The sequence below is a fragment of the Olea europaea genome, chromosome 15, assembly GCF_002742605.1.
Source record: "Olea europaea var. sylvestris chromosome 15, O_europaea_v1, whole genome shotgun sequence".
NCBI classification, from domain to species: domain Eukaryota; kingdom Viridiplantae; phylum Streptophyta; class Magnoliopsida; order Lamiales; family Oleaceae; genus Olea; species Olea europaea.
Window position 1 is genome coordinate 771,729 of NC_036251.1, and position 72,089 is coordinate 843,817.

The 72,089-nt window shown below is 34.6% G+C and overlaps 2 protein-coding genes across 5 annotated transcripts; one reads left to right on the forward strand and one right to left on the reverse strand.

Moving 5' to 3' along the window:
* The first annotated feature begins 8,972 nt into the window (after positions 1-8,972).
* On the forward strand, positions 8,973-26,580 carry LOC111409757 (copper-transporting ATPase PAA1, chloroplastic). Its single transcript, XM_023039772.1, has 17 exons — positions 8,973-9,467; positions 9,698-9,751; positions 10,781-10,934; positions 14,712-14,786; positions 15,120-15,397; positions 16,969-17,202; positions 17,474-17,572; positions 17,665-17,814; positions 18,454-18,600; positions 18,867-18,917; positions 19,025-19,197; positions 19,783-19,921; positions 21,078-21,175; positions 24,274-24,514; positions 24,608-24,811; positions 25,394-25,474; positions 25,927-26,580. Exons 1-17 carry the CDS (start codon positions 9,033-9,035, stop codon positions 26,176-26,178), a joined length of 2,865 nt encoding a protein of 954 aa, XP_022895540.1. The 5' UTR covers positions 8,973-9,032; the 3' UTR covers positions 26,179-26,580.
* A 148-nt stretch (positions 26,581-26,728) lies between these two features.
* Positions 26,729-35,382, reverse strand: LOC111409758 (potassium transporter 7-like). Of its 4 annotated transcripts, none has more exons than XM_023039774.1 (10): positions 34,956-35,380; positions 32,775-33,003; positions 32,417-32,665; positions 32,201-32,251; positions 31,173-31,433; positions 30,449-30,501; positions 30,226-30,340; positions 29,664-29,918; positions 28,528-29,050; positions 26,729-27,624 (listed from the first exon to the last, which is right to left on the reverse strand). In XM_023039774.1, the coding sequence occupies exons 1-10, from the start codon at positions 35,199-35,201 to the stop codon at positions 27,105-27,107; spliced, it is 2,502 nt and encodes an 833-aa protein (XP_022895542.1). In that variant the 5' UTR covers positions 35,202-35,380; the 3' UTR covers positions 26,729-27,104. The 4 variants fall into 4 exon arrangements, with proteins under 4 accessions (XP_022895542.1, XP_022895543.1, XP_022895541.1 ...); XM_023039775.1 differs by having other exon boundaries at positions 32,775-32,986; positions 34,956-35,140; XM_023039773.1 differs by having other exon boundaries at positions 30,226-30,501; positions 34,956-35,382.
* Positions 35,383-72,089: the final 36,707 nt, after the last annotated feature.

A 72,089-nucleotide genomic window follows, 5' to 3' on the forward strand; every position in this document is an offset into this window, starting at 1 on the left:
TGTGATCTGGCGCACAACCCCCCCCCCCCCTTAACTTTATTATTTGTAAACAATTAAAGAAAACTAATGACTGTTTTTTTTTTAACTAATATTTTATCAATCACATTAATAAGTGAAAATTACCAAAATAGTCAATTTTTAGCTTTGTATTTACAAAAATGTCACATTTTTTAAATCTTTGTAAGATTGTCAATTTTGGACTTTTTGCCCATCTAGATAATTCAAATACCATGCATGTCCTTTATTAAAAATTAATTTGACTAGAAAGAAAAATAGTACAAAAAGCTTTAAAGCATCACATCAAATGCTCCCACTTCATTATATATATATATTCTCTCTCATTCCCTAAAAAGTAAAAATTTTATCATTCTCTCTTTCATTCCCTAAATTTAAACGGCTCAATTTTCTCGAGCTCAAGGTCGCCGGCGACGTTAAGGTCCTCCATTTTTGTCCAGAATTGAAGCAAAATAATTGTTAATCAGTCCACCGTCGACGAAGATCATCATTAATTTTTTGAGGTTTTATTTTTTTATTTCTTTTTGCATTTGTTGCTCTCTTATCTTCTGATTTTTCAAATTTAGGTATATTTGTTTTTTTATTCTTCACAATTTTGGTCCTGAATTGGTACAATATGTCTCTTTTTTTGTTATCTATTTTTCTAGTATTATAAAAATGTTAACATTTTGGTTTATGTAAGTTATCTATGAATTTATTTCTTATAATTATGTTTTTCATTTTTTCTTTCATGTAAATAATGGCTATTGGTCATTATTGGGCAAATTGAGTTTGAATTAATTTTTGAGTCTGTGAAATGAGTTAAGATTGAATTGGATATATTCTGGTCAACATGCACAAATAAGCTTGGTTAGATGTGTCTTTATATGATTATTCCAAGTGATTTGAATGTTGTTTGAAGTGTTAAAATTATTCTATTTTCATTGTTGAAAATGTCTTTGCATTTATATATAAAACTTATGGCTGAATATATGAAAAATGGTGCTATTAGAAGCTATAAGTATAACACATATCATGTTTGTCATAACTTAGCCTTTCATGTCTTGGAAAACCAATATGAATGTGAAATGTAATGTCCATTATGACAGTAGCAAAATCATCTGTCGGCAGATGAATTGTCATTTTCAACAGTTTGGCTTTCAAAATTTTCGATAGTTGATTGCAGAAGCCAAATTTTCTTAAGCTTCTCTTCTATGTGTGATTCTAGAGGTTGAAATGTATAACATGTCATTTGCGCACCATTATTACTTCATGAATTATAGACATAATAGTTATGAATCCATCTGTAGAGATAATCAGTCACTCTAGATAGAGAAATCACCGACCCAAAATGTGCTTGCCTGGACTACCGGAAGGTCCATCGGCTGGCTAGGTAAATGTGAGGATTGGTATGTATTATCACTTTAATTTAAAAACGCATATGTCCCACTATTTGAAATTTTTATCTTCATGATTTCAAACATGATTGTTTCGTATAAAGATACTGACCTGAAAGTTGGTAGCCCAAACTACCGAAAGGTCCATTGACTAGATGGGTAAAAGAGGGAATTAGTATGTGTTACTACTTTCAGTTTTAAAAAACAAATATTAGAATGTTTTGATTTCTTGACCTTGGCATTTGAAACTTTATTATTTCGTATGAAGGTGTCGAATAGAAAGGTACATAACCGAACAGTCATGAAGTTCCTTATGCTTGTGACAGACGGTAAGTTCCATAGTGGGGTAGTTATACAATGTCAAATTCTTATGTTTTACGTTAAATATGTTTAGTTGAAGATAAACATATCATTTCGATATTATACTTCAAATTTCGATAGAATCTGTTATTTTCTTCCATTATTAAATTTTGGTACTTAATACAACTTAAACCACTTTTGCATAGAAATATACACTGATGTACCATTGACATCAACCATACCCGTTCAAGGTGAGGATGTTGTTAATGCAAATATGCAACGATCGACACGTGTTCGAGTGCCAACTGCATTGACTAAGACTTTTGTTCATGAAATTATTTCTTTCGATTTAAAAGCCACCGCAACTGTATGGTTCGTTAACAAATAGTAAAATGGATTATGAGTCCAAGTATCGATCCCACAAGTATTGAATTAGTTAAAATCAATCTATTATAACCTTAACTGAAACACGAAGGTATGATGTATGTATTGTAATTTAGCCAAGGAAGATGTTAACTGTGATGCAATTATGAGTGAGAAACTTATATTAAATGCAAAATGACCTTGATGCAACCTACGATAATTTATGGAATTAATGAATTATTAACGCACTTGGATCACGAATTCCCAAGCAACACCCGTTCAACTTTTAATCATGCAAATTTGACACACATTCCCACAATTAATAAATCAATATTCCTATCTTAATTTCGCAATCTCTCTCGAGTAATGTCAAATCTATCCCAATACGTGATTCGACTATATGTCTATGACGAATACTAACATACAAGAATGCATTATAATTTCATGAATATTCAACAATTCACACGAGGTATAGATGTATATTTCGATTCTCTATCAGACCCTATGATGATTTATATATGTCGAGCCTATTTTTCTTCTCTCGAATGCATAAAATCGGCCACCAAAATCATATAATTACGTACACAATAATAATATAGAAATAAAAACGTATAAATCATTCAATTCCGGAACATGTACTTAAATATATCAAATCTCCAAATTAAAAATCAAAACTTGTATTGCAAGGTTCATCGATCTCCTAATACATGAATAATCTAGCATAACATGCTAAAAGGAAGAAAATACAAAAATAGTTGAAGAAACGTCATCACCCGAATCAAGTTTCAATCAATTCTTCAATTGGCGCGATCTTTTCCTCTTGTTCTCTCTTCTTTTCTCCTTCAAAATCTCTCTTTTTCTTCTAAAAACGGCGTACCTCTTGTTCTAGTCGAGTTTTCATTTATATTGGATCCTAAAAATCTTGTTTCCATAATAGTTTCGACGAAATAAGGAAACTGCAGATTCGGCCTTCGAATTGCTCTATGCGACCGCATAGAGATGTACTATGCGGTCGCATAGAGTAAAATTTTTTGAATAATTATTCTCGATCTGCCTCTATGCGACAGCATAGAGGGGTCGCATAGTGCTACCAACTATGCAAAAAGTCCATTTTGGTCCTTGAACTTTCATTCTTCTTCATTTTAGTCCCTTTGCAATTCCTTCTTCTTCCAATCATCTTGTATCGTTTTCAAGTTCATACTTAGCATATTTGCATTCTCGGTTTGCCTTTTAGTTCAACTTGAATATTTGCATCATTAGTCCTGAACTATCACTTTGCTCCATTTTAGTCATTTTTCGGGTAATTTCTCTTGAATTCCACCATTTCCATAGAAATACCTACATTGCATGAATTCAACGAGATTAAGTCACAATTTAAATATTTTACTCATAATTAAGTCATGTTTGTGATCTAAATAAGTGTGCAAAAATACACTTGTCAACTTCATTCACAAGGGGGAGCGGAGAAAAAGTCAACTAACGTTAAATCAAGCAACATATCAGATACATTGTGGAGTTAACTAGGGAAATAGTCACATATTCTCAAGGGTAACATAGTAGTTGTTTTAAATAGCTAATAACGTGATAGTATTTTTGGATGTATTTATTTCAAAATAGAAACGTATCATGATAGTACTTTTGTGTAACTTTTTACTTTAAAATGTTTTACAATTTCTATTAGTGATGCGCATAAATATTTTAGTTTGCTGTAACCGTTGCTTAAATGTTGTGTGCTCTTAGGTGAAATTCAATGGTAACATAATTGAATTTGTTAATTTTGCAACTATTGTGCTTATGTGTAGACTATATTTATGGTCTCTAGTTTCTGTTAGAGATTCACGTGATAATGTATGTACATAATTCTGTGTATTCGAATATTTGTTACATTGAAATTTTTAGTGTACTTTACTTAATTACAATGAACTGTCGAAAATTATTCATACAAATTGTCATGACCAAGTGTCGAGGATGATAGAAAAAATTTGTCGGGAATGACAGATGAACTATCGGGCTGTCATGTAATATGTTGTCTATGAATTGATGTTTTACTTGTGAAGTTGAACATATATTTGCTTGTCTGCGAATGATGTGGAATAATAATGACGATGTAAGTTGAAGATGGTAATGTAAGTTGAGAATGTGTTGGGGCATACCGTAAGTTGAAAATACCTTTATGTAAAATATGTACGCTCCAATTAAATCATTAGTTTATAAACATGATAAAAAATAACAAATATAATGAAAACGTTAAATTGTTAATTTTTTTTAAAGTACAAAAAGTACTGCACCTCTAATAATGTAGTAAATAATTCAATCCAATTTTTTAATTGTCTTCCTCATTTTCTCCATAGTAATACGATTTAACATTAGTGCTGTTTATCATTCATGCGTCAATTGAGTCCACTATTTACAACTTACAAATAATGTGTTTTGTGGGGATTAAAATTAGATTTTTTTAGTGGATTGTGATAGCAGTTTTGTAATGATGTGATTGAATTATTTTCAACAGTAGTAAAGTTCGATAATGACAACATAAGGAGCAATAATGGCCGCAAACGATAATGACAACAAAGCTACACAGTAGGGAGAACATTCGACATACAACGTCAACAACGACATTGACCGGTTGTTTAAAAAACTTGTATTACATTGGAGGTTGAACAGATTTTTCCCTATGCGACACGATAAATTTCAATTAATGACTCATACATGAAATGTTTGGATTGCAAATGTGAGAATCTTGCACATTCCATATGTCGACATTTAATACCATCAAATTGGAGTTTTCGAATATTTAGATCCACGTAATAGCAAAAAGAAAAATAAAGGGTTTCAACAGTTTTCAAGTGTCAAAGTCGAGAGTGAAATTGTCTATCCCGACGGTGAGTAAATGTTGAGTTCGATAGTTCAAATATCTAACCGGATGGTTTCGACGACACTATTCGACAGTTAAACTACTATAAATTTCGAGGAAGCTTGAAAACCATGTATTTAGTTATTTGAAAGAAATTATTGAAAACATTAATGGTGATAATTAATTTTTAACTACAACATCACAATATCTTCCCACAAATAAATAATGAATGACTCAATGTTTCATTAAATATGGAATTTTTTCACATTTTTATAGAGGATGTTGGTATTTTTCCCATTTGAAAAATATATCAAAAATAAAACACATTAATGAATAAGAGATTCAAAACATTCAATTAAATATAACTATGTTGTCTTAAACATCTAAAGCAGTAAATTATGAGATGAAAAAAAATATATAATTTCTAGTGCTCACCTTTGAGATTGATCAATAACTTTCACTTGTTGATGATGTAATGAAGATGATGAAAAATGTGGAGTTTGTGTGTGTGTGTTTTTTTAACTTTTCATCTATTTTTTTAACAAAAATTCATATTATACAATATAATAATTATACCTTAAATGTTTAAAATATATAAAACAAATCATCACATCAGATCATTAATTCATTCAAATTAAGCATTTATTGTTCCTAAAAAGGTGTCATAAAGGGTAAAGTGGACATTTTGCATAAAAAGTGACATTTTTGGAAGAAATATGTGCAAATGAGATTTTTTTTATGCATTTCCAATTTTAGTGACATTTATGTAAATTCCCCAATTAATAATATGCCTAGAAAATCTTTTGCATAATTTATGGTTTATTATGAAATGGATTAAATTTAAGCACATAATTCATTAATGGATGCATTAAACAAAATATTATTAATTTTATAGTAATTGTACTATTTAAATTTTGAATCTTTATCAATTGATTATCATTTTGAAAAATTAAAAAGAAAAACTACCTCCTCTTACGAATTTGATCATCAAATACTTTAATTTGATTGAATTATTAGTTTATTAACCACAAATATAAGAGCTCTAACTGCATTCTTCACATTAGCAAATTAATTTTTATTATTTTTTATGTTGAATAAAAGTATAGTCCCTATTGGGTAGAAATTAAATTTAAAATTTTAATATAAGTCAAAGTCAATAATTAATTTTAATCACACATTTTATGAATTCACAACTTTTTAATCACATATTTCATCAATTTTTTCAAAATTTTCTAAAAATCTAATTTTAATCCCTTCACTAATAAAATATGATTCATTGAATATGAAAAATTATATAAGTCAAATTGCTATTTATTTATCTTAATTATTATTCAAGATTTTCACATAAATAACAATTACATACGCCTCAAGCGCAATAAATTCAAAAAAATTTCCTACTCACAAGCTTAATTGACACAACCATGATGATATAGCTGCCGTTTGAGCCCCATTAAATTTATAATAAATTTTTCTTTATCTTCTTTTTAACCATCTATTTTTCAATAAAATAATATTACACATAAAAAAAAACGTTTTCTTCTTTTTTAATTACACATTCTACCAAAAATACTATTCCAAAAATAATGGGGCCAGGAGGAGGCATATTTAGTACCTTAGAATAGTATAAATATTATTAAATAAAATGACAAATTCAAATATGAATTGTACAGCTAGAGCTCTAATATTTGTAGTTAAAAAATAATAGCTCAATTAAATAAAAAATATGATGATCAAATTAGTAACATCAGTTTTTTTTCCCCATAATTATGGCCATTAAATAAAGGTTTAGATTTCAAAAACTAGTAGTTTTCTTTGTAAGACTTCAATTAATCATGACCTCAAATCTGATAGAAACGTTAGTGCCAAGTTTAGTTTTGGGGACCAAAAACACAATATTGGTATATATTAGAGACCAATTGCTCTGAAATTCCTTTCTACAGTCAAATAATAACACACATAAAACATGTTTTCTAAATACCATGACTATAATATTCAAATAGGGTTAATAATTTAAATGGTCATTGAATTTTGAAAAAGTTTTCATCGAGTTACTGAACTTTAAAAATCATCAAAGTTATCACTGAATTTTGCAAAAGGCTTATACAAGTCACTGAACTTAAAAAATCACTCAATTCATTACTAAACTTGTTAAAAGATTTCTACATAGTCACCGAACTTTACAAAAACTTTCCCAGGGGTCACCGCTGGGAAAGTTTTTGTAAAGTTCAGTGATGAATGAGATAATTTTAAACTTCAGTGATCCCATGAAAACTTTTTACAAAGTTCAGCAATGATTTAAGTGATTTATAAAATTCAATGACTCGGTGAAAACTTTTTGAAAAGTTCAATGACCATATGGGTTATTTACTCCAAATAGATCAACAATAATTCATCAAGCTAAGTTTGCATTATAACTCATTTTTCATTCAATGTAGGCGGAAGATATTACTAAGTCCATATTTGAGGGGCATTATTTCCTCATAAAAATAACTTTTTTGATCGTTGGTGCACAGTCTTTCAAGACTTGATGAGACGCAAGTTAAAAATAACGGATGTGTGGGATCCAATAACGATTGAATTTCTTCGAAAAATGAGAAAGTAATGTCCTTCAAACAGGGACTAAGTTTACAGAAGGTTGCAATCAAGTGTTGTAAGGTATTAGTAAGTATACGTTGCAACAATTAGGGATTTTTTGCCTCAAAAAATTGATTTTTTGACCGTTATTTTATTATTCAAGCCGTAATTTTTGACTTCTTCTCTTACATGTGGACCCCACTTTTCTTCTAACGGTCAAAAAATCAATTCTCAAAATTCCTACCAAACGGGCCCTAGATTTTTTTTTTCAAACAATTATTCAATTTCGCAAGGCCTTATTCTTATAATAATGGACTATAATCATTGAAATGGATTAATTATTTTGAAAATGTGATTGAAATTAAAATTTAGCCTCCATTTGATAATCACTATTTCGAAATAATTTTTTAATGCCTTTATTTGAGCCACATTATTTTTATAAAAATACATTTTTAATAGTGTATTGATGGAAGTATGTGGTTAAAAAAAATGAAGAAAGGTTTTGAATTTGCGTATAATATTATTTTATTAAAGATTATGTGGTTAAAATGATATCAAATCACTATTTAAGAATATATTTTTTAAAATAATGTAGGTCAAATAGGGCCTATATAATCATTTATAAATACATATTCACACAATAAAATATTTTATACATAACTCACTTTTTTTTTTAACATTACATTTAAAAAAAAATCAATATTTATAATCCATTTTACTTAAGCCCCTATTTGAACCCCATTCTTTTATATTATTTTTTGAATTAATCTATTTGTAAAATGAATTTGCACAATGAGTTTTACAGTGTGTAAAATGTAAAGATCGTAACCATTGAATTCAAAAACAGTTTTTCAAATCGGTGGACATGATGTCTGTCAATTCACACATTGTCAAATTCATTGTAAAAGTAGCATGATTGTTATTTTTTATGCGGTACTCATTTTTAACAACGCATTTTTTATTAAAATAATATTATATACAAATCAAAATTTTTTCCTTCTTTTCTTCACCCCGTCACTTGAGCCTATCACTATAGCAGCTCTCTTATCATTTTTAGAAAAAATTAGACTGTTGTTGGCCCTACCTAGCACTTTTTTTGTACTGACCACTCACATTTGGGGGAATTGTAGGCTTCCAACAGTAAAAAAAAAAAAAAACTCATTTTTAGGCAGAAAAAATGTGTAAAGAACATGCAATAAATTTAGGAACAATGCCCTACGTACAAGGCACTGTTCTACATGCCCCCTCACTGTAGCTACAGTCAGTCCCATCAACCTGTATTAAAAAAAATAAATTTCTGTTTGTCCTGGTCGATCTCTGTAATTGCCCTCTGTACGTGAAGCACGATCCTTTAGAGGTAACCTAAAATGGAGTAGCATGTAACATGAGTATCAAAAAAGAATAAAATAAAATTTGTAGCATTGGGAAAGGATAGATGCACGTGTTTTACTGAATGAGCAATAAAAAACGTTTTTAATTATCCTCGCTCTCAGCTACATAGAGAGAGACTCAACTATAGAGAGAGAAACTGCAAAGAGGACTCCGTAGCAATGGAGTCGACGTTACTCTCGGTGAGCTCCACAATGTCTATTTTGTCCCTGTCCAAGTCTCTTAATTCCCATTCCACCACTCTCTTTACCAATTTCTACCGCTGCTTCTGCACGACTCGACCTAGTGCACTCGCTCGCCTCAAACTCAGGCGATGTCTACTTGACAGAGACTTCAACCGGCTCGGATCGTGTTCTTTGGTTAGGGGTCTGGATTCGGTGGATCTATGCAGGTCCCGATTGCAGTGCATTGGCAGTTCAGCTGCCTCGTTTGCGTCCGACGGAGGTGGTTTTGGTGGGATTCATGGAAATGGAGGTGGTCGAGGCGGCGGAGGCGATGGAGCGGCTGAGGGTGGAGAGTCAAAGCCGCGTTCCGTGGTGGTTGGAGCTGGGGAGGCTTCTGCTTCTAGCTCTGACGTTATCATTCTTGATGTTGGTGTAAGCCATCTCAGACTATTTTTTCTTTCTTTTTCCCTTGGTTTAAAGGTTCTGTTTAGTGATTTTATTCTAAAAGAGTTGTTTTTTTTAACTGCTAATCCAAAAATTACCCGAGAAATGACATTTTTTTTCCTGAATGTAAGGAATTATACTTTATATATCCTTTGCTGATAATTATTTGTTTTATTTATGAAATCTATCATAGGAATTTTTTTTTTCTAATGTCGCAGGGGATGACATGTGGAGGTTGTGCCGCGAGTGTGAAGAGAATTTTGGAAAGTCAAGTAAGTGATTGAGATTGAGTTGAATTTGCTTTAAATAGCTGTTTAAATTTTGTGGTGCGTCATTTACTGGAATCATCCACGTATGTCCTCTTGATTTATGTTTCGTCATGGTTGAGCTTTGGGAGGACAAAATAACTTTTCATTATCCAATTTTAGTGGCCTTTTAGTGAATTTCTTTTGGACGAAACTTTCTCTTGCAAAGAGATCCTTTTTGCTAGTTTTTCATGGGAAATTGGAGTTTAAGCTTTGTCTGTCTCATCCGCACGTGTTTATCGTTTTATACCATTTGGTTAAAAGATTGGGCAAATATTATTTTGTAGAGCAAAAAGGAAAAGAGATAAAGGGGAGGGATAAAGGGGTTGATGACCAAGGCCAAATAGAGCATGATGTATTGCTTGTGGACCCGGCTCAACATAATTTAGGCGCTATACAAATCAATCTATCTACTTAGCAAAAAGTATTGTAGTTTTTCATAAAAAAAATGTTTCTGAAGATGTTTATGTAATTGTGGTAACTACATTATGGAATTGAATGCTTTCTTGGAGAAAGAAAGCCTTTAAATGGAACATTATTAACCTACCAAAAGGACAATGTGTTATGCTGTCTCGTCCATATGTGTTTGTGGCTTTATACCATTTGGTTAAAAGAATTTGTTGTGCAAAATATTATTTTATAGAGCAAAAAGGAAAATAGGTAACGAATTTTAGTGGGAGGAATAAATGTGTGGATGACCAAAGCCAAATAGAGCATGGTGCATTGCTCTTGGACCCGGCTCAAAATAATACAGTTGCTATGCAAATCAATCTGTCTATTTAGCAAAAAAGTATAGTAGTTTTTCCGTGAAAAATGATTCTAAAGATGTTTACATAATTGTGGTAAATACATCATGGATTTGAGTGCTTTCTCGGAGAAAGAAAGCCTTTAAATGGAACATTGTTAACCTGCCAAAAGGGCAATTTTTATAATATGGACAAACTCTATAGTTTGCAATTTGTGGTTCACTCACGAGAAGGTTAAATTTATGAACAGCCACAGGTTTTTTCTGCTAGCGTGAATCTCACTACTGAAACTGCAATCGTATGGCCGGCATCTGAAGCCAAGGTTACACCCAGCTGGCAGAAGGACTTGGGAGAGGCTCTTGCAAATCATTTGACTAATTGTGGATTCACATCTAATCTTCGAGGTCAGCGCTCATTTGATTTATGATTTTAACAATTTATTTGTTCTGCAATTTGTTTTTCACCTTACATTTCTCAATTCTTGTCCTTGTTGCTTTCATTATCATCATGATATGACCAATGATGAGTTGACGGTTCAATTTATGTACTCTTTACGATGATGTCTTACCATTCTCTGTTTTAGATAATACCATAATGACGTAAAGGAGAGTTATATATAAAACATTACTTATAGGTAAAATGTTATAAGTAAAAAAAAAAAAAGGAAAAATAAAAAGAAAAAGAAAATAACCATACAAGAAAATATAAATTGAAAATTTCACTAAGTGAAGTACACATTTACTCCATATCGTTTATACATACTTTTTTTTTTTTTTTCATACATGGACATATAGGTAAGACTCTTCTAAAATCCACTACTAGAAATCACCCAAAACAGGACCACTAATAAACGTCCAAAACCGTTACTTTAAAAACACCATAACTTTACCCAAGACTCTCAAGTGGACCCTTGGTATAATATAGGTAATAAGGATTAAAATTGTAAGTTAAAACATAATAAACAGATGGTATCCTATGGGGAAAGTATTTGATATTGTCATTTTAGACTGTAAGTGAGACCATTAATCTAATATAGGTGGTAACAATTTAAAATTTTAAAATAAAACAAAATAAACAATCGTATCCTACAGGGAAAATATTTGATAGGGTCATTTTAGATGATAAGGAGCCAAACCAACGTAGTGATTATGATTATCCAGTCTGAGAGAAGATAACATATTCTGATATGTTTTGAACTGTATCAACAGTATTTATGAGGAGGTTCAAACCATCCTTAGCATGGACCTAAATAAGTAAAGGAAGATGTTCCACAACAAATGAAGCCTAATTCCTAATTAACTTGGGTAACAGCATTAGTTCTTTTTTTGCCATTTCATTCTATCCAACATTAACCTCTACTAGAAGACTTCCCAAAAAATTGAATAGTTTTTGTTGTTCCAACTTGTTAGAGAGGTCAGTAATCAGCTCTAATTTCAAGAAGTTTCTTGATATTATGAAGATTAATATAAATTCAAAAATTACTCTCACTTATATATCATTGGCTTTTTTAAATCCATGGAAGAAATAAATCAAGAAATTCTTGTGGTGGTGGGGGGGAGAAGTTGATTTTGATATGGATATAGGCCCACAAGTAATGGGGTCAATAAGCATGAGATTGATGTTGGGTTTATATATTTTACCCGAAAATCTACCATATATATATATATATGTGGATATGAATTGTAAAGTTAAAACGTCCATTCTTAATTCTTTATCACGACTTCATCTTCTTAGCGTCATGAAAGAGAAATGTAAATGGAGAAGGCTCCCTTTGTTTACCAAAAGGAAACATTACTTGGCCTCTATTGTTACTAAGGCCTGTTTGATATGGAAAATGGCATTTCCCCCCCACCTTTTTGTTGTTTGATTGGGAGAATTTTCCATGGAATTCACCCCTCTTCCCCCCCCCCCCCCCCCCCCCCCTCTTCCATGTCACTTCTTTTCCATGAATTGGTGGAAAACCAATTCCCATGGTTTTGGTGGGAATTGGCTTTTCTAGGTTCCCTTTTTTGTTTATTTATTTATTTTTTATTTTTTGGTAATGGAAATAAATTCTATTCACAACTGTAACAAATTTTACCCCGAATACCAAAAGATCCAAAATTTCAACAATTTTCAGGTGGAAAATTATACCAATCAAACACATTTAGGGCTTGTTTGGTAGGAATTTTGAGAATTGATTTTTTGACCGTTATGAGAAAAGTGGGGGCCACCTGTGAGAGAAGTCAAAAATTAAGGCTAGAATAGTAAAATAAAGATAAAAAAAATCAATTTTTTGGAATGAAAAATACTTTCCAAACAGGGCCTTAATTAACAATTCTAAGTAAAACAAGTTTAGACAATTCAATTCCTGCAATTCGTTTTTTCCACCCAAATTTCATTCTTGCAATCAAACGGATCCTAAGTTCACCAAGCTTGTCTAATTTGCAGATTAGGCTAGACACTATAGTACATGTAGTATTTAATTTAACTTATGCATAGTTCATGGGTTGGCAGATCAGGAAGCCTTTGAAGGGGGATAGTCCATCATAGGATGCAACGGATTCTTGTAACAACAACCATTCTCCTTCATGGTATGTCACTGCTATATTGGCATATACGTAGACTAATTCAGAGAGTATCTTTTGTCTCCATTTCACCATTTTTTTACACAAAAAAAAAAAAAAAAAAAAAACCTTGTTAAAATCATAGCTAATGAAACACTTCTCCATAAATAGGTGTCTCCTTGGCCACTAGAGGTGGATTTTGTTGAAGGCAGGTACATCTATCACCAGAAACCCCATGCAATTTAATAGTTTACTTTTATATGGGTTGAGGAAGTTCATTATTAGGAACGAGTTATTGTGGGGTTGCATTCTCTGTAAGGATTAATATATTAGCTGTCGAGAAATGGCAGATGGTATTTCCTCCAGCTGTCTAATTTCAACCTTCTCTAGATGAAACTTCCCATGTCGATTCTTCTATTTTGAAACATAAAGAATATCTGAGGTTCATTAATCTGCCAATCTCTAATTAATTTGTAATGTATGTGATACACAACAAGCTTAGCTAACAATATTTGTTTCTGACGATCTGTTTTAAGATTTTTAAAAACGCGTTGGTTTGTCATGTTGAAAAATTCTCTCTCAAAACTAAAAATAAGAAAACACGCGAGGTTTGAAATTTTGAAAAATTGTTTTATGACATTTTATTTATCTAGTAACAATAGAATAAATTTGTTTTAGTATATTATCAAGTATTATATGTATTTTAATGTTGGCGAATCTTATAATATTTCTTCTTTAAAAAATTTTAAAAAAATAATCAATTAATTTTTTACTATAAAAATTGAAAGTAAAAATTAATGACGTGGATTAATATATTTTTGTCCGTGTTCATTTAAATATTTTTACTAGTTAATTTTTTTATTTTTCTAGAATTTTTTATATATATTTTTTGAATTTTAATTTTAGTTTTTTAGAATTTTATTTTTTTAATATTTTAGATTTTATTTTTTAAGAATTTATCAATTTTATTTTTTGAACTTACTTTCTTGAATTTTAGATTTTTATAATTTTATTTGTTAAAATTTTATTTAAATGTTTTTTTTTTTTGAGTATTTTCAGAATTTTCACAGAAAACACTTAAAACTTCAAAAATGCATTTTATTTTATAAATTATCCTTGTTTTCGAAAATGTATTTTCAAATACCAAACCAAACACGTTTTCAGTGTTTTGCAAAATTGAAAACTGAAAATGGCTTGAAAATAGCAAACCAAACGCACCCTAAGTTTCTGTATTTCCTTCACCAAGATGAAACATTTGATTTACTTCATACCACTCCTCTTTCTAAACCTTGTATCACGTTGGATGTACAGTATGTTGAAATTCTGAATTCATTTATATTTATAAATGGACAATTACACTTGTTCCTGCTACATTCACATTGCAACATAAACAGTGTCTACTTCTGAATTCTCTAGAATATAGTAATCAATACAAGATGTATATTATCTATTCATTGAACTTATCATGATTCATCTGCGTTAATTTTAACAAGGCTGAAAACAAAAATCCACTAGATCAATATGAAGAGATAAACTGCAAAAGATAGCTTTTTTTGAAAGATTTCAAGTAGATTTCAATGCTTACTTGTGTGTCTTATGATCTTAGTAAGCATGACTTATTGTCCTTGTTTGCAGATTCAAGAAGGGTGAACATCTATGAGACGTTTGAGAAGAAGATAAATGAAAAGCATGCTCTGTTAAGAAAGAGTGGTAGACTCCTTTCTTGCCCCTACATTATTGACTATAAAAGTCTATGTTAATGACATTTTTTTTTATAGAAATCCTGACATGTCTTAAATGACAATTGATAGGAATTTGACGATATGGTTGTTTGGAGTTGACTTTATTTCATATTTAAACTACTCAAAAGTATGAAAGAATTATTAGCCTAATTAAGAAAACAGTATTTTTCTGTTAATTTTTCTAGATCTAGTCTGTAAAAGTTCAAATATTTGAGAGTTGCAATATTTGTGATTAGAATTTATTTCTAGTTCGTGCGTTTGAGGCCAATATGCCATGATTGAAAACTTGTCGATTCAACAGGTCGTGGGCTAGCTGTTTCTTGGGCTTTATGTGCTGTATGCATCTTTGGCCATCTCACTTACTTCTTTGGAACCAAGGCACCATGGATCCATGCATTGCATTCCACAGGATTTCATTTGTCTTTGTGTCTATTTACATTGCTTGGCCCTGGTCGCCAACTGCTTGTTGATGGCCTGAGAAGTCTTGTTAGAGGAGCTCCAAACATGAATACATTGGTTGGTCTTGGGGCTTTGTCATCCTTTGCTGTCAGCTCCCTCGCTGCTTTTATACCAAAACTGGTAATTTGTTATTCAATCCTCCTACATAGGTTTCTAAATAGAAATGAATGGATTTTGAAACCCACAACTTCATTCTTATTGTGCTAAATTGATGCCAACAAACCTTATAACTTCATATATATGTCTTTGCTATTTCCTCAGAATAGTGCACCGTGCTTTATAGATGAAGGTAAATAATCCCATCAACCACGCAGTCGAAACATTTTGCAACGATTAAACTGATAGGAACAAGATGGTCTTGCATCTTTGCTTTTTTAATGCATCACGACATCTACTCCAGTTGTCACATTCCATTAAAAGGATATAATGATATGACAGTGTATATACATGATTACAAGCTAATTTATGCGAAAAATAAAACCATTTCCTGTGCTGCAAGTAAATGTCAAAGGAGACAGCCAGACAGGACAAGTCATGCTGAGAGTCTTGTACCTTATATTCATGTTTAAGTCCTGTGCAGTTGCCTGCAGCTTCATTGAAACGAAGATTGACAACATTAACCTTCACCTCCACCTCCCTACCAAAGAATCAAAAATAATAATCCAAAGGGGAAATTATATGTAGTTAAATAGTTGATGCAATTTATTTAAATAAACAATTTCACATATATCCACCATTAACAGGCCTGGCAGCAGAAATTGAAGTATCATTCCAATCTGTGTGGACGAAAATTTTGTTGTCTCATGTTCTTGTATGAGTCTTTGTGCCCTTATCCAGTACTCTACCGGATTCTCTTTTTCCATCTCATTTCATGGACGCTTTTTGATTTTTTCACATCGCATCCTAATCTTTCATTGTGCTATAACTTTTATTTTTTTTGGTTGCAAAAATTACGGATTTGCTATTTGTGTTGCATATAAATATCCTAAATTTTGTTGGGGATTCAATTGAAATTTTTTTACCTTTCAGCCCAATGCTGATCGATTTTTTGCTAGGCTATTATGCTTTATTTTGTTTCATCCTCGATGATGATGTCTTTTAGGAGGTTTCCCTCTAATCTATATCATCTAGGATGCACCGACCCCATCCCAGGACCGGCGAGTTGGTGTCATACACGTGTTGAAAACGCCAAGAGGCTTGTCCAAATATTTTTTATTTTATTTTATACAGTTAGACACATCGTCGACACATTGTCACTGGACATCCACACGGCACCCACATGTTGGATACACCAAGTGGCGTGTTCAAATTATTTTTTCGTTATGTAAGTTGAACAAGTCGCTGACACGCTAGGATATATACCAACACGTCGTCGACGCGTGTTGAACATCCCAGGTGGCATATTTGAATTATTTCTTGATTTTGTATGGTTGGACACGTTGCCAACACGTAGGAGGTACATTGTTGAGACGTTGATTAAGAAAATCAATTTTTTACATTATAAAAAATTAATATTTTAATCTGCATGATGCGACACGTCGTTTCGGTACTTTTCTTAAAAACTAAATGTTATTCACCAGTTTGTGTCATGTTAGACACTCGTGTCCTTGTTTGTGCTTCCTAGCATATCATATATGAGTGGTTGAGTTAGGCACCTGCATTTCTGTTAAATGAAGTTTCTGTTCACACAGGGATGGAAAACTTTCTTTGAGGAACCAGTTATGCTGATAGCATTTGTCTTGCTTGGGAGAAATCTTGAACAGAGAGCCAAGATAAAAGCAACCAGTGATATGACAGGCCTTCTAAGTATGTTGCCTGCTAAAGCTCGTCTCCTGGCTAATGGTGGTGCAGGAGAATCGGACTCAACCGTTGAAGTTCCTTCTAGCAGTCTTTCTGTGGGAGATCAAATCGTTGTACTGCCTGGAGTAAGTATAGCTTTCTTTACATTCATAATTCGTTATAACTTTGACTGATTTCTCATGTATAGCTCATGGAATCATGAATAGGAATTATACTGTCAATATTCTTTAGCTCATCTTACTTTTTATCGTATGGACGTTATCAATTGGTTCTTTGCCCCTAACTGTAGTTCAAATGTTGTTGAGAATGTTATAACATGGCACTTGCCAAACCTTCTGCATTAATTTTTCTAACTTGCTTATTTTTTCTTCTACTCATGCTCTTCTCATCCTTTAGGATCGTATTCCGGCTGATGGGATAGTCAGAGCAGGCAGAAGCACTGTTGATGAGTCAAGTTTCACTGGGGAGCCTCTACCTGTAACTAAATTACCAGGGGTAGTTATATGAACATACTCTTTCTTTGTGATTGGATTTTCCCATCATATACATCCCTTCTTACTATACATTGGATGGCATTTCTTGACCAGGCAGAAGTCGCAGCTGGAAGTATAAACCTAAATGGAAAAATTACTGTTGAGGTTCAAAGACAAGGTGGTGAGACTGCCATTGGGGACATTGTTCGGTTGGTAGAAGAAGCACAGACTAGAGAAGCTCCTGTACAACGGTTGGCTGACAAGGTTCATTGTGTGTAACTTGTGTGTAGTGTCTCAATCTTTCAGCACACACCTAGATGGTGTCAACCTAAAATCATATCGAATGATTTAATTATAAAGGATTTTAGTCTTTTTTGGTTTAGCTTTGGACATAAAGCCTTGAGAGAATAGTGAAGAATCCAATCCATAAAGCTGCTCCCATATAAGTACAAGATAATGTTTATCTGAGTTTAACATGTGCTATAGGGTTTTCTATGATGTAATATGTACGATTTTGCAATTTCATAACTTTTGTTCCTAAACAATTGGGATATTTACTGTCAAAACCACAGATGAACCAGTCCTATTATAAGTTATTAAATACAAATTGTCAAAGGTAGTTAACAGTTACCAACTGTAAATGCACCTGGTAGATAGACTACCTAATTCCTGGATTTAAATCTTTACTTAAGAGAATTACCTATTATTCATTGTCCCTGTTCTCTAATATAATGTTTTTGATAAACTTAATTACTGAATTACTGTTGCTAATTGCTATCATTATACTTTCAAAAATGTGCTATTATTTCTGTACTCTGATTAACGTTGTTCGAGATTCAATTTAAGTGAGTAGTCTGCCTCCTTTATCCCCTACTTCTCAATGTCCGGCATGTTTTTGTTTAGGTTGCTGGACACTTCACTTATGGTGTTATGGCGCTCTCTGCAGCCACATTTATGTTCTGGAATCTTTTTGGTACGCGAATTTTGCCAGCTGCTCTTCATCAAGGGACTTCTCTTTCATTGGCATTGCAACTTTCATGTAGCGTTCTGGTATAATTGCAATTCATAAATCGTCATTTACTTTGGCACCTTCTTTGAAGAGATTCCTGTAACAAATCTAATCCTAAGATTTGACTATAACCTTATTCTTACTAACAAGAAGGCCCCCGTTTCCTCTAGCTATCTAATCTCCTCTTCCCCAGCCCTGGTTGTTTCTTTCTGAATCTGCTATTTGCTAGGTCGTCAATGTGCCTTTTGATGTCTGCTCATCTTCACTTTCAACTTAACAGTAACTGGTCGTTGTTTTTGAGTTTCAGGTTATAGCATGTCCATGTGCACTTGGGCTAGCAACACCAACAGCTGTACTGGTAATTATTTTAAAATGAAATTTAGATTCATCCGAATGCTTAACATGGTTTATATAGAATCTTAATTATAATATCCAACCAAATTACAACAAATTTCTAAATTTTAGGTTGGAACTTCACTTGGTGCTACAAGAGGGCTGCTTTTGCGTGGTGGAAGTATATTGGAAAATTTCTCGATGGTGAACACAGTTGTCTTTGACAAAACAGGAACATTAACCATTGGCAGACCTAGTGTGACCAAAGTAATGACACAGGGTCACCAAGCAGATACAGATCCACAGTTTAGTACATGACTCTCTATTTGGTCATGTTATATTTTTTTAGGTTTTGTGTGTTTTTTCTGATATAAGTTAAATATCTTGAGAAAGTCAATATTATTATACTGGGTTTTGACTGTAATATGGATTCTTGATATTGGGAAATTTGTTTACAAACTTGAGAATGCTATTATAGTTATTATTTAAGGTCTTTCATATTCATATCTTGTTTAAACTCGCGAATCAATCAGAATGGCTGTTCCTATAATTGTACACATTATACCTTGCTTTGTCAAAGAATAAAAGGGTGATTAAATACATATGCATGTTTCTGCTGTCTTTTGCCCATATTCGCTCTCTTTCTATTCTTTTTTGTGGTATTAACTCTTCAGGTTATATGAATACTGGTATTATATGTGTTTGAATTTTTGCTGATATGTTGATCACCAAATGCACCACATGCGGATTATATATAATATCCACGGAAATATGATATCTGAAAATGCATTTCTATGCGCCAGCAGAGCTTCACTTTTAATTATTTCCATTTCCAATTGGTGCAAAAATGTTTTGCATTAAAAAGGATAATAAACAAGGTTTTAATGCAGACCAGATTTAGCTTCAGCTCGTAATTGGTCTGAAGTGGATATTTTGACGTTAGCTGCTGGAGTTGAATCAAATACAATTCATCCAATTGGAAAGGCGATTGTGGAGGCAGCGCAGGCTTTGAACTGTGCAAATGTGAAGGTATTTTTTTCCCTTCATGGATGCCCGCTTGGAAAGATAATTTGTTTGTTAAATAGTGCTATTTAAAATTGCAGTGTTCATATTTGCATTGGGAATTATGTTGCACAGTAGAAATATTTTACTCTTTTCTATTTTGCTTTGCATTTTGGGTAGCTTCTGTTTATTCGGGGGATAACTTACCTCCTTGACAAAAACTCAGCTCCTTTTGTAAATTGCATTATCTTCTAATTGTACAGTGATGATAATTTAACAACCAGTGTGCTTTAGATAGCTTCATGGTTGTGCTTGTACTAAATATGAAGTATCTATTTATGTGAACACTGTTCTAAAAAAGACACCTAGGCGGGAAGTTTGGCTTTACCGCTAGCCACCCTTTAACTTTTTTACGCCTAGGCAAACTTAAGCTCGTCAAAGCTTGAAGCTCAGCGTTGCCGTGTAGCTATGCTTTTCACTTTCTAGAACATTGATTTTGAGAGTTGAGGTTAAGGTTTTTCAGTGGCATGCTCTTGGATAAAATGTGGGTTAAACTTAATTTAACCACTATTTCATGCACAAAATAAGTAAAGGTTCATAAATTAAAATATATTAACAGCACGAACATCTATCATCTTATAGGCTTATCCCCGGGGAAATTTCATATTTGATTTTTTTGGGACTTGTTCCTCAGTTTAGTGTTTAGTTCCTAGTTGCTAGATTTCAATGGCATTGTTTATTACCTTCATTGCTTCCACAGTATGTTGGCATGATGGAACCCTTTCATATAATTGTAGTCTAAAACTATCCACGTCTGGGGTAAAGGGAAAGTTGAAGATTTCATATTTAAATGCTTCAGCCAACGTAACTCAGTTTGATGGGAAAACGATGAAAATGTACCTACTTCCAGACCTTCCATGTTGCCAAGTTCTTGATTGATCTCTTAGATGAAAATGTTTCTCAATATTGCTCGATATTGATGACCGTATATAGTCACCTTTATCTCTCCCTCTCTTAATTGTAAGACATCTCATCATGTGGAATATCAATCACCAGCATAAACTAATTTCAATTCTGTGATCAATTATGAGTATGATGTACTGTTGACAGTTTGGTAGTTTCTCCTTAATCAGTTTTTTACCAAACTAATTTTAAAATTTCTTACAAAAAATTGTGGTTCTAGGCGGCAGAAGGAACATTTACAGAGGAACCTGGGTCTGGTGCGGTGGCAACCATTGATGAGAAAAAGGTGTCAGTCGGTACGCTGGAGTGGGTTGAAAGGTATTTTAAGATGTTGATTCTTGTTTGGAACTTGATGTCTAATTTGATCCTATTTAGGAGATGCACTTCATTTGATTCATAGTCGGTACATTTATTTTAAAATTCTATAACTGTTTGTTTGATTAATTTTTTGAATAAATTTGATGTTGAAGGAAACTCCTCTCAGCCTCCTTTGTCAGTCTCAAGTCTTCTTCATTGAGGCTTATTTTAGATAATAATATCTCAGGATTGACTGCCACAAATTTCTATGCAATTGAACTCTCGTTTTATCAATATCATTTCAAATTATTCATGTTTGAGTGTACCATTTAGACTGCATTAGCTATCTTCTGTGTTCAGTTACTTGCATCTTTGAATGTGAGCCTCCATCAATCATTATTATTAGCATTATATAACCTTCTTAAAAAATGTTATTGCGCTTTCTTTTCTCTTCTGAATTTTCTTTTCAAGTGACCTTAATGTCACAGGCCTAGTTTCGTCACTCCTGAACTACGCTAAAACCATGCCCCTTAATGCTCCACAACTCCCGTCCCACGAGATAGAATTAAGTCAGCTTTAAAACCTACACAATAATTTAACAATGAGATTAAATTATATTAAAACTTTGGTAGAGATGGTAGATAGGAAATTGGGAGGAAAAGAGCGCTCATATTTTTTTGGGGAAAACTTCTTTATATAACTATAAGCGAAAACTATTTACAAACTTTCTTGTATTCTCTCTACAAATATATCACTTTATCTCACTTTACTCCTATTCTATCCACGGGAATTTTCTCTCAACTCTCTATTACTCTCCCCTTTGCTTCATCTCAAAATCAACAATTTGTTGAGAATCCAACATTATAACGACCTACAAATGAGGCTCTGATACCACCTCCATAGTCCACACCACTTGAACCTTGCACGGATGTCACCTCATCTCTGAGATGAAAAATTAGTTCAACCCCATGTGAACCTTTCGCTGATACCACATGCCACGGATCTAGTTTTGTTACTCTCGAACAACTAGAACCGTGTGGCATTAACGTTTAATAATTTTCATCTTTCACGAGAAAACGTTAAGTCAGCCTTTCAACGCTCACAAATAATTTAACCGATAAGGCTAAATTATAACAACTTTGAGTCGAGGATTTGAAGTAAGAAATATATGGAAAAGAAGTAAGTTTTGGAGATTCTCTTTGTATGAAAGGAAAACTTTACAGTCTCTCTTAAGCATTCAACTCATTTCACTCCATATAATTTATAAATGAGGCTATATCTCTATTTATAGGCAAAGTCTTACAAGTTGTCTTGGTATTAACGGACAAGACTAATTTTAATCCAAGGGTTCTCATTGGTTGCAAGTTGCATTAACATCCTTTGATCAAGTGGTAATTCTCAACATTTTCCATCTCATGCTAGTTGACATCAAGTGACAAATCTTTACAATTCACATACAAGTGGACAAGTCATGGTCAAATTAGATTTTGCTTCCTCCTTGGCATTATCTTGCAAGTGGCACAAGTAGTACAAGTGTTACAAGTGAACAAGTACAACTTGGCGAGGTTGCCCACTTGCATCTCCAAAACAATGTAGGCAGTGCACTTCAGCGGGATGGAACTGTCGCAAGCAGATTTAGGCAGTGGACACAGGCAGACTTGGGGACGTAGGCAGCTTTTTTTGGCAGAACACAAGCTAGTGGACATAGGCAGCTTCCCCAGCACAGAAATGAGGTTTCCCTACGTTAAAACCAGCCATTTTGCGGAGGAGAAATACTATGGATTGTAACCGGATGTTTTGGGGGATGCAAGTGGGCTAACTTGTACAACTTGTCTACTTATGCCACTTGTCCTACTTACAAGATAATGTCAAGGAGGAAGTAAAGTCCAATTTGTCCACTATGAAAATGGTTTGTCCACTTGCATGTGAATTGTAGAGATTTGCCACTTAATACTAACTAGCATGGGGTTGGAAAGTGACATGCAATTTGCATTGAAAGTATAGAGAATTACCATTTGATCAAAGTAGGTTAATGCAACTTGCAACCAATGAGGACCCTCGGATCAAAATTAATCTTGGCTATTGATTATAAAGCAACTGGCAAGGTTTTGCCTATAAATAGAGATATAGTCTCATTTGTAAATTTTGCAGTGAAGTGAGTTGAATACTTAAGATAGATCGTAAAGTTTTCCTTTCATTTATATACCAAAAGAATTCTCCTAAACTTGCTTGTTTTCCTTATATTTCCTACTTCCCTCTACTCAAAATTGTTATAATTTACCTCATTGGGTAAATTATTTGTGAGCATTGAAAAGTTGACTTAACGTTTTCTTGTGAGAGACGAGAATTGGTGAATGTGAAGGTTGCATGGTTCTAGTTGTTCGGGTGTAATGAAACTAGGTCTGTGACATTAAGCTTACTTGGCTCAAGGTTAACGGGAAGGGAGGATGAAAAGGAAAATAAGCCATTTTGCCTTTCACTCTATTTTCATCTTTTATCTTTACTCATGCAAACCTCTATACAAGGTTTGGTGACCAGTGCTACTCTGGAATTTTCTCATTCATGATGTTCGTGATTGCACAGAGAAGTGGGCTAATTGACGATTCTCATGGAGCAGGATTTAGAGCATAATACGCTAACGGTGTTTCTAAAACTGCAAAATGAAATGATTGCATGTCATTATCCTCACTATTTATTATTTCCAAAGAATTTTAATCCAACACTGAAACTGAATCCATGAAGCGACATCTGTGAAGCAGTCTAATATCACATTAGGTCAATATGTGTCTTCTGCATGAAGAAAAATATTGTTCAAAGATAATGAAGGATTTCTTTTTGGTTCCTAAGTAGATCAGATTAAATATTTCTCCACTATTAGTTTAACTAGGCAATATATTATTTATCAACCCATTTGCAGGGGCCCATCGTACTTCTTTTGGCAGAAAAGTGAAGTTCAAACTTCTGATGTAATTTAGATTTATAGCATGAAAAAGCTTGCTTTTAGTAAATCAAAGTAAAACTTTTCTTTTAGTAAATCAAAGTAAAACTTTCTTTTTAAATAATTGTTTTTCCTCTTTGTATTTAATGTTCTTGACCTTCAAAGTTTTTGAATAACTCAGGCATGGGGTGAAAAACAATTCATTCCAAGAACTTGAGGAGTTTAAGAATCAATCAGTTGTTTATGTGGGGGTAGATGATATTCTTGCTGGTATAATTTATGTCGAGGATCAGATCAGAGAAGATGCTAGGCATGTTGTTAAATCTTTGACTAATCAAGGAATCAACACTTACTTGCTCTCTGGGGACAAAAAGAATGCTGCTGAATATGTTGCATCTGTTGTTGGTATTCCAAAAGAAAGGGTGAGATGATTTTTATAGTACATGCACATGCTTTCGTCATGTACACTGTCAGAAACACAAACTCGCTTGCTAAAAGAATATGGTCGGTTGCAGGTGTTGTATGGAGTCAAACCAGATCAAAAGAAAATGTTCATTAGCAGACTTCAGGAGGATCAGAACATTGTAGCTATGGTTGGTGATGGAATCAATGATGCAGCAGCTCTCGCTTCATCGCATGTAGGCGTTGCAATTGGTGGAGGTGTTGGAGCTGCTAGTGAGGTGTCATCTATTGTGCTAATGCACAACAAGTTGTCCCAGGTATGCTGGCCTGCAACTTCTTTATCTCATTATATATTAAAATTTATGGTCTCGGAATTTTGTAGTAATCATGTATTGTTAGATCGAGTCATAAAATGAAGGGGTTGTATTGCGACCCCATATTTTCCCCTTCGATTTTAGATTTTGCAATAGATTTAGCCCCATTTGATTCTTATTCTTTGGCCATAAAAATGAAAAATATGACCGTTATCCATCACATCAAGCCATCATATTTAACTTTCTATATTTTGTGTTGGGTCCCGTAACGGCTATATTTTTCATCCTCATTCTTAGAAAAATAGGAATCAAACGGGGCCTTAGTTTATTTATTTTTGTGCTGTTACAATTTTGATAATGAGGACTTTGATAAATAAACTAAAATCAAAGGTGAAAATATTGGGTCGTAATACACCCCCTCTATTTTATGACTCGATCTAACAATAAATGATTACTACAAAAATTTTAAGACCATGATTTGGGCACGGAATCATAACATTGTGGGTTTGGATGTCCATCTTTTCCTCGATGAAAAAAGTCCTCAGGCCTTGTATATCAGATATTAACCTAGAACATTCCATGCAGTTACTTGATGCTCTGGAGCTGAGCAGACTGACCATGAAGACTGTCAAGCAAAATCTCTGGTGGGCTTTCGCATACAACATTGTAAGTTGATTGCATTTGCAATTTATTTTCTTTAACAAAATCATAGTATTTTATTTTCTTTCCTGATTACAAATCATGGTATATAATGATACTGGTACTGATCATTCAATTGGATTGAGATAAAAAACGATAAAATGGATGTCCTTGGTTACTTTTCTGATTCTTTCTATTCCTGTCCGTTGTCTATACAGTATTCAGGCTTGTGCCATCTCTTTGCGTTGGTTATTGAATGCCTTTTTATTCACTCACTCAGCCTAAAATAGCCGTCTTTGATACTAGTTTTTCGCTCCCTTATTTTCTCTTTCATGTTTTCTTTTTAATATATGCATGAATAATTTACTAACAGTACGTCCAAGAAAAATCCTCTTGGGATAACTGTACCCTTCCAATTCAGCAATCTATTTTACTTGCACATATTAGTATTTGAACCTACTTTTCTTCATTCATTGCAGGTAGGAATTCCAATAGCAGCTGGAACGTTGCTACCTGTGACTGGGACCATGCTATCTCCTTCAATTGCGGGTGCCCTTATGGGGTTTAGTTCTATTGGTGTGATGACAAACTCTTTGCTTCTAAGATTCAAGTTTGCAGCAAAACAGAGAGAAATTTTCAAATCATCATTATACATTAAACCACCTAGAGACGATGATGATATCAGGGAAGAAAATAAGAGATTGCAGCACCCATATACAGCTTCCAGATGATGAAACCTGTTTGCGAAATTATGGAACCACTAACTTGCTTCTGAGTGAGGTTTACTGGATACAACTTTTTTATGATGCCACACGGAGGAGGAAATCACCAATTCATCAGAATAAATCGAACCCAAATTCTTTGGAGGGCGTGGGAAGAGACTATTTGGTTATCCCAGTCTTTTAAAGAGCCCCGAGAAGCTCAAATAGAACCCATTATTTTTCTAGCTAATGTTGTTCTCTCTAGTAACGTAAGTTAACTTGGATTTGTTTCGAGTTGGAAAGATGAAAAGTGGGGCACTATTATTTGAACTTGTTTGAATAATTTTAACTAATTCTTTTTACTAGTTTTAGCGAATTTTGTGGATGTATTTGATGGCAAAATGTTGCAAGAATGAGAACTATACTTCACTGGATTAGTAGTCATAAAATTTTCCTTTTCAATTGCAGCATACGTAGGAGTTTCAACGAAAAAATATGAACTCAGATTTTCCTCCCGAGCAGCGCGTAACTGTTAAGATGGAAGAGTCCACTACCAAGCAAAAATAAACATGAAAACTACTTCGAAAAGGAACTACACTATCAAAGAGCCCATTGATATGAAAATGGTAATTACAAAGACTTCAAACCTCTACAAATCATGATAATCCACGAAATAGCACTGGTTAAGAACTACAAAATTTCCCAGATATTAAAAAAGAAACTCCAAATTCAGCTAATGTAAAACCCAAGGAAGATATAAATAAATCTGATCATTGCAACGGTTTGGACATTATCCACAAGTGTGACCGGTATGAATAGCAAAAATACCATTTAGTTCCCTTGATTCTGCTGGAAGCGAAACGCCGCTGTTCAGAATTGGTGCTAAAACGAAGTCTGCCTTCTATGATAAAAGCTTGACTCAGACCATGCAAGTCTTCTACGATAAAAGCTCGACTTTAGACCATGTAAGTCATGCCCACTTGCATCAACTGCGAGTGCGGAACACTCAAATTCGCGACACCCCTCCTACAGTTCTTTCTCAAGAAGGCATAGAAGTAATTAATGACAAGCTTCTTAATAAACCAAGAATCCTTTCTTGCTCTAATATTCCCATGACCCAGAAGATATACTACCCCACATTCCTTGGCCTTGCGTATGAAAGACAACTCCTTCTCGAGACTTTGCTCTGCATCATGTAACGATGTCTCAGACTGCTCGTCTGAAGTGCTTGCTTCTGAAAAGGAATTGGTCATTTCCTTAAAATCAGACAGCAGAGGGACGCCAAGTGGATACACACTCTGATAGGGAGCTATTAGATCCTTTGAAAAAGAATGTTCTTCAGAATCTGAGTCCTCGTGACCATCGCTCTCCAGCAACCTTTCCTGAGCTTCCCTACGAATGAACTTCTCAAGACTCTCAATCAGCAATTGCTCAAAAGTCTGGTGGTTTTCTTTGCGGACATCCTTGTAACCATATCTATTAGTGGCAAGAGTTGGACAGAACATTAAGTGCTCAATAATATGTTGGGGGGGGGGGGGGGGGGGGGTAAAATAGGTACTTAGACAACACAATCAAAAATACATAGATGAAAAATATTAGGTTCATGACCAAATGCCTATTGTAAAGGTGAATATTGATAATAGGCAGTTGGTCTTATACGAACCAATGATGTAGCATGTTATATGGCATGACCCCAAATTTAAGTTGGGAGTTTTGTTTTCATAAGTAATGGTCTAACAATAAGTTATAGATATTTAATAAATGACTCCGTTAAACCATTTTGTGGGAGCCATCACAGTCAGGATGAGGCAGGATATTTTGGCAATAAAACTACTGTATTTCTACAAATAGAACATCCCAGTAATAAGATGCATTATTCAAATGGTCAATGGGCAACGTTTTGATGATAATTAAAAGAATTTAACCAAATGATCTGAATCTAAAATTTTGCAATGGTCAAGTTTTGTTTTTTCAATACATTACTGCTGAGCAATTGTGTATTAAGGTGCAACCTTCATGTGAAGATCTTCCAATTTCAAAGCAAGGCTCCAGATGGCTTAAGTTCACAATAAACCCATCCCATGTTGAGGAGCATACTCTTCTTAATAGTGGAAATAAGCCAAGGAAATAGTATCTTAAATACCCATGCAACAAAATAAAAAAATTCAGTTATTTCGGATGCTTTCTCCATAAACAAAGGAGTTTGAAATGCTTATTTGATCCACCAGCATAATGCACCATTTTAATTTTTATGTAAACTGCTTTATCCACAGCACAATTGCATTCAAGATGAATCAGGGAAATGCCAGTTTTAGGAGGAAATCTAAAATGATACGACTTCATATAAAATGAGGATACACTAGTTACAGGATATTTTACCTGGCAATACAGCGAAATATGTGGTAGCTTTTGGGGCAGACTCGTCGGAACAGAAACCTTTCACTTTGAGGTACAACAGGAACAGGAACATATTTTATACACACAAATATTATCATTGAATGCATAGCAGGCAGAGTGCTAAGGAAATGTCCAAATATAGCTGGTACTCCCTTCGCAAGCTCATTATAAAGCAAGCCAATGCCAGGAGCTCTTACTGTTCCTAGGTTAGGACCCAGTTCTCGCAGCAAATCCATTGACATCTTTTGCTCAACCTCAGTTTCATACTTTAGCTTACTCCCATAGTTCCAGATATACATTATTAAAAAAATAACTATGGCGAAAACCAGTATGATCCAGCTACCATCCCCCACACTCCACAAAACCGATGAAAAGAATGTTAACTCCAACCCCAAGAAGATAATAGCGAAACTCAGCACTATAAGGATACGTATCTGCCATATGAGAAGCATTACAAGAGTTACTAAGATTGTACTCATCATCATCACTCCTAGTTCAGCAATGCCTGTCAAACAATGTAAAATCAGAATATACAAAAGCCTGTTCAAAAAACAACACAAAAAGAACTTACTAGAAAGAAGTCAAAAATAACAAGAACTAGAAAACAACTGGCTATATTACAGCTACTTTATGGAAATAAAACTGATGTTAAACATTCCCCATATTTAGAACTCCCAACAGCTCATTATGAGATGGAGTTGTAGTTAGATCTATTACAGTCAACTAAAAAAGTAGGACTAGGAAGCATCAATGATTTAATCTTCCGAGTGAAGTGCAAGGTCTTGTCATTGTGCATTCAAAGGTTCTATTACAATAAAAAGTGCTGATAATTCAAAATTGGGACCTTGCACAGGCAGAAACCAATATGAATCTAACATAAAATGACTATTCTCTTTCAGATTTAGACAAATCAAGCTTCTCAAACATCAGCTCATAAATTGATCAATGGAAGTTCTTTTTAGATTGGATTGCTAACTTAACAATCTAAGCTTCAACACATTTAGGTTTCTATCAATTTATTAAGCTCAACTTGAGTCAGCTTTGATAATCTAAAAGCAATCTACACAAAAGTATACTGGTAATAGATCCAACTTCAAAGATAAGTGATAAAGAATTACCATAAGCATTTCCAATCTCGTAAACACTTGAAATAGTGCAGACTAAAACCAGGGTTAGAGCAAGCAGAAACCAGTTCATAACTGGAATGTAAATTTGACCCATGAATTTCCGCGAGGTATGAATGATCTTAAGGCGAGGAAAGCAACCAAGTGCCGTTGATTGTTTAATACAAGAGAATGTCGCTGTAGTCATAGCCCTACTAGCAATCAATGCAGCTACATTAGCAATAAGGAACACTGGCCAGAAAGCTCCACCTGTAGCAGAATTAAAAATTAAAATCCAGGATTTAGACCCAGTTAATTTATCCCTCTTTATGCTTACAATTCTCTAGGATCAATAGTTCAAGTCCAGATTAAAATGCACAAATTGATATTACGAACTACATGAGAATATAGTATAAGCTGCAATCTTGAATGAGGAAAAATGAAATTACTGTTACTTGTATCTAGACAATTGAGACATTTTTGACCTTATCATTCAAACTTAAAATCATTATAAACATATCTATGATTTTCAAATGAGTGTGGATATTAAAGGTGAGAAATAGAAAAATGTATCTACTTGGAACAGATGAGAAGAAGGCTTGAGTTGTATTGCCATGGTTCGCTATAAGGTAAGCAGCTTGACCCAGATAACCCAACAGAAGGCAAGGTAACACAAGAAACACAAAGGTAAGCTGCAACAACAAAATTAAGTCTTCATAAGAAAAAATTAGGATAGTAGGAAAAAGCAAAAAATGTAAGATATTTAATAAAAAAAGGTCTGATGCAGGTAACTGGTTTACCTGCACTGATCTTACGGAAAAATAGCAAAGATCTGCAAACATTGCTTCAGAACCTGAGTCAGAACTGATCATCAGAAATATATAAGAACTGTAATATAGAATAACGAAAACGAACAGAATAAGTCAAAGAAAACAGCCAAGAGTATCATATTACTGATGATGTAAAACTCAATCATGGACAAGCACTAAGAGTTCATGGTTGTAAGTTAATAAGCTACTCTTAAAGGACAAAACAGAAGCCACAAAATTGTGTTCCAAGAAAGGACCAAATACCCTATCAGCCAAGAAGCTCGTATAGGGAGATCAAGTTGCTGAAGTAGAGCAATAGAATGTTCATTTAGAAACAGCTCCAGTGATTTTTAATATTTTCCTAACATTATTGAAAGCAGTTAATTTCTAATAGGCACCTCTTTGTGGTCTTCAAGGTCATCCTGATATACATAAATATTTAATATAGTATCAAAAACTTCTCTAATGTTTTGAAAGAGATAATTGTACAGAAAAACATATGAAGGAAAAATATCACCCAACCCAAGAAATAGAAAGTCATAAAACTTGCAGTTGGAATAATGAACTTCAATTTTACAACAGTCACAAAAGGCAAGCTTAACTCCAAGAATAACATGGAATCCATCAAAGAGAGGGGAAAAAACTACTCAATGAATTCTTCTAATACATATTTTCCTTTCAAGGTATCCATTAGTTTACATACTTCAAAGTTTACCTGTTGCACAAAGAAGACAGCCCCCAAGGGAGTACCAAGCACTGGTAGAATTGCGTTTGAAGAAATAGTATATGTGAACTGGATTAAATGCCCTCAGGACATGTGTATCGTACTTAACAAGGTTGTATATGCCAATGCCCCCAAGACAACAAAACCATATAAACAAGGCAGGACCCACTATGAGCCCCACTTTACTTGTTCCATATTTCTGTACACTGAACAAGATTATAAGAAATGCAACCGAGATCATCACCACGTGCTCTGCAGTGCAAAGAAATAATAGCTCTTCATTATCACCTTGACTTTCTATGCCACGTTGAAGTCAGAACTAGTATGAATATGGATAAAATCAAACAAGTTTCAAAGTAAATGTAAAATTACATGTTCTATTGCCAAAAATCTTCTACTAGGTATTTTATTTGTAATTCACAGTCACAGTGATTATCTTCCAAATTAATGAGTATAAATCTATTCAAGTATTATGCTGAGATGATTAGCATGCCAGCAATCAGACTGGCTAGCCAAACAAATACTTAAGTAGCATAGTTTAAGTCCCCTTACGTCAGATGTACTATAAAGGATGTGTTTTATGATAGCTCCAGACAAACATCTTAACTTCCTCAGTAGGCAATTTCTCCAATCTTCTCCTAGTATTGCAGCATTTTTTTGATTAAGAGCGATCACTTGCTACATCAGAAAAATTGGCATGTGCTAAGTTCCTAAGATGACTTGAAAATGAAAATGTGTCTTTAATCAGTAAATTTAGCTTTTATTCAACAGGTAATAACAGAAAGAACATTGGCATTTCTAGAAAACCCTATCCTAATGTGAGTTACCCATCCACAAAACGTAATTTAATCATCAGATTATTTATATCCCAGTATCTACAGTTTTACTAGTGTAAAAAGACTGTAATAACTTCAGATCTGATGAATAGCAAAAGAATTGAGCAATTCAAACAAAAATCCTACTCTTATGTCCAAAATACCTATGCTGTTGGTTATAATCAATTATATAGAAATAGTTACCTTGTGTTACCCCAGAAACTCCAATCTTTAAGCCACTAACAGCAGATATTACTGCAAAAGAAATTAGTAGGATTGACATCAACTTCAAGCTATCAACCAAGTGTTGGAACATAATATACTTAAGAGTAGCCAAACTCCCTCTTATCTACAGACTGTCAAAAGCATCAAGTTCTCCAACAAAGGTATAAGGCACTAAACTGAATCTTCCATAAGTACCTGACATTGCAGGTGTAACAACACCATCGGCTATCACCATGGAAGTACCAGCGAGAACCAACATCAGAAGAAGCTTTTTCAGCGTCAGAGAAGTCTCGAGTCTTTCTTTTATTTTCAGAGACCTCTCCAGTTCTGGTGATGGCACCTTAAGTCTGAAGCTAGATATGCGAGCATCTGATGGAAGTTGGTTGGGCAGAAGACTAGCTTTAGCATGCCTACAGATCAAAGAGTACAAAGCAAATGTACCACCTGCACAATTGGGTTATGAAAACTGAACCTCATTTGTTGAGTGAATTACACGCCATGCCGAGTATAATCATATACATTGACATTGTAAAGAATCCTAAAAGTAACATACCTTCACCATCATCATTAGCCCAAAGAACTATGAGGACATACTTGATAAGTGGAATCAGAATTAAGGTGTACAAAACTAGTGATAATGCACCAAGAACATCTTCGTTTGCCTCAACCGGTGCCTTGCTGAACATCACACTGAAGGTATACAATGGACTGGTCCCCACATCACCAAAGACAACCCCTAGTGTCTGAAAGGTCAGTATGATCCTCCTGCCCAAAGTGACATCCTGCCATTATATTTTTCAAATCAAGACACCAATCTCTCACAGCATTTTTTGTCATATGGGAATATGCCAAACACAAGTGCAGTGGTACTTCTACAAAGCACTGCTTTTATTTATTAATTGTTATTAAAAAAAAAAAGTTGCTAAGTCAATCTGTTTAATATCTAGATATATTTTGCTGTAACAGTAGCTCAGTTAGCCACAGGTAATGGGGCACTCCTAAGTTTGACGATGATGGGGAAAATGTCAAACAAGAAGTTCATATTGCAGTTATACAATGCAACTATTCAAACAATAAATAATGTCTAGACTTCTTGATGAATGAACTTTCCAGCTGTAAATCAAACAGAAAGTCCACCTCTCATTCATCCACCTATTTATGAGAATACTGGAGTCAAAATAGGATCAGTTATTTATTGATATGAGGGTTACAATCAAGCTCCAAATGCTCTAAGGTTGATTATTAACTGGTGTTTCTAGGATTACTTTTGACTTATCAAGATTTCTGAAAGTTTTGGTATCTTTATCACTTACTCAGGACATACTTCTATTGAGGTGCTACAGTACGTATAATTTTCTAGTTGGGGCTATTTTACAAACCTATCCAGCACTGATGGGAGGAAAATTGCTCTTCAGAAACTTTTTTCGTTTTTTGTTTCTTTTATTTGGTTCTAAGCATTCGATTTAACAAAAAAGTATTCCAAGCCTTTTATTTTATTTTTTCCATCTACCATCTTAAACAAACCACTGTTGGTAACAAAATGATGTGGGAGCAGCTATATGGAAATTTCACATGAAGCCTCAAGTTTCATTGATGCTGAAATTGGAATAAATGGCTGGTGAGTTTGGTGATCGGTTAGGAAAGATTATTCAAAAAAAGACAAGACGATGGAAAGGAGAAGTGCAGGGATTACGGAAAAGCCTGTAGAAAATAATCTCAACTGCACGTAGGAGTACTATGCCAGAAAAAAAGTTATTAGAAAAGTACTAGTACCCCTAAGAAAATGACTTGTGTATTAGGTAATGTAAGTGCACGTTTGACTTGAGTAAATGGTGTTTTTTGATCAATCATGAGTGCACCAGGGACATTTTCAGATCACTTGATAAAGCTCAAAACTGCTGCTTTAAGTAAACTTAATCTTGGGCAATAAGATTACTCTTAAAAAGTTATTTGATTAAGCAAATATGTTGCATTACCATCCAACTTCAGCAAACAATTACAGTGCAATCGGTTATTAATATCAGTTACAAGCAATTTATTTAAAAAAAAAAAAAAGTCTAGTAATTGCATGGAAAAAAAGCCTACTCTACCACAGTTTTATAGCAAAAAATATGAATTTGACCAATATCTTATATTTGGAGCTTTGGGCTGGTGGGAGATGGGGGCTTCGCACAGCCAAGATCTATGAACCCAAGATCAGCAGTTATATATTATGACTTGCTTTTTAGAGCTCAGTTCAATCTGCTCCGTTTAAGCTTGGCCAACATTAAAAGTATTGAGCAAATGGGCTTCAATTCAACAGATTGAAGGAGATTCGTTCCGGAGGTCCTTAAGCTGTAAACATAGATACACAATTGCTTAGGTAATGATGGCGGCTTTTACAGGGTGACAATGGTAGCAAAATGCTGAGCCAGAGCAAGAAAGGGTAAATAGCAACGGCATATAATGCCAGTAATAGAGGTTTGTATTATGTTATTATTATTATTATTTTCAACATGCTCGTAACTCCTTTTAGCTACACACTCCAACATCATAACAAGATACTAATTTTCTCATAGTTCTAAGCTCCAGCACTCTCGTACTACTACTACTACTATATAATTGCTAGAAGCACCCACTAAAACTCATAAAATCTAGAAATATACTTGTAGATAGGCCAAAAAAAGGAAAGAAAGAAAAGAAAAGAAAAAAACACGTTGTAGCTAACAAACTGAATCAAGATCAAAATACTCACCTCATAATCATTCCTTTGAGCGCCAGGGACTTCAAGAGCATCAACATCGAACGAATCAATCCTCGGACCCGTCCGAATCAGCCTCTGCCCCGTATTATCCTCATCGTCTGAATCACGCAGCGTCGAATCCCCGCCGTGGTTACCGTGGTTGTAAATTTCCGACCCTTCCTCGTCCTGATGATACACCCACCGGAACTCCATCGAGTCCACCGACGCCAATCCGCCATTCGATCTCTCCTCCGCCATTTGCAACTGTTTATACGTGTATATACATGTATGTGAATCCTATACTATGAAATTGATCAAAACCAGCAACAAAGAGTGGATGGATCTAACGGATGCTGTGGGAGAAGTAAGTTAATAAAATTTCCACAGAATAATGCTAAAGGAGTTACATAAATCCTAAGAGAAGATTTTTTATTTTCCTTTTACTTGGTTGAAAAAATTGTGATAAATGATTATGTTTATGTAGCATAATTAATAGGTTAATCAAATAAGCCCATGTTGGATCCCTATTAAATTAAATTACATTACATTTCATTTTTCTTTCTCTTATTTTCAACCACACAATCTTACATAAAATAATATTACACGTAAATCGAAAATTTTTTCTTCTTTTTCAATCACTCATTTTTCCAAAAAATACTATTCCCCTCATTTTCATTTTCAGGTAATGGGAATCAAATATGGGCTAAATCACGTGACTTTAACTTTTGCATTTAAATAAACTTAACATTGAATATCAAGTAATTCTCATCTAACCATGTTTTACATCATCGATGATCAATAACATTATTCTTCTTAAAATGCAACGAAAATGATCTAAGGCTATCATTATATTACCGGTCGCTAGAGAGTCGTAGATATTTGTTTTTGCTTTCACTCTCATAAAAGAGTGATTTCTACTATTATTTTCGTTTCTTGTAAAAGGGAGTTTAAGAAAGTTATTTTAATTGATGTTTGAAATTAATTTCTAAAAGAGTTTTATCCTTTCAAAATGTTTTTAGAGAAAAATTACAAAAGTTAGCTTTCTCTGAAAAAAATTCTAAGTAAAAGAATTACTTTTTTAAAGGCCTAGTTTGAGTCGTATTAAAAAAAATACATTTTTAAACAATGATTTGATATCATTTTAACCAAATATTTTTCAATAAAATAATGTTATACTTAAATTTAAAATTTTTCTTATTTTTCAACCACACATTCTCTATAAATATATTATTTCAAAATATATTCTTTCAAAATAATGTAGTTCAAATACATCTAAAATTGATCAAACGGTTACACAAATAGGTTTAGGTCTCAAAAGTAGGTTTTGAAAACTATTTTTTTAAAAGATCTCTCTCTTCGAAAAACATTTTTCGAAGAAGTCAATTAAAAAACTATAAATAAAAGAAACACTTTAATCAAAAGAATCGAAAAGCAATTTTTGACTCTTAAAAGTTACTTTTAACTTTACAAAAATCAAGTCAAATGAGCCCTACATGCAAAGTCCAAATCATTTTAAAAAAATTATTAATTTCCTCCAATTTTGAATTCAATTATAAGAAAAGTCCAAGGCAGAATTTATTTATTCAGATAGTGACATTTAATAACTTATATTGGACATTATTTATTCAAAGAGTGCAGCTAAGAATTTATTTTGGACATCATATGATTAAAGAGTAATCCAGTTTAAAACTACTGTTAGTGTAGTGGAAATTCCTTAATAAATCTTGATTTCGAACTCAGAAAAAATCAAACGAACACCGGTTTACTTCGGCTCGACCTGAGACTTTCACCTTCACTTTGGACTGCTCTCTTTCTCTCTAACCCCACAAAGGAGAATGGTGGTGATGTTAGCAATCCACAAAGGTATGGAGAGGAAGACGAAGATATCACAATGGTTGAATCTCACTCACAACCTCACATGACTTCCCTCTCTCTCGGTTGCCTCTCTTCTCTCAACTCTTCTCTCCATTGCTACAACACACACACTCCACCAAAAACGGCTGGGAGATAAATACATATATGTTAGTTTAGGTCGCTCTAATTGGGCCTAGGGTTCACTAAGCGGGCTACCAATTAACCTAAACTAATGAGCCAATATTCAACTCCATATTAATCACTAAATGGTCCAACTAACCAAATAATCATCCAACCCAAACCCGAACCATCCAAAAGTGTAGTTCATCTCCGAGTCGAGCCAAGTCCACGGTGTCGATAAATAATTCGACAACTATTTTAAATCATCGCCCGGATTATTGGGTATCAAAAAACCCAACAATCTCCACATTGATGCCCAATAATCTGCAAGCAACCAAAACACACAGTTTATACTTGCACAATCAAGGTAATCCAATAAAATTGGAATAACAGACCTTACCTCGTGTTTCCAACTTGAAACACATACGATACTTGCTCCATGTACTCACCAGGGCTAAGGTCAAAAACACCCAAATAGAAACAAGTATTCACAGTGAACAAATAATCATGCGATGAAGATATATATAGGATAACACACAGATCTTTCAAAATCATGTTCACACAGTCCACAAATTAACACCTAGTTAATCAGCACACGGTCAAACACATATGCAACAAATGCATAAGTGACCCCATGAAAGATCTTACTACGCTTATCCTATCCCATTCTGTGTTACTCCCACCTCGACAACACATATCTCCTCTCATTGCCCACAATGCTCACTAAACCAATCACTTAACTTATGTCTAACTGGTAAGTCACAATAGATCCTAAACTCTCGGGATAATCCTCTATCACCACATCACTTCTCCCAACCTACGTGGATAATGGGACTCCACCTTACAGAAGTGATAGAAGTAACTCTCTCACACTCCACCTGTACAAGGTCTTTTTCACAGATAAAAGATTCTAAACATTTGATCACATCTCCACTCGTGATCCAAATATCACACTCTACATCCCTCGTGCATATCACCAATGCACCTCTAGGCATCTATACTCCACCTTACCAAAAGACATCCAATTCACTGCTAATGCATCTCAAACTCATTATAGCAAAGCAACACCTTTCGGTGACCACAAAGGTTAATCCACTGACCAATGCTCCCAAAAAATTCACAAAGAAAATAGTGAAGGTGACACTCTCAAAGAGAATCGAAGAAAGAGTTGGTTACTTCATAACACTCACAAAGGAGGCTCACAAAGAGGAAGAATATAACCCTAACATGGCTGCCTCACATAATCTCACAAACCACACAGGCTCACAAAGATAAAGAAGGGAAACTGTTGCCTAACTTTCTTCTCCCTACCACGCTCTCACACCACTCATAGAGCAAATAGAGTACGCCACAAAATTTAACCCACTATGCATGTAAACATATTACACAAAATAATAAGTCACTCTAATTCATGCAATTACACACATCAAACATATTGAAAGTGTAACATCAATATTGCAACAGAATTAAGTGACCATATACATACAGAAAGTATTACATACAGATGCAATGTAAGAACCATGTTTATTCTCTCAATAAACCTCACTAGGATCACTACTAGACCCTAAAGTCACAGTCGTCTTGTCTCTATCTTCATCTTTCTTTTTATTATCATCTTAGGACAATCTCTTTCAACTATGTCCAAATTTTACTACAGTTAAAATATATGTTATTTTTCGCACTTACCTTAAACCTACATTTACCACCAATATCAAATAATAACCACAAATAAAGTATGAACATAATTCACATAGAATAGTCCAGTAAACTTTCCTAAGGCCACATGCAATTCTAATAATGTAGAAAAATTGACAGCAAATTCACAAAAAATTTAAGGCAAATAATTAACAAATAATTTTAACTGCAATAATAAAAGGTAAAAGACATGATATCGAGCGGACCACGTCTGAAGGTTCGTAATATCGAGACATGCGAGTTCACCACTTTAGGAATTTACTGTTCATCCTAAAGTCACCAGCAACCACAGCAACACGAAAACAGCACCCGACACCCGAACGTCCAAGGGCAAAATCGTCCAACTTTCACTATATTGCTCCAAACTGAAATTTGAAAACACTGCAGGGTCCATCTCGTCATGGGGAAGATTCTGTCTGAAGACCACTTCGCCGGAATCAGACGGACGCGCCCTCACGTGCCATCGCCGTCTTCCCCATGCGTCGCGCCGGTCGCCCACGCGTCAGCAACCTGTCACCCTTCTAACTTCTTCTCCGCCTGCACAGTCCATCGGTGGTGTTCATTTTGCCAAACTCCTTTTGGTTTCACCAGAAAACGCCAAAACAGACCCGGCAGAAAATTGAAAAAATCGAACAGTTTCTGCCTCTAATTTCCAGATCCGTTTCTGACCACTTCCAACCCATTTTTAGCCCCAAAAATCACAGATTTATTAATAACACAAGCTCTGATACCATTTGTAGCGGAATTCTCTTGATAAATCTTGATTTCGGGCTCATAAAACAATCAAACGAACACCGATTTACCTAGACTCGATCCGAGACTTTCGCCTTCACTTTGGACTGCTCTCTTTCTCTCTAACCCCACAAAGGAGAAGGATGGTTATGTTAGCAATCCACAAAGGTATGGAGAGGAAGACGAAGATATCACAATGGTTGAATCTCACTCACAACCTCATAGGGCTTTTCTCTCTCTCGGTTGCCTCTCTTTTCTCAACTCTCCTCTCCATTGCTACAACACACACTCCACCAAAAACTGCTGGGAGATAAATACATATATATAGGTTAGTTTAGGTCACTCTAATTGGGCCTAAAGTTCACTAAGCGGGCTACCAATTAACCTAAACTAATGGGCCAATATTCAACTCCATATTAATCACTAAATGGTCCAACTAACCAAATAATCATCCAACCCAAACCTGAACCATCCAAAAGTGTAGTTCATCTCCGAGTCGAGCCAAGTCCATGGTGTCGATAAATAATCCGATAATTATTTTAAATCATCGCCCGGATTATTGGATATCAAAAAACCCAACAGTTAGTTTATGTAACATTAAATGAAACTATGGTTAATTTTATTTTAGTTGAGAAATAATGCATCTAGTACCACTATAATACCTAGGTAGTACTACGTGATATGTTCAATTAAAGATAAAATTATATAACTCATTTAATTGTCCTTTCTTTTAATGTCACTTAGTTTTACCTAAATTAATTCTAGGGCTAAATAGCATTACTTTTAAAATAGCCTATCAAATAGTAATACCTAAATTAACGTTGTAACACCAGTTATACTAGATAATATTTATTAATTACATAGAAATTTAAACTTGAATATAATGTTTATTTCCCCATTTAGATACTCACCAAGCTCCAAATAAGGAAATATTATTCCTTATGGTGTTTTTATTGTTTGATTCTTTTCATTCCTTAAGTAGCAATCTAGATTAAAGGAACCAAGAGAAGGAAATATAGAAGGATAAACTCCTCCCTATCCCCATAATTCCCCAACACCAGTCCATCTCCCTTCTCCCTCCACTATACATTCAAATACACAATTTTCTCTCTAGAAGCAAAAGGAAGTATGGCTAGAAGGTAATTTCAAGGGCTACTTTTCAAGAATTTCAAGTTCTTTTCATAAAAAAACAAGGTTAGAGAAATATATGCAAGAAGAATAAATCTATTCTTATAGTTGTGAATATTTGTGGAAAATTTTATGCGAAAATAATTCTTTGTGGCCATCCGAACTAGAAAGAAGTATGAACAATTTGGTTAAACAAGAAAGAAAGAATTTTGACTATTTTCTCATGGTTGAACATAAGAAGAAGGATTTCGCCCTCGTTTGGGGGTGATTAAAATAAGATTTTTAGTAGATTTTGATAAAATTTGAAATGTATGGTTGAAAAGTTGTGGATCTGAAGTTAAAATTAGTTGCCGATTTTGTCTTAAATTAAAATTTGATTTATACCAAACAGGGACTTCATATTTCGAACTCTTGAGATCACCGAAAAAAAAAAAAAAAAAAAAAAGGGGGGGTATGATATTTTAAATAAATTTCAGTTTTAATTTGGAATTGAATTAAAATTTTATTTATACCAAACAGGGACTTCATATTTCGAACTCTTGAGATCACCGAAAAAAAAAAAAAAAAAAAAAGGTGTGGTATGATGTTTTACATAAATTTCAGCTTTAATTTGGAATTGCACCTAAAATTAAGAACCAAGCTTGGTTACCAGGGTCACATGGGCACTGATATTATAGGGGCGCCACTTAGGTGAGGGTGCCTGTCTAAAATTAATGGTATTTCTATTGAGTTTTCCAAAAAGTCACCCTCCCCTCTGGACTATAGATTAGAAAGGGTCATAGATGGTGGATTTAAGCATGGCGATGTGATAAACAACAGGGATATTAGAGGCTTAAAACAAGAAATTTGCGTTTTGACAAGTTCTTGTTGGAATTCTAAGGGTTTTGAATGCTTTTATGGAATTCTATTTCATGTTTGTTTGTAGACATATTTCAGAGTTTTGGAGGCTGAAAATTTGATTTACTTTATATTATATGATGTGTTCAATAGCTATAGAATATGGAATATATAGGTCCAATTTGGGAGTGATTTTTCATCAAAAAAATTAATTTTTTGACTGTTATTTCACTATTCCAACTGTAATTTTTGACTTCTTCTCTCACGGGTGGCCCTCGTTTTTTTCCTAACGGTCAAAAAATCAATTCGCAAAATCATTCCCGAACAGGCCCATAGTAGGAATTCCAATTGTCCGGTTCAACTTTAAAAGGTCACTCTAGGATGTGTATTTCTAATTTTGGTCGAAATCAATAACTTTGGTTAGGCTATAAGTTTCCTTCCTCTGAGATTTGGAATCACGAAATTTTAATATGTTTTACGGTAATATATTATGAATTTATCCACTAAATTTCAGAAGTTATTATAATGACTGTTTAGGGTGTTAGATGTTCTTAAAATTAAAACTTTGTTATTCAGCAAAAACAATATAAATAAAAATTGTTTGACAGGTTGATGTCCTTATTGAATGAGTTTGAACGTGAAATTTTCATATGTTGTTCGAAGATAAGTTATCAATCCACTATGTAAATTTTGTAATCTTTGGTGTTAAAATATTTTTAGAAGAATCTGCAGTGGATTTAATCAATGAAACTGCCTTGTGCAATTTCTTAATACCTTGTTGCCTGATCAAATGGAGTTGAATTCTAAATTTAGTAGTATGTCATATATTGGTGAATTTTATGAATAACATGCACTGTCGATTAATTTTAGGTTAATAATATATTTTTTCCTAAAATCGGGGTGAATTGCAAGTTGGTAGCCAGTCAACTTTCACAAAACTCCCATCGAGGCTACTCAATGTTCACATAAAACCTATAAGTATCGAATCGTTATACAAGTAATAATATTTGTGATATAAAGAGTATAGTTCCCATGAAGAATAATATTTAATTTGTAGTTCAATAACTACTATTAAATTTGAAGTATGATAACATAAAAACAATTGTGATTTGTTCTTTATTTATTATAATTCTACCATAAGAAAGATAAAAATTGATTAAATCTAATAAGAAAGTCACGCATTTAGTTTAGATTATCAATAAGATTGCATGTGTGAAAGAGATTAATTCTAATTCTAACTACACATTGATTTATCGCGTTTTAGATTCATTGTGAATATTTCTATACTACTACAAGCAACCAACTACTTGATTGGTGATCAAGTAGTAAATAGTGTAATGGGTATGTAAAATCACTTAAACGATAACATGAAATTCCTAAATTAAAGTCTTGAATTGAAATAAATGAAAATAGGGTTCAAACATTCATCTAATACAAATGAAAAACCAACCAACCATCCTAATATTTAAACTATACAAGAACTAATGAAAAGACATCACCCGGATCAAGAAAAAATGCAAAAATTGAAAAAAACTTGTATAGTTTCCCTTTAGCTGATGATTGTACCTTGTTTTTAGCCTTCAAAATCTGTGAATATAGAGATTTTTAGGTTTATAAAGGTCTCCCCCACATTCTAAATGTGTTATGGTAGATATAAGCTGAGAGGCTCAGACTCTTAAAAAATGGAGAGGTATTCATGTCGACACGATATAACATAGATACTGACGAAGGATACGAATCGGATCCTTAGCTGTGCAATTGAACACGGGATGCTTCTGGCTTGCTTTAGTGGTGGCAACAAACTCATTTATTTTGAGTCTTGTGATAATAATATGCATAAATTTATGAACGGGATCACGACAGGTGGCAACATTTGCAGAAATTTGCTGGGAAAGACGAAGCGGGAGATGAAAAGTTGGAGAAGACAATATGTTTTGGAGAAATATTATTGACGCATGCTGCTTTGGTGGTTTCAAAGTCTTTTAATTGTCTGTTTGTTGATACATGCTGCTATAAATTAACTGTACCCTCTCCCAAGATTTATTATTTATTGTGAGTGGTGTGATTTATTATTTTATTTGAGGTAAAATTAGTTTAAAATTTAATTCTAAAATTTCGTTTGATGCGATAATTTAAGTTACAGTTATCCATTTTGAGTATTTTAAATCTATTAGAAAGCATGCAAGGAATCAGTGGCGGACGCAAATATTTGGTGTTAGTGAGACATAATCAAACTTATTAAAAAGTTATTAAAAAAATTCTATATGCTACGTGAAAACATATAAGTGATCATTATCATAGATTCACAAATATCATATATATGTAAAATAACAATTCTCAAAGAATTCCAAATAATATCACATATATGATAAATAATAATTTTCAAAGAATTTTCAAATTAAATATCGCAGATGACTAAATAATCTCATCTCTCATTCTCTTAATTGTTCGGTCATCGCTGTAATTCTATTCTAATAAAAAAAGCCCAACTACTGTTACTGCCCAAATCTAATTTTTGGTTCTAAAACCTGGAAAAAAAAATAATAATCTTGCAAGTTGGTGGGTCACTTGCCCCACCAGGACCACATATAGGTCCGCCAATGCAAGGAATTCATGATAAATACATTACGGACAAAATATAAATGTTGAAAGCCGCCTTTGCATGAATTATTGAATATATCCCATTCTAAATTGTTTAATACGTAAAATGTACACAGGTAACCTATATATATAAATATATAAATAGTCAATTTTTTTTGGGTCATTTTCTAGTGGATCAGAGTATTTCAATCAACACCATGTTATTGAGGCAAGAATGTATGAAGAACGAATTTCTTGGTGGGCCAATCATGGTTCTTCAATACATTTGTTGCAATATCTGGCATTTAAATTGCTCTCTCAACTGGATTCCTCTTCTTTTTGTGAGCGAAATTGGAGCATATATTCACTCATTCAAAGTATCAAGAGAAACAAACTGGCGACAAGTAGGACTGAAGACTTGGTATTTGTTCATTGCAATCTTTGACTCGTGTATATATGTATGTATGTATGTATTTTTGTAGGAGGGGATCAAATTGAATTGGATGGACAAGGTAGCATTGAAATGGCGAAAATTGGAGGCAATTACGTTTGATGAAAAAGAAGAGTAAAGCTTGATTGGGAATGCTTGTTTAGTTTGATTTCAATTGGAGAACTTATTGTTTCTCAAATTATGACATTTCAGATATTTAACTTTATTTTGAATAGTGTTTTGTTTGAATTTGGATTTGGGTTTGGATTTTATCATTATATGAAACATTAGAATTGTGGTAATTTGCTATTTTGCTTTAATATTGTGGTTATTTGCTTTAATTATACCATTTTTTCTTTGTTATCTTGGTATTTTTATATCATTTTAAAAAAAGAAAAATAGTTTGTAAAACGTATCCACGTACCTGTATTCAAAATTCCGATCCTTTTTAACCGTATCCTCATATCTTAATTTTTAAAATGAGAAGGATCCGACTCCTAGATACGTACCCAAATCCGACACTCGCACCTGATTCTGTGCATCATAGTATATAGGATGCCAAAATATTTATTTCAAGTAGAGTTTTAATGAAAAAATGAAACTGAATTTTTTCGCCTAGAAATACACTATGTGACCGTATACTACAAATGGTTGCAACTGCATAAAACAACCAATAAGTGGACTTGAATTGTTTGAATGGCTAGTTGGGACTGCATGGATAAAACTCTATGCGGCTGTATAGAGTTAAAAACTTTCAATTTGTTCACTTTGGTTTCCAAATTCTTCCCAACGTCATGTTTGGTTGTTCTCTTGTATTCTCATTTCCTTTGCTTCCAATTGAATCTAATTGATTTTGTGGCATCCTCGGTCTTCATTTTGAGGCTCGATTCAATTATGAGATTGTTGCACTTTAGTCTTCAAACTTTGGATTTTGCCCCTTTTCACCATTTTGGTTCGTTTTTTCCAATTTTCCAATCAAACATGAGAGTTACCTATTAAACATGAAATAACAAAATTTAGGTAATATGTTGTCCAAGTAACAATAAAATGCTATAATCTAAGGACCCAAATTAGTGTAGAAATTACACTTATTGCTCAACTTCATTTTATTGTTAACTATTATGCTCTACCGGCAATTAAACGGAATGCTATAAATAAACTAGATAGAGTCTGCCATTAAGTAGTCTTTATGTTACACAAATTGGAAGTACAAGACGTATACATATCAATAAAATTTGGACGAAACATTACAAGAACTAAACTAACAAAAGATATTAAGCAATAAAATATTAAGGTGCATTTCATTTGCTATTTTTAAGTCATTTTCAATTTTCAATTTTGCAAAATACTAAAAACAAGGTTAAACTAATAACATAAAAAGTTTAAAATATAAAAATATGAAATTCTAATAAATAAAATTTTAAAATTTTAAGAAAATAAATACAAAACAAAATAAATTCAAAAAATAAAATTGATAAATTTTAAAAGATTAAAAAATAAAATTTTTGAAATTATTTATATAAAATTCTGAAAAAATAAATTATAAAAATTCCTAGAAAAATAAAAAATAAAAATATTTCAAGCTCTTAATGATTATTTACATAAAAATTCTAATTTTAAAAAATGAATATGAATAAAAATATTCTCAGCCCATGTCATTAATTTTAATCTTAATCTTCTATATTTTGAACTCAGTTTATTATGTGTTTTTATTTTACTTTTGTAGAAAGAAAGAATATTATAAGATTCAGTAACTCTAAAATGTATATATTATTGGACAATATAGTAATATAAAATTATTCTATTTTTACTGGATAAAGTGTCATAAAATTATTTTAGAAAATTTCAAATCAAACGCATTTTTAATAATTTTAAAATAAACATTCAAAATAGAAAATAAAAAATGAACTCAACACAAAAAACTGAAACACAGATCATACGAGTCCTTGATTGTCAGTGAAATCCATCAATCAAATAGAGGATTCTTCCTAAGGGGGATCAAAATGAGACTTAAACATGGGCTTAATAATATTTTACATATTTGAAGCAGAAAGTGACTATAAAAATAATTACAAAAAAAAAAAAATATGCGAATAAAAAATATTCACATTAAAATTTAATAAACTAATTGAGCAAGTGGATGGTTCGTACAATCAATGAATTAACCAAAATAAAAATAAAAATTCCATAAATTCTTTCTAGTATATTACTAAGAGTCTGTTTGAGCCCCCCCCCCCCCCCCCCCCCTTTTTTTTTTTTTTTTTTTGTATAGAATGTATTTTAGAATAGTATTTTAATATAAAATGTGTGTGGTTAGAAAATAAGAATTTTTTTTAAATATGTGTATTATTTTATCGAAGAATGTGTACTTAAAAATAAGAAAGAGAAAAATGTATTTTGAAAATAATGTGAACTAAACAAGGATTAAATTTGTAAAAGTATGACACGTATTGATTACCACTCATGTGTCTAGAGTAGCTACTATCAAAATACTAAGAGTTGGACACAATACATTTATATGCTATATTGACAACATAGCAACTAAGATCAATTTTCCGTATCCAAACTTAACTTATTTGAGCATTTTTAATGTACCAGCAAGCAAGTTAACTCCTTTTGTCACATGTTGTTTCTTGTGAGATAAACAATCAAATAAACTGTGTTCATCATACTTACCACAGAAATTACATTTGACAGTGTATTGTGTTTTACCTTTCCGATTTTGGAAGTGATATCTCACTTGTTTACCTGATGTCTTGACCTAAATCAAGTTTTTCGAGTCAGACAGAATCTGTTGGTGTGTGTAAAAAATTGTTACGATCCTGTTATTTGAAATTCTATCTGGTTCCTCGGCTACAGTTTCATAGGTTTGACCAGCAGATATATTAAGTTCAATTTCTTTGAAAAATTTCAACTCAGATTCTCTCTCTTTTCATTTTCCTTCATAACCTAAGCCCTCTTTAATGCTCAAGGTTCTTCCATTGTTAAGAATTTCATTTAGGCAGGCGGATCCAATACTCAATTGTTTCATTCTTTCATTGGTGAGACTCAGTTTAGAAAGGAGCTCTAAAATTTGATTTTCTTTTTCCTTCAGAACTTTGAATAGAGTTTGTTTTTCAGTTGCAACCACAACCCTTTCTTCTTCAGTGGACTCAATCATTACAGGAAGAGTGATATTCTTGTAAGGTGGATCACATCCTATTATTGGTGCAAGTCTATTGGTCTAGAGAATGTGATTTGGATTGTGCTAGTTATGGAGTAATATGGACCATAGATTAAATCCAATGGTTGGATTTAATCTTGTGGTCAATTACCTATACTAGTGTTGTCACTCTCTTGTTGACAATTGTACAATATTTGAATTTTGAATTCAAATGAATTGGCTCTATAATTACAAGACCTTTTCATTATCTCATTCTTGGATTTGGCATAACATTTGAGAGAGAGCATAGAGAGGTAACCAAGTGGGAGCTTTCCATAACTCCGACGAAATTCTTGGTGGCTTCTGGCGGATCTTTTTTCGGTATATCCATTGCCATTCCCATGGACGACGGTACATGATTCGGTGTGGCACAAATCTGAACTCAACATCAAGAATATTTCATTTGTGGTGTTGAAGAAGCTTTAGGTCATTATTGGTTCGGTTTTATACTTTGAGAGTTTATTATTCCGCATTGTAGTTGTAATAATCTTTTATAAACTACACTTTAAACTCTACAATTCTTTTTTTTTTTTTTTTTTTGGTTCAATTTCCATATTTCCTTTGAGAATGGTGCAATTCGAACATATGCAATTTGGTCTGGCTATGTCTTTAACCATTGAGTTTGTATTTACAGGCAACAATTGCAGAGAGTGGGAATCAAACTGTAAATATACACAAAAAGAAGTTACTTGGTCATTAGCAGTTCAGTCTTCCTCGTCAAAATTCGATTCTTTTTCATCTTCTTCACTCCAAGTGATGTTCGTGGCCTTCTTTGTATGAATTTTTTTTAGTACATTGGAACAATCTGATGCTATATGCCCATAACCCTCACGCTCACGACACTGAATATGATTTTGAGTCATTTCCATAGAGGAAGATGAATTTAGCATTGAATTGTTGAAGAACTTCTTTTGTTGAGATTGAAGTTTTGTATTCCTTCCTTTTTGATTGTTCTTCAGGAACTTCTTGAAGTGCTTGGTGTTCATGGCCATATGTTCATCAGTTTCACTTTCTTCATCCTCAACCTCTTCTTCAGTATTTTTGACTTTAAAGGCAACTCAATATCTCTTTTCTTTCTTCCTTCTATGGAGATGCAAATCAAATGTCATTAGTAAACTTACCAATTCTTCTACCTTTATGGTTTCAATATCTTTGCTTTCTTCTATGGTAGTTACTTTGGAATGAAATTGATCAAGTAGCTAGAGATCTAAGGATCTTCTTTACTATCTTGTTTTCTGATTACTCTTCCCGAAAGTATATGCTGAATTGCTAATGTCACTAAGTTTGCCATAGAATTCCTTGAATTGTTAGTTGTTCAAATTCAAGGTTATTTGGAGTTTGGAAGACTTCCCTCATGAGCAACTTGTAGTATATCCCAAACTTCTCTGGCCACCTTGCATGTCGAGATAAGACGAAATTGGTTAAATTTTACAAAAGGAAAAATAGCATTTAAGGCGTGAATTCCAACTAGCATTATTAAAATCTACAGTAATCCACTCTTCTGTCTTTTTCTCTCTTTATATGTCATTTTCAATCACAGGGGCATTTTATATCCATAAATAATAGAATGCCAAGTTTTTCGTTAAGAGATTGAACATAAGTCTGCATCATAATTTTTTAATATGAGTAATTAGTCCCGTCTAGAGCAAGATGTCTAAAGGGTGTTTCGTCCATATCTAGGTTTTTTTTTTTCCTCGATCTCACTTCTTAAAAGTAAACCTGCTCTAATATCAAGTGTAGATTCTAAAATCTAGATAAATTAAAAAATAAATTTTAATTTCACTATTTTGTTTCCAGACGGAAGTCAATCTGTCAATACTTCCTACACTCAGTTTTTAATAGAGTTCTAACTGGTATGTGTAGGATGTGTTGTGTTCATGAGTTTTCCCAGGAAGTGGAATTTAAATAGAAAATTAAAATCAAAATACTAGATATAACATTATAAACCCCAAAGGAAAATATCCACTGCCTCCCATGCCAGGGGTAAAACAATCCACTAAATCAAATTATCAAAATATAATGGTCTCAGTTTTGTAATTTTGCAAAATTAGCAAAAACAATCAAAAGAAATCTAAAACAACTCCCTTATTTTCTTCTTCTTTTGACTTGTTTTAGAAATGGAATCAAGCTAGCTGATCTTGATTTTATCGTCTCTTCATTATTGTACTCAGCCTCAACTACCACTTGGATACAGAATCACAATTCTTAACTCACGCCACGCAGCTTGATCTTTGAATTGGATTCATGAACATTCATGCACATTGTTTTGTTTCTCCAAATATATTGAAGAGAATGTGTTGAGAATTAAGTTGCTGACTTTTATTCTATTAAGCGTGCTTCCAAAAATTGAAGGAGTCGTATTTTACAAAATAGCAACTCTATTATTTGTGGCAATCAACATGATTTTGACAAGTGGCACACTTATGTCCATCAGATCAGATTAAAGAATCTTCCAATTATATATTCTTACCTGACTTAGTTGACCAGCAGATTTGAGAGAAAAATTCAGAGACTTTGTTCTTGGTTTCGGCAGAAAGAAGTGAGAGAAATACTAGGGTTCAAGTCGTCCCTTTTTCAGTCTTCTTCTTCCCTGAATTAACTCTTCTTTCTAATGCAATTCTCACTGGACGGCAGCAACATTTTTGAGAGATTAATTTTCATTTTGAAGTCTGAACTCTTTCTCTTCTTCCCTGCGAGAAAGACTCCATTCTTGGTGATTTTGGGGCTTTTATTTTGGAGACTTTGGGGAAAAATATTCTTGGTTTTGGGACAGACTTTCTGGTCGGTTTTCTTTCCTGTGTTAAGACTCCATTTTTGGTGATTTTCAAATATGTGAGAGAGGCTTTATTCTTGGTTTAAGAGTCGGCTTCTTCGGTTCTCTCTTCTCGGTGAAGACTTCCTTCTCCTTTGTGGATTAGGGTCGATTCTTGAGTATTTTCAGCAATTAAATCTGGGAAACCATGTAATGCTATAGATGCATAGAGTAGGGTGCTCTTCTCTATCGATTGTGTATGAATCTTAGTGATTCTATGAGGGCAGTTCGGTTTTGGTGATCTATGTGATCTAGATTTTAATTCCTTAGTGGAGTGAGGCGTAAATTGTGCCTTATTTTAAAGATAAGTCTTGGTGAATTTTTCTGTAGAATTGCTGAAATATTATTGTATTTTGTTGCCTGATTTTTGGGGCTTTATAGTGCAACCGAGTTTTATCCATTTTAATGGATGCTGAACAGGGGAATAGGCGTTAGAAATGGTCATCGAATCTCTGGGACTTCGGCCGAGAAAATCTTGTGTTCATTTACAATTCTTTGCACTTTATTTTACTGTTTATTGTGTTTGTTTGAATCTTGATTAATTCTTGGATGCTCCTCGACTTTTCAGTGGTATCATAGCAATCTTGGACTACTGGAGCATCTTTGATATCTGTGAATTGACTGGATTCTGAAACTTGTCTTCAAACTGCAGTAAACATTGGTTGGTGGAAATTGAGTTTTATCAAACTCGTTTGGTGAGATCTTTCCTACATTCTGTAATTTGTGTAATTTGTTTTTACAGTAGAGTCTGTAGGAATTGATATCTCTGTTCTTTGTGATTCTGCCTCTTATACTTAGTGTTAAGTATTTACTGTTTGTGAAAATTGTATAAGTGCATTGGTCATTGGCCCCTGATCCCCTAGTCTGCCTGCAATATTTTTTATTGTGTGTCCCTATGTGTTATTGAAATCAAACTTGTGTACTGTGAACTTTCTTGGTGAATCTTGTAATGGCTTACTACTAAGTTTGAATTGAGCATGTTTAATGGGAGGGGGGACTTTAATATGTGGAGCTAGAAAATGAGGGTTATCTTAATGCAAACGAAATGTGCTAAGGCCTTAGATAATTCATGGCCCGCCGAAATGTCTGTTGCTAAAAGAACTGAGTTAGAAGAAATAGTGTGGAGTACTATTTTCTTGTACCTTTCAGACAATGTGATTAGGTGTATAGGTGAAACTAAAACTGTTGAAGAACTGTGGACCAAATTGAAAGCTCAATATGAGCCCAAAACTGTTCCAAACAAATATTTTTTGCTAAAACAATTCTTTTCTTTCAAAATGGACCCTTCGGTTGACTTGGATGAAAACTTGGACAGATTTACAAAATTGACCCAGGACCTTGCCAACTGTGATGAGAAATTATCAGAAGATCAGCTGGCTGTGGTCTTGTTAAACTCCATTAGTGATAGGCATAGAGACCTAAAGAATGCCTTAAAATATGGAAGAGATGAGCTTACCACAAATATCATTATAAATGTCTTAAGAAATAGGATTCTTGAATTAAAATCAGATTCTATCAACCATCGAAGTGGAGAAAATCTTTTGTTAAAAGGCAAAAATGTTGGTAAATCTAATTTTCATTCAAAATTTCAAAATGACCCTAAGAAAAGGAACAATGACAAAATGAAATCCAAAACTAAGGCAAATGGAAAGAAATATTTTTATTGTGGTAAGTTGGGTCACTTTGTAAAGGATTGTTACAAAAAATAAAATGATTTGAAAGGAAAGAAGCTAAGTGAAGATAATGCTGTTATGTCCTATGATAAGAAACAAATTGATAACGGCCCGGTTCTTGTAAATGTTGAAAGGAACGTGAATCAAGAATGGATTCTTGATTCAGGTTGCTCTTTCCACATGTGCCCTAATAAAAACTATTTTACGGATTTTGAACAAACAAAATGAGGCCAAGTTATCATGGGAAACAACATGACCTGCAAAGTGAAAGGTATAGGAACAATAAAATTACTTTTGGAAAATGCAGAATTTTATTATTAAAAGATGCCAAATTTGCTCATGAATTAGAAAGAAACGTTGTGTCTCTAGGAATGTTGGATGACATGGAGTTTGACATAAAATTGGATTAAAGACACATAAAAATCTATAGGGGTAGTGATTTGATCACTTCTATCCCAAAGAGTATACTTTCTAAATGTAAAACCTTTATTGGGTTTTTCAGCAGCAGTTATATATGATGAATTTAATCTTGCAAAATTGTGGCATTGTAGACTTAATCACATTGGGGTAAAAGGTTTAAAGGCTTTACAAAATAAAGGTGTATTTGGAAAATCAAATATTGGTGAATTGGCTAAATGTGAACAATGTTTGATTGGAAAGCAAGTTAAATTACATTTTTCCACTAGTACTCATAAATCAAAGCAAATTCTAGAATACTTACATGCTGATTTGTGGGGTCCTGCATCCACCCCTACATTATCTGGTTACAAATATTACTTGCTTATTATTGATGATATCTCAAGAAAAATTTGGGTATTTCTTTTGAAAACTAAAGATGAAACATTTACTACATCTAAAGATTGAAAAACTCAGATTGAAAATCAAACTTATTTGAAAATCAAAAATTTGAGAACAGACAATGGACTAGAATTTTGCAATTATGAGTTTAATGATTTTTGCAAGTTGCATGGCATTTTAAGACATATAACTGTAACATACACACCCCAGCAAAATGACATTGCAGAAAGAATGAATAGGACTTTGTTGAATAAAGTTAGATGCATGCTTTTAAGTTCGGGCTTGCCCAAATTATTTTGGGGTAAAGCTGTTAAAACTGCTGCATATTTGATTAGTAGAAGTCCTACAAGTGCTTTAAATGTTGATGTGCCTGATTCTGTGTGGACACAAAAGCCTGTGATTTATTCTTATTTGAAAACATTTGGTTGTGCTGCATATGCTCATCAAAACATAGGTAAATTTGAACCTAGATCACTTAAAATGTGTGTTTTTGGGCTATGTTGAAAATGTTAAAGGTTACAGGTTGTGGGTTAATGGGGAAAAAGGTTATAGGGTTATCATAAGAATGGATGTGATCTTTAATGAATCATGTATGCCATGTTTGGAAGGAAAAAGGAGAATTTGACTGAAAATGATGTCCAAATTGAGGTGGAGCCTATTAAAATTGATAACACCAGTTCTGTCCCCTTAGAAGCAGCAACTAATGAGGCTGACCAGAATGAGAATGAGCCTGATTTGGTCGAACCTGATTTATATGATGACATAAATATACCTCTAGATGAATACCAGCTTACTAGAGACAGGGATAGGAGGCAAATTAGACCACCGGCTAGGTTTAATAGTGATGACTTTGTGTCTTTTTTCACTTACCAAGAAGAAATTGAATCTGAACCTAGTTCCTATCATGAAGCCTTGAGATCTAAAGATTCTAAGCGGTGGTTGAGTGCTATGGAAGAAGAAATGTCTTCCTTATACAAGAATGAAACTTGGGAATTGGTTGACAAACCTAATGATAAGAAACTAGTTGATTGCAAGTGGATTTATAAAATAAAGGAAGGGGAAGGTGGCACTAATAATGTTAGATACAAAGCAAGACTAGTTGCCAAGGGTTTCACACAAAAAGAAGGTATGGACTATGATGAGATTTTTTCCCCCGTGGTTAAATATACAACTATAAGAGGTATTCTAGCTTTAGTTGTGCAATTTAAATGGAAACTTGATCAACTAGATGTAAAAATTGCATTCTTGTATGGTGAATTGGATGAAGTGATCTACATGAGACAGCCTCTAGGATTTATTAAAGGAAATCCTGAAAAAACTGTGTGTTTGTTAAAAAAATCATTATATGACCTAAAACAAGCTCCAAGACAATAAAAGATTTGATTCATTTGTCTTAAAACTTGGGTTTAGTAGAAGCAATTATGATACATGTCTTTATTGTAAAGGAAGTGGAGAAAGATTCATTGTATCTTGTGCTTTATGTTGATGATATTCTTCTTGCTAGTGCTAATAAATTTGAAATTGATGATATCAAACACAAATTAAAATCAGAATTTGAAATGAAGGATCTTGGTCCCGCTAAGAAAATGCTTGACATGCAAATTATTAGAGATGAGAAATCTAATTGCTTGTTCTTATATCAACAAGATTATGTGAATAAGATCCTAAAGAGATTTAATATGTTTGATTGTAAACCTGTGACTTTACCCCTTGCTAATCACTTTATATTAACATCTGATTCGTGTCCTAAAACTGAAGATGAACTTGAAAGAATGTCTAAAATTCCTTATGCTAATGCTATTGGTTCAGTCATGCACTTAATGATTTGCACCAGACCTGATTTGGCTGTTAGTATTAGTGTTTTGAGTAGATTTATGGGAAATCCTGATGAAAGTCATTGGGAAGCATTGAAGTGGTTATTCATATACTTAAAGACTTAAAGGGTTCATCTAACTTAGGTTTGATGTTTTAAATAGACAAAGAGGGGGTAATTTTAAAAGGTTATACAGATTCTGATTTTGCTGGAAATAGAGACAGTAGAAAATCAACTTCCTCTTATTATTACACTTTGTGTGGTACTGTGATAAGTTGGAAATCTCAGTTATAAAAAATTGTTGCTCTGTCTTCCACGGAGGCTGAATATATTGCTGCCACTGATGCCATTAAAGAAGGCATATGGCTGCATGATTTGTTGAATGAACTTGGTTTTGTAGACACTAATCCAATACTATATTCTGACAATCAAAGTGCAATCCATTTGAGTAAGAATCCCATGTTCCATGATAGAACGAAGCATGTTGATGTTAAATACCACTTTATAAGGGATATTATATCAAAAGGATTGCTGAAAATAAATAAAATACCTACTTTGTATAATCCATCAAATATGGGAACTAAGGTGATACCTTTAAATAAGTTTCAAAACTGTTTAAAGATGTTATCTATTGATTCTTTTCATTGATTGTACAGGTACTTGGAGCAAATGACATTATAAATGTTGGTGAAGCTCGTGGGTGCACTATAGCCTTAAATTTTGGAAGCAAGGTGGAGATTGTTGAGAATTAAGTTGCTGACTTTTATTCTATTAAGCGTGCTTCCAAAAATTGAAGGAGTCGTATTTTACAAAATAGCAACTCTATTATTTGTGGCAATCAACATGATTTTGACAAGTGGCACACTTATGTCCATCAGATCAGATTAAAGAATCTTCCAATTATATATTCTTACCTGACTTAGTTGACCAGCAGATTTGAGAGAAAAATTCAGAGACTTTGTTCTTGGTTTCGGCAGAAAGAAGTGAGAGAAATACTAGGGTTCAAGTCGTCCCTTTTTCAGTCTTCTTCTTCCCTGAATTAACTCTAATTTCTGATGCAATTCTCACTGGACGGCAGCAACATTTTTGAGAGATTAATTTTCATTTTGAAGTCTGAACTCTTTCTCTTCTTCCCTGCGAGAAAGACTCCATTCTTGGTGATTTTGGGTCTTTTATTTTGGAGACTTTGGGGAGAAATATTCTTGGTTTTGGGACATACTTTCTGGTCGGTTTTCTTTCCTGTGTTTAGACTCCATTTTTGGTGATTTTCAGATCTGTGAGAGAGGCTTTATTCTTGGTTTTCGAGTCAGCTTCTTCGGTTCTCTCTTCTCGGTGAAGACTTCCTTCTCCTTTGTGGATTAGGGTCGATTCTTGAGTATTTTCAGCAATTAAATCTGGGAAACCATGTAATGCTATAGATGCATATAGTAGGGTGCTCTTCTCTATTGATTGTGTATGAATCTTAGTGATTTTATGAGGGTAGTTCGATTTTGGTGATCTATGTGATCCAAATTTTAATTCCTTAGTGGAGTGAGGCGTAAATTGTGCCTTAGTTTAAAGGTAAGTCTTGGTGATTTTTTCTGTAGTATTGCTGAAACATTATTGTATTTTGTTGCTTGATTTTTGGGGCTTTGTAGTGCAACCGAGCGTTATCTATTTTAATGGATGCTCAACAGGGGAATAGGCGTTAGAAGTGGTCGTCGAACCTCTGGGGCTTCGGTCGAAAAAAATCTTGTGTTCATTTACAATTTTTTGCACTTTATTTTACTGTTTTTTGTGTTTGTTTGAATCATGATTAATTCTTGGACGCTCCTCGACTTTTCAGAATGGTTTGCTTTGAATATATTCAATGAAGCATCCATCTATATGAATTCTTTTGAGAATCGCAAAACTGCGTGCTGCTAGTTAAGGGCGAAACTGTTTACTCCTAATTAATGGCAAAACTTCTTGTTATAGGTTCACAGACGAAATTAGGGTTTTCAAAGATCTACTTTTGTATTAATCAATGAAGCATCAAGTACTGTATGTGTTGGGCTTTTGATACCCAATAATTCGGGACTATGATGTTAACGTGGGTTAATATTATTTTATAGGCATAGGTCGATGAATGAAATAAGTCCAACAACCAAATTCATGAGCTACACCCAGCCCAATTGTATTCCTTATGGATGGCTTGAATCTTGGCCCGTTTACCCCTTTAATGGTCCAACTTAAAGCCTAACTCTAGAGTATTTATTTGGCTATAACCCTAGCCACTTTCTAATGATTATTGTGTGATTTTGAGAGAAGAAAAAGTGAATCCTGGCTGCCCCCCTTGTGTGAGAAAAAGGCCTCCAGAAGTGTCCAGAACGCTTGTATATCGTGCAATTGGTGGTTCTTTCATAGTATACCTTTGTGGCATCTTCTCCTAGCCTTTATGGCCACAAATCATCATCCTTTCTTGTCCTACGTGGGTAAGATTGAATAGCAACCAAGGTGAATCAATTGGTTGTGGTTTGGAGCCGATTGGACTGGTTGTTGGTTGAGAAAGGTGCGTTGGACTGAGCCCGAAAATCACCGATTTGAAGATCTTTCAAGAGAGCTTTTGCATCAATTGGTATTAGAACTTTAAGGTGAAGGTTTTGGCTCGTGAAGTCTACCAGAAATCGTCCAGAAAATCGACAAAAATGTAGCAGAAATCAGATCGAAAAACTATCCAGAAAATTGTTAAAAATCAGCCCTTGTTTTGGTGTTTTTTGATCAATCCAAAAGGAGTTTGGGGAAATGGAGACCACTAGTGTTACGTGCAGGTGGTGGCGATCAAGGTGGTCAGGCGCGTGTGGACGGAGGCAACACGTGGCGGCGGCGCGTGGAGGCCACACGTAGAGACTCGGTCAGCTTATACGTGCGTGGGGCATATTCTGGCGACGATCCCTTCGGGCAGTTTGTTCCTCATATTATTTCTGACATTTTTCATGTTGAAAGTTTTCTATTTCAGAGTATGTAGAAGAATCTAAATAGCGTTGTTCTTCGGGCGTTCAGGACTCGATCGTGATTTCTTGATTGCTGCAGTTTCCAGAGACTTTAGGACAAATAGTGGTGGTCCTAAAGTGCTAAATTCACGTGTCTCATAATTTACGGACTCAGATTGGCTCGCTCTGGTATATTGGCTTATCTAAGTTTTAATTTCAGCACTAGCAGATCATTGTGTGGGGTGATCAATAGGATTGGGGTTGGCAACCATTGCTTGTGCTAGAAAATTTAGGAATTATTTGCTCTGTTTTTTGAAGTGTTGAGTTTTGATTGCAAGTTGGTAGTTGATTTTGTGCTTTACCTATCATATATTCACTGTGTGAGATTTGTTGCGTGGAAATTCGAACTTTTGTTTACATACCTTCGTGTTGCATTGATTTTCTTGTTATAACACCTGGACTTGACCCGTTCGAACATTCTCTTGATCTAAGATCGTGAATCTTACGAAACCCTGAGAATCTAGAACGGTGTATATTACGGTCGTAGGATAACTTTGTGTGACCTATCTGTGCTTTTGGTTGTTCTAGTTTTTAAAAATGTCTTCACACTTTGAAGTTGAAATTTTTAATAGAAAATGAGATTTTTCAATTTGGCAACAAAAGATGAAGGGTATTTTGGTTCAACAAAAAGTTTCAAAAGCCATAGATGGCAAATTTCCTACAAATTTAACAGAAGCACAAAAAGAAGAGTATGATGAACTTGCATACACTTCAACTATTTTACACCTATCTGATACTGTTTTGAGAAAAGTTGGAAAACTGGATTCTACCAAACAACTTTGGGAAAAATTGGAGGACTTATATTTGCTTAAGTCCACTCCTAATAAATTGTACTTGCTTGAAAGATTTTTCAATTTTAAAATGGATCATTTAAAGGATCTTGACGACAATCTGGATGTCTTTAACAAATTAGTTCAAGACATCATTAATTGTGATGAAAAGGTGTCTGAAACATATAAAGCTATTATTATACTTAATTCCATGCCTAAGTCATATAGAGAGGTTAAGAATGCAATTAAGTACGGTAGGGATACCTTAACACCCGAGATTGTCATAGACTCACTTAGGAGTAAGGAGATAGAGATTAAGGCTGAAAAAGAGGATAAGAGGAGTGGTGAGTTACATATGATGAGGAGTAGGATGAAGTTTAAGTAAATGAATTTGGGTAGAACTCAAGACAATAGTGATTCGAATAGTGACTCGAGTGATGAGGGTAGTAAGAAGAAGGGCAAGGGACGAGACAAGTCTGGTGGTAAAAGGTGTTACAGTTGTGGTAAGTTTGGACACTTTATTAGGGACTGTCCCAAGAAAAAAGATAAGCTGAAGGGTAAGATGAGAGGTGAGACGAATTTGGTTGAAGGGTCGAGTTATGACCCCAGTGAGGTTTATTAAGTGTAAACCTAGTCACTGCATATGCATCTGTGTGTGATCCTTTTCTGCATATGTGTGATTGTCTAAATTTTGTTGCGTGATTATCTGCTACATCTCAATGTGTTTGATATGTGCATTTGCATGAATTTGAAAGATTAGGATTACTTGGTGTAATTGCTTACATGCTACAGAATGCGCGCATGAAGCCGCCATCCGAAAGAAGGCCCCAACGTCACAGTTTGAGGTTCTCACTCATCCAGCAGAAGGAGAAGCAGCATAGGAGCAGATAGATGGATATCGATTCTAAGGCCAAGTTTCTCTAGGCAAAACGCGAGTTAGGGCTATCTTAGGTCCCAGACGATTGTAATCAGACAAGTCTGCCAAACGATTCACTTTTAGTGAGTTAGGATGCATTAGTAGTGTATTGTGTGTCTTTTGGTGAGGTGGAGCATAGATGCCTAGGGGTACATGGTGATTTGTACCGGGGATGTGGAGTGTGACATTTGGATCACTGGTGGAGATGTGATCAAATGTCTAAAATCCTTTATCTGAAAAGAGACCCTGATCAGGTGGAGTGTGAGAGAGGCACTTCTATCACTTCTGTTAGGTAGAGACCCATTATCCATATAGGTTGGGAGAAGTGATGTGGAGATAGAGGATTATCCCGTGGACTTAGGATCTATTGTGACTTACCAGTTAGACATGAGTTGAGTGATCTGTGTAGTGAGCTTGGTGGGCGATGAGAGGAGATCTGTGTTCTCGAGGTGTGAGCAACACGGAATGAGATATGATAAGTGTGGTGAGATCTTTTCTTAGGGTCATTTATGCATGTGTTGCATATGTGGTTGACCGTGGTTTGATTGACTTGGTGTTAATCTATGGTTCTATGTGAACATTTTTTTGAAAAGATCTGTGTGTGTTATCCTATAGTATATTATCATCGCGTGTGTATTTGCTCTTGATTGTTTGCTGTTAAATATTTGCTTCTACTTGGATTTTTTGACCTTCGCCCCAGTGACTACATGGAGCAGGTATGGTATGTGTTTCAAGTTGGAAACACGAGGTAAGGCCTGTGATCCAATTTTATTGGTTATCTTGATTATGCAAGTGTTAACTGTGTGTTTTGATTGCTTCCAGATTTATTGAGCATCAAGGTGGAGATTTGTTGGGTTTTTGATACCCAATAAATCTCGGGCTATGATGATAACGTGGGTTAATATTATTTTATAGGCATAGACCGATGAATGAAATAAGGCCAACAACCAAATCCATGAGCTACACCCGACCCAAATGTATTCCTTATGGATGGTTTGAATTTTGGCTCGTTTACCCCTTTAATAATCCAACTTAAAGCCTAACCCTAGAGTATATATTTGGCTATAACCCTAGCCACTTTCTAATGATGATTATGTGATTTTGAGAGAAGAAAAAGTGAATCCCGACTGCCCCCCTTTGTGTAAGAAAAAAGGTCTCTAGAAGTGTCCAGGACGCTTGTATATCATGTGCAATTGGTGGTTCTTTCATAGTATACCTTTGTTGTGTCTTCTTCTAGCCTTTGTGACCACAAATCATCATCCTTTCTTGTCCTATGTGGGTAAGATTGAATAGCAATCAAGGTGAATCAATTGGTTGTGGTTTGGAGCCAATTGGACTGGTTGTTGGCTGAGAAAGGTGCTTTGGACTGAGCCCGAAAATCACCGATTTGAATATCTTTCAAGAAAGCTTCCGCAATAGTGTGATTTCTTAAATTCAGTAGAACAGCAGTTTGCAAGAGCGAGGGCAAAAAATTATTCAAAGCTTAACTTTGAAATTTATCAATGAAGTATCATCTCTGTCAGTTCTTTGGAGATGGCCGCTGCTCAGTCGGGACTAACTACCTGTTAAGACCCATATCATGTTTCACATTTTTGACAACCAAGAAACGTTCTAGAATCCTTTTAATACTTTCCTAAAGAAAAGACAGAAAAGTTCCTTCGAGAGCTTGATCATCAAGAACACCATAAATAACCTCGTCACATTCAGCCGATTGTTCATTAAGAACTTCATCAATATTCTCATCACATTCTAGTAGCAACAAGTTCAAGTCCAAGTCTCTAACAATGCAACGAAAATTGTTGTTGCAAGGAACCACAAGCGCCGTCTTGAGGGGTTGTAGCATTGCTTTTCTTGCCTCTGTCGATCATGCCCCATAGTGCAACAGCTTTGGCTCACCCAAAACCTGGCCAGTGAGGAAGGTCTTGTGGCATTTGTGAGTGAGGTCTACCGCTTTGGTTGAGGACTGAGCAGAGGTGAAAGTGTATCTTTGTATCACTGTATGTTAAAGAAGACGATCAATCTATTTTTTTTTCAAACTAAAACGTAGGGTTTAAAGGTGAGAAATGAAATGTTTTTTAGTAATTTTCTACATTTTGGAAATTAGTTTAATTTCTCAAATTTTTAAGAAAAGATCCCTATTTATTATTTTGTTTTATTATGGTCCTTAATTCTTTGCTTAATTGGTAAATGTTCGAGGGAGTGGGAAGAAAATGGAATAACAGTAGCAATAAGTTGTTAATATAGTTTTTTACAGGATGTCCAATTATTTGGATTTTTCACGGTATGTCAAACTATTTAGCATCATTTTTTATTTTATTTTTTAAATTTCAAGTCACTAGATTACACACTGATACATTTAGCATTTAGCAGGTACTGTGCTTGTCATTACTAATTTTTTTTTCTTTGTGTGCGTGTGTAATAGTTATATTGAAATGAAATTGTTGAGTTGTTATTGCATTGTCGGCTTATCATTGGATAATTTGAATTATGGTCGTCTTATCGGCTTATTTTAAATGTTGTTTTCTTGCTAGTTTTTTGAATTTTTGAACTATTGGAGTGCTGGATTATTGACATATTTTTTGTCTGACTATTGAAAAAAAGTACATCACATGGCATTCCTTACATGTGCCGAGAGTGTCTCATTGTTCGACATTACTTCAATACTTGTAACGAGTCAGTTTATCACTATTTCATCCCCCACCAACTGAATTTCCAGATTTGTCCTTGATATTGAGATATTAGAGATGACAAGAGTTCGATGTGGAGCGGTATCGGTAGTAGAGAGGGAGAAGTTGCGATGCTTTGATTTTGTGGCTACCTAGGGTTTGGGAAGATGAGGAGCTCTTCTCTCTTATGTTGCATTTGAAAGAAATGTTATGGGCCGTCAAAAAAATAACAATAAGGGGAAGAGGAAGAAATTCCAAATTCTTGTCATTATCGGTGGCAAAAGTGGTGTGCTAGGGCAAATCATAGTGATGAGGCTTATTCGATGCTTGTTTTATGACAATCTAGTTATTGGAACGATGAAAATCATCACTACATTCACAGCATTTGTAATTTAAAAAAAAAAAGGGATTTTAGGCTAGACGAACACTAGTAATAGGAGAAGAAAATAATTTTGTAGTGTTATTGTCATTATTTGTGTCGGTGGCCGTGGAGGTAGAGCAGTGGTGGAGGAAGTGGAATGGCAATTGCTACCGCTACAAGAAAGCATTACCACTGAAAGGGCTAGTTTTGAACTTTGCTACATGTACATCAAATTTTATATAATATTGGACTTTGCTACATATACGTCAAGTTTCATATAATATGTTACATAATGCCAAACATGCACCCCTCCAATAGGGGGCCACCACATAAGTCCCCTGGTTATTGGCCTGACTTTGAGCCTGGCCAAACAGATTCATGCTCATATTATTTATGCAATGTTGGGGTATTACAACCAATCTCCATAAAATCTAATATGGTGCAATCACAAAATATTGCTCAAATGATAGTTTATATATTTTAATCAAATAAGTATAAATAAAGTTTAATTACTTGCAAACTCGCAAACTCATTGCTCCTCTTTACATAGACTCATTTATCTTGGACTTCCCTAACAAATTTTAGTGAAAAAAAATGAATTATATGCAAAAAGTTACCTAGCTTGAGTGTGATTATAATCTGATCCTCATCTCCATACCTTTAGTTTGTTCTCAATCTGAATTTCTTTGTATACGATGAAAAAATGTCAGATGCTTTATTAATATTCAGTTGAAATTATTCTTTGAAGTATACGACAATTTTTTCACGTAAAATTAACTTTGTCATGAATCGTTGCTAAAAGTCAAGCCGGTCAAACAAACTTAATAAACTCATTTTCAATAGCGACTTATACAATGTCATGACATTGAAATTGCATTGGAAGTTCCAAACTTTTCATTTTGTTGCAAAATACATCTTATTCTTTTATTTTTATAGTCGTGGTCTCAAACCTTTAACTTTCATTGCAGCGGGAGTTCATTTAACAAATTTCGTCCACTTATCGTTAGTCAACCATTAAATTAAATGTTTGACTCAATTTAATAAAATAAGTGAAGGGTAAAATAGTGAATTCACATTTTCTAAAATAAAATAATTCAAATAATTAAACAAAAAAAACAAAAAAAGGTGTCTCTTCTCCAAGAGGGGTGCTTCATTGATTGGGGGGCGCCACATAACTCCCTGGTTGTCCGTTTGGTTTTTCCCCTTCTCCAAACACCCCCTATCATCAATATCCAGTAAACCAAGCCATCGTTGCCCATCGTCACCCATCTACCCAACGTCAGGCTGTCCACCATCACCACCACAAATAGCATTGTCACCCTAACCCAAATCTCAAATAACACAAAAATACTCAAATCCAAAAAAATTAAAGCATTTGCACTCCCACAATCAGCCAACTCATCGACCTAGATCCTTTCCCACCCACACAACCTTCTAAAACCCCTTGTTGTATACATATATACTCTCGTTCCACCATTTCCAATACATTTCAAAAAAATCCCCCCAAAAAATCTTGAATCGAGGGAAAAGAGAATTTTTTTAGCCAAAATGGGCAACGCAGATAGATGAAAATAATTGGGGATTCAATGTATGGAAATGTTGTTCAACTTAGAATTGGTGATATTTGCTCCTTTGGAGTTACTGGCGTCGTTGTGGGTGGAGGAGGAAAGATAAGGAAGGTGACACCATGGAGAATAAGTTGTCATGTAGTTTGCAAGAGATGTACAAGGGGTTTGACCCACGATGGGTGCTGTAACATTTGAAGAAGCTGTGGCTGATCGAATCCGGAGTGAGCAGGAGGCGACATTGAGGTTGTGATTTAAATGTTTCAATAGCCACTGAACTTTGCAGTATGTCACGATTTACTCATCGAACTTCATGAATTATCTCACTGACCACTGAACTTTGCTCCATCCCTCTCCATCGCTCACCAAACAGAATCAGTTAGTAAATCTGATTACGTGGCAGATGGGAAAATGAGGTGGCCAGTTAAATGTCTTCAAATGGTAAGTAAAGTGCCAAATCAACTCCACATCAACAATTACCAAACGCGCCTTTACCATAAATATGAAATCAAAGACGCCTTCTTCCTCACAAAAGATGAAATTCATTAATTTGTAATGAAATCAAAATCCCCAAAATCGAGCCCCAAACCCTAAGGCTCATCCATCGATTTTGCCCAAAATTTCAACCTGTTTTGGCACTGAAAGTGTGATTTCAATACCATCGAATATTTGCTTTGTAGCCGAGTAACTAATATGGAGTTGGTTTTGGCCATTGATGTACAATTTTTAACCTCAAGGGTTTTGATAATGGGAATTTTGGGCTAGATGATCAGGAACGATTGAGCAATTTAATTGAAGATTATCTCTAATGGCCTTTGATATGGTTCAACAGACTGTTCGTAAGTATTTATGTTGATATTGGCAAGTTTGAAGAGGGCCCTATTTTTAATTGTCAGCTTAGGATTTTGAGGTCCATGAACTTTGTTACACAGAAATTTGGAGCACAATTGGCCATTAAATTTGACTCCTAGTCGAGCAGTCTCGTCTGGGAAGTGTCAAGAGGCTATGGTTGTAGAACAGGTAAAAAGAGAAAGGGGTAGACAAATTAACATGACACGTGGTTGATCCAGTTGATTTGGACCTTTCAGATGTAGTAATGAACTGGAAATGACCTATATTTCTGTAGGAATTTTGCTTCAATTTAAGAGAATTTTCCTTCCTGCATGTTAAGGAGGAAAGAATGGATTCAAGGCAAGCAATGAAAGAAGATAGAACCGAGGCTACTGCTTGGGTGGCTATAGAAGAACTCCGTAAAGTGAACAAAGAGAAGGAAACATGAAGAAGAAATTAAGTTCGAGGATAAGCCTCCATATTGTTAATGTATATACAATGTAAATGTTAGTTAGTCCCACATTGGTTAGAAAGGAAAACATTCCTCTCAAATTAGGCTATAAATAGGATACCTCTCTTGTAAACAATCACACTATTCAATACAATTCTCTTCTCTTTGTATTGTCTTATTTTCTCTCTTAAATTCAACTTGGTATCAGAGCTACTATTCTTAGTGTTCTCGATATATCAAGAGTTGAGTATGCTCTGTGATTGCCACTATTAGTGGATCCTTCACATCAGAAAAATCTCTTGTATATCCTTTTCATACCGTTAGGTCGTCGCTATAGTCGGAGTCTTATTCTCCATCGACATCATCTCAGCCACCACTCCATCAGTAATTTCCTGACCAGTTCAGTTCGATTCCTATTATTTTTATCTCTATCTCCTTCTAATTTCGTGCACATTATGGAGCATCTTGAGGCCTCACAACCTATTGCCATTGTCATGGAAGGACTCAACTACACTATATGGGCTCAGGCTATGTCAAGCTTTCTTAAGGGTAGAAAGCTCTGGCGCTATGTTACTGGTGATATCACCGAACCAGAGAAAATCGATGGAGAAGACAACACAAAATACATAGATCGTCTCGAAAAATGGGATAGCAAAAATCACCAAATTATCACTTGGATTCGCAACACATGCGTACGCTCCATCAGTCTCTAGTTTGGTAGATTCAAGACTGCCAAGTCACTATGGGATTTTCTATAGAAACGCTACACCGCAGATCTGTCTCATCAATACCAACTTCTAGGCACTCTACATCGTATGCAACAACAGCCTGGACAATCCATTAATAATTTCTTATCTGAGATGCACTATGTTTGTGATCAACTTGCTTCCTCAGTACCAGAGTTTACAGATACCAACGATGCTAAAAAAAAATTTAACTATCGAGATCAGCAACACTTGGTTCTCTTTCTCATGGCCCTCACTAATGAGTTTGAGCATGTTCGTGCATCTCTCCTTCACCGCAGTCCCTTACCTACTTTAGATCAAGCTGTTACTGAACTTCTTTCAGAAGAAACTCGTCTTGCCCTTCGCAAGACTATCTCTACAGATGCTGTCTTCGCCACTCCTAGAGGACCTCAACCCAGCAACAAAATACATCCATATTCAAGATTCTTCAATTACTGCAAGAAACCAGGACACATTCTCTTGGAATGCTCGGTTCGAGTTTGCCAATTCTATCAGAAGCACGCCCCTGGTCATCTTCAGCGTAATTGTTTCCAAAACCCCAACATACACTCCCAACAACACATGTCTCGTGGTACTCCTTCTAGATCTGCTGCCACTACCACTGAAGGTTCATCATCCACTACTACCAGTGAGACGTTTTCTGCTTTTGACATAGACATAGAGGAAATTGTCAAACAAGTCCTTGCTCATTCTGGTAATTTACCCTCTACTGCTATGTCAGTCACCTCAGGTAATTCATCTTGGTTTTTTGACTCTGTATGTTGTAATCACATGACACCTGATTCCACTATGTTTGTCACCAAACATCTTGCTAATCATACTCCGACTATTCAAACTGCTAATGGTTCTTCTATGATCGTGAGTCATATCGAAAAAATCTCAACATTAAACACTTTACTTCCTGATACTTATTGTATTCCCCAACTCACTCTCAATCTTATATCTGTTGGTCAATTATGTGACTTCGGTCTAACTGTCATCTTTCTGCTTCTAGTTGTTGTGTGCAGGATCCAAAGACGGGACAAACTCTTGGGATAGGCCGTAAGGTTGGACGACTCTTTGAGCTCATCAATCTTCACCTTCCATCCCGTTTCTCCTCATCAGTTCAGACAGCAGCCCCAGTCTCATCTACCCCATCCATCAGCCTCTGGCATTCTCGTCTGGATCATGCTTCTATTAGTCGTCTTCAATTTTTAGCATCTAGTGGTTATTTAGGGCTTGTTAATAAAGAACAATATGATTGTCTTCCTTGTCAACTTGCAAAACAATCGGCATTGCCATTTCACAAAAGTGATTATTTTTCTTCTGCACCATTTGATTTGATTCACTCTGATGTTTTGGGCCTATCTCCCACTGCTACTATGGGAGGCTCTAGATATTTTGTAATTTTTATTGATGATTACTCTCGTTACACTTGGATATTTCTTATGCGTAATCGATCTGAATTACCTCAGTTGTACCTTGATTTTGCTACCATGGTCAAAACTCAATTTTCTTGCAATATTAAAGTGTTTCGTGCTGACAATGCTACTGAATACACAGACTCTAGAGTCATTACCTTTCTTTGCCAACATGACACTCTTCCTCATCGTTCATATCCAGGCACTTCTCAACAAAATGGGCGTGCTGAGCGCAAACACCTAGACATTCTCAATATCGTCTGTGCTCTTCTCATATCTGCTTCGTGTCCTGAACACTTTTGGGGTGAAGCTGCTCTTACAGCTGTTTACACCAAGAACAGCGTGCCTTCTCCCACCATTGGGAATCAATCACCATTTGAGCGTCTTTATGGTCACCCTCATGACTATAACACTCTTAAGGTATTCGGTTGTGCTTGTTTTGTTCTTCTTCAGCCTCCTAAGTGCACCAAATTGGAATCTAGATCTCGACTATGTTACTTCTTGGGATATGGTGTTGAACACAAAGGCTACAAATGTTAGGATCCTTACTGCAAACGTCTCCGAGTATCTCGTCATGTCGTTTTCTGGGAACACAAGATGTTTGCCTCCATATCCAAGTTTCACCTGTCACATGACAGTACTTCTATCCTATTCACTGACCTTTCCACAGATCTTTTTCCTGACACTCCTGAGACAAACTCTTCTTCTGAGTCAACATCTCCACCAACACATCCTATCTCTTTCTCAGATATGTCATTACCAACTAACATGTCTACAGATACCTCAATTGAGTTATCCACCTTGCCTTCTTCTGAGGAACTTGTCTTTTCTGATAGACCCGCACCAACGACTTCTGATCTCGCTACTCGACGAAGTGACCGGGTAAAAACTCCTTCTGTTAATCTTCATGACTTTGTTGTATTTTCTACTATTCTTTCTCACCATGAACCTCAGTCTTATCGTGAAGCTAGTTCTGATTCTCTTTAGCAGAAAGCAATGAATGCTGAACTACAGGCACTCGAAAACACTCACACTTGGGATCTAGTGGACCTACCAAAAGGCAAACATGCCATGGGGTGCAAGTGGGTTTACAAGATCAAAACTCACTCTAATGGGTCCATTGATCGATACAAAGCTAGCTTGGTAGCTAAAAGGTTTACCCAGGAGTATGGGACTGACTATGAGGAGACCTTTGCCCTGGTTGCCCGCCTCACTTCAGTTCGCAACTTAATTGCAGTTGCCGTCGTCCGTCATTGGGAATCATTTCAGATGGATGTGAAAAATGCTTTTGTTAATGGTGAACTTACTGAAAAAGTTTATATGTGCCCTCCTCCTGGTTCTCATCATCTTCCGCATCAAGTCTACAAACTTCATCGGGCTCTTTATGGTCTCAATCAAGCTCCTCGAGCTTGGTTTGCCATGTTCAGCACCATTGTTGGAGATTTTGGGTTCACTTCCAGCTCACATGATTCTGCTCTTTTCATTCACAAAACAGACCAGGGCACTATCCTTCTTCTCCTCTATGTTGATGATATGATCATCACTGGTGATGACACATCTAGAATTTCGGATCTCAAGACTTATCTTAGCCAACATGTCGAAATGAAAGATCTTGGAAAACATAGTTACTTTTTGGGGCTTGAGATCACTTCTAACTCTGAGGAATATTATCTTTCGCAAGCAAAGTATGCTTCTGATCTTCTTACTCGAGTGGGTCTCATAGATAGTAAGACATGTACCACTCCTCTAGAGCTCAACTCTAAACTCACTCTCATGGATGGTACACCTTTGGATGACCCCACCTTGTTTCACCAGTTGGTTGGTAGTCTTATTTATCTTATAGTTACTCGCCCTGACATCTCTTATGCTGTCCATATTGTCAGTCAATTTCTCTCCGCTCCTCGCACATCCCATTATGCTGCAGTGCTTCGCATTCTCAGGTACATCAAAGGGACCCTATTTCATGGTCTCCACTTCTCATCTCACTCTTCACTCGAGCTTCGTGCCTACTCAGATGCAGATTGGGCAGGTAACCCCACTAATCGTAGATCTACCACTGGGTATTGCTTCTTCCTTGGTGATTCTCTTATTTCTTAGCACAGCAAGAAACAAATAGTAGTCGCTCGATCTAGTACAAAAGCTGAGTATCGAGCCCTTGCTGATACAAATCAGGAACTTCTTTGGCTTTGCTGGTTACTTGAAGACATGGGCGTCACCCATTCTACTGCCACTATCATAAACTGTGATAATCAAAGTGCTATCCAAATTGCTCACAATGATGTATTTCATGACGCACAAAACACATTTGAAATTAATTGTCACTTTATACGTCATCATCTCACCCGTGGGACTGTTGGACTATTATCAATTTCTTTAGCCGATCAAACTGCTGATATCTTCACTAAAACGCACCCTCCTGGACCCCTTGAGGATTTAGTTTCCAAACTCAAGTTGGTCTCCATTTTACCACCTTGAATTTGAGGGGGGCTGTTAATGTATATACAATGTAAATGTTAGTTAGTCCGACATTAGTTAGAAAGGAAAACATTCCTCTCAAATTAGGCTATAAATAGGATACCTCTCTTGTAAACAAATCACACTATTCAATACAATTCTCTTCTCTTTGTATTGTCTTATTTTCTCTCTTAAATTCAACTCATATCATTGTAAACAAAGAAATTGAACCAACGTCCTGGAGTACTTGGAAGCGTATTGATGCCAGTCTATGACAAGTACGATTATGCCAAGGAATCACTTGCTAGAAAAAATAACAGGAATGCCTAAAAGACCGATCAGGGAAGTGCAATATATAGCTTACGAGGAAGAATAGACGACCCCTGAAGTTGCTGATACAGAAGCATAGAGGGGATGAGAAGATCTGTTGATTATGTTTGGTGTTTTTTGTTTGTCATTTCACCAGACATTATATGTCTTGTAAGTTTAAGTGATAATATCATTTATTATCTGGTTATGAATACTTTAGCTTTTTGAAAGTATAATGCATGCTACATAATTCTACAGTTGTAGTTAAGTCGTCAAGCAAGTAAAGATCAAACTTCCCAAACTTTGTTAGGTTATCTATATCTAATGACGAACCTACAGAATATGTAACAGAACCCACGAGATCATTAAATACAGAATATCAGCAATGCTATTAATCACCACATTGTCTGGATTTTAGTTACATAAGTGAACATAGATTCAATTACGACTTGAAATCCTTCTAGTATAGTAGCCTGTGCCTGTACACATGCTATCAATGCAGGAACATCAGCATTGACATCTTAAAACTGGCCTATGAACAGCAGTAGATGGAAATTAGAAATTCCCATCATGAAGGAGAAACAGAATCATACATCAAAGGTAAATGCATAATCCTTTGAATCTTCTCAACCCCACAATTCTTGTTGATATTTTGTATTTAATGCTATTCAATTAAGGGGGTTTTCGGTAGTTTTTTACTCCAAAAAATTAATTTTTTGACCATTATTTCATTATGTCAGTCGTAAAGTTTGACTTCTTCTCTCATTGGTTGCCTCCACTTTTCTCTTAACAGTCGAAAAATCAATTCTCAAAATCGCTCTCAAACGGGGCCTAAGTAAAGAAATTATATACCAGTTCATCGTCATTATTTAGAACAAAAATTTACTCCATCCACAAATTAAAAAGTATATTAAACGATATTGAGCGCTTGTCTGGAGGAGATTATGAGTGAATTTTTATTACTTTTCCTACCGTTGCAATGTGTGTTGAGGAAGCACCCGCAATTTCAAAATCAATCCAGTCGCCGCAATTGTTGAGCAAATTGAAGTTCAAATATATTTTAATATTTGAATTACGAAATTGCCCTTCAGTACTTCTTAAAATTTTTGGGCTAGGGGGCATTATTGGTAAATCAGTTTGTAAAAGTTATGACAGCTTCTTTTTTGTCGAAAATTGCGGTTGCTTCCACAAGTCATCAATTGAGTCTGCGTCTTTGGTTTAGCATCCAACGGTCGAAAAATTGCTAAAAATTTTGCCAGAAGCGCTACAAGACAAGCGTTGACAGACCAAATTCATCATAACAAAAACATGATTTGGCAACCACTTTTCTCGGCATTTCTACAAAATGAATCATACAAAAAGGTACGATAATTGAAACCAAAAATATTTCGAGCACTATAAGTGCAAGTTGAAATTTCTCGCATAGATGTCCAAAAAATTGCTACCATAATCCATCCATTCACTATAACTTCGTCTTGTTCACGCCCTTCGCGATCTGACTTTTGAAGAAGTCACCTCATCTGTATCTAGTAATTCATCCTTCGTTTCGATAAAGTTGACTTCCTCGGTAGGCACATGAGTTGCAACCTTCCGTTCGACAAAAAATGGTATTGACATTGCAAGAAATTAAATCACAACATCAGGTAAAATTGTAAAATCAGATCCCATTTTGATTCTCCACATTATCAGAACTCGAGGCAAAAATTGTGCATCAATAGCCAAAATCAACTCCATATCAATTACTCAGCCACAAAGCAAATATATTCAGTGAAATTGAAATCACACTTCAAGTGTAGAAGCAGGTTGAAATTTTGGGCAAAATCATGGGTTAGCCTTAGGGTTTGGGGTTTGATTTTGGGGGATTTTAATTTCATTGCAAATGAATTAATTTCATCTCTGGTGAGGAAGAAGGCGTGTTTGATTTCTTATTTATGGCAAAGGTGTTTGGTAATTGTTGATGTGGATATGATTTGGCACTTTACTTTCCATTTG

Excerpts from the sequence above, each read along its gene's own strand:
- LOC111409758 (XM_023039773.1), bottom strand. The coding sequence starts at position 35,201 with ATGGCGGAGGAGAGATCGAATGGCGGATTGGCGTCGGTGGACTCGATG. Across the intron at positions 30,502-31,172 it reads CTGTCTTCTTTGTGCAACAG|GTTCTGAAGCAATGTTTGCA; the intron begins GTAAACTTTGAA and ends GTTCTGACTCAG. Across the intron at positions 29,919-30,225 it reads CTTCTTCTCATCTGTTCCAA|GTGGAGCTTTCTGGCCAGTG; the intron begins GTAGATACATTT and ends ATTCTGCTACAG.
- LOC111409757 (XM_023039772.1), top strand. The coding sequence starts at position 9,033 with ATGGAGTCGACGTTACTCTCGGTGAGCTCCACAATGTCTATTTTGTCC. Across the intron at positions 14,787-15,119 it reads TGCTCTGTTAAGAAAGAGTG|GTCGTGGGCTAGCTGTTTCT; the intron begins GTAGACTCCTTT and ends TCGATTCAACAG. Across the intron at positions 25,475-25,926 it reads GGGCTTTCGCATACAACATT|GTAGGAATTCCAATAGCAGC; the intron begins GTAAGTTGATTG and ends CATTCATTGCAG.